The sequence below is a fragment of the Zea mays genome, chromosome 9, assembly GCF_902167145.1.
Source record: "Zea mays cultivar B73 chromosome 9, Zm-B73-REFERENCE-NAM-5.0, whole genome shotgun sequence".
NCBI classification, from domain to species: Eukaryota; Viridiplantae; Streptophyta; class Magnoliopsida; order Poales; family Poaceae; genus Zea; species Zea mays.
Window position 1 is genome coordinate 122,085,318 of NC_050104.1, and position 71,090 is coordinate 122,156,407.

The window sequence follows — 71,090 nt, forward strand, 5'->3', positions numbered from 1 at the left end:
GTTGTATGCAAAGTTGAGCAAGTGTGAGTTCTGGATCAGTGAAGTCCTGTTCTTGGGTCACATAATCAACAAGGAAGGATTGGCTGTGGATCCGAAGAAAGTGGCAGACATTCTGAACTGGAAAGCGCCAACAGATGCTAGAGGAATCAAGAGTTTCATTGGAATGGCCGGATATTATCGGCGATTCATTGAAGGGTTTTCGAAGATTGCGAAACCAATGACAGTGTTGCTAGGCAACAAGGTTGAGTTCAAGTGGACCCAGAAATGCCAAGAGGCCTTTGAAGCGCTGAAAGAGAAGTTGACTACAGTGCCTGTCCTAGTCTTGCCTGATGTGCACAAGCCCTTTTCGGTGTATTGTGATGCTTGTTACACAGGTTTGGGATGTGTGTTGATGCAAGAGGGAAGAGTTGTAGCTTACTCGTCCCGACAGCTGAAGGTTCATGAGAAGAATTACCCAATCCATGATCTAGAGTTGGCAGCAGTGGTTCACGCACTGAAGACATGGAGGCACTATCTGTATGGACAGAAGTGCGATGTTTACACAGACCACAAGAGTCTGAAGTACATATTCACTCAGTCAGAGTTGAATATGCGGCAGCGAAGATGGTTAGAGTTGATCAAAGACTATGAGTTGGAGATTCATTACCATCCAGGCAAAGCAAACGTAGTGGCAGATGCTTTGAGCAGAAAGAGTCAAGTCAATCTGATGGTCGCTCGTCCGATGCCTTATGAGTTGGCCAAGGAGTTTGACAGGTTGAGTCTCGGATTTCTGAACAATTCGCGAGGAGTCACAGTTGAATTGGAACCTACTTTGGAGCGCGAAATCAAAGAAGCGCAGAAGAATGATGAGAAAATCAGTGAGATTCGGCGACTGATTCTAGAAGGCAAAAGCAAAGATTTTCGAGAGGATGCTGAAGGCGTGATATGGTTCAAAGACCGCTTGTGTGTTCCCAATGTCCAGTCCATTCGGGAGTTGATTCTTAAGGAAGCTCATGAGACAGCTTATTCGATTCACCCTGGCAGTGAGAAGATGTATCAGGATCTGAAGAGGAAATTCTGGTGGTATGGAATGAAGAGGGAAATCGCAGAGCATGTGGCTATGTGCGATAGTTGCCAAAGAATTAAGGCAGAGCACCAGAGACCTGCTGGATTGTTGCAACCGTTGCAGATCCCTCAGTGGAAATGGGATGAAATTGGTATGGATTTCATAGTCGGATTGCCTCGCACTCGAGCCGGCTACGATTCTATTTGGGTAGTGGTGGACCGTTTGACCAAGTCAGCCCACTTCATACCTGTCAAGACCAACTACAACAGTGCAATATTGGCAGAATTGTATATGTCTCGGATCGTTTGTCTTCATGGTGTGCCAAAGAAGATAGTGTCAGATAGAGGAACGCAGTTCACCTCTCATTTCTGGCAGCAGTTGCATGAAGCCTTGGGCACGCATCTGAATTTCAGTTCAGCTTATCATCCGCAGACAGATGGCCAGACCGAAAGGACCAATCAAATTCTCGAAGACATGTTGAGAGCCTGTGCGTTGCAAGATCAGTCCGGATGGGATAAGCGATTGCCTTATGCAGAGTTTTCCTATAACAACAGTTACCAGGCCAGTTTGAAGATGTCACCGTTTCAAGCGCTTTATGGAAGGAGTTGTAGAACTCTGTTGCAATGGGATCAGCCTGGAGAGAAGCAAGTGTTTGGGCCAGACATTTTGCTTGAAGCCGAAGAGAACATCAAGATGGTCCGAGAGAATCTGAAGATAGCGCAATCGAGGCAGCGAAGCTATGCAGACACAAGAAGAAGAGAGCTGAGTTTTGAAGTCGGAGACTTTGTCTATCTGAAAGTGTCACCGATCAGAGGAGTCAGAAGATTCGGAGTGAAAGGCAAGCTAGCACCCCGCTACATTGGTCCGTATCAGATTCTTGCAAGACGAGGAGAAGTGGCCTATCAGCTCAGTTTGCCAGAGAGTTTGTCTGTTGTGCATAATGTCTTTCATGTGTCTCAGTTGAAGAAGTGCTTGCGTGTGCCAGAAGAGCAGTTGCCAGTGGAAGGTCTTGAGGTCCAGGAGGACTTGACCTACGTTGAGAAGCCAGTGCAAATCCTTGAGGTTGCAGACCGAGTCACCCGAAGGAAGACCATCAGAATGTGCAAAGTCAGATGGAATCACCACTCTGAGGAAGAAGCAACCTGGGAGCGTGAAGATGATCTAGTGGCCAAGTACCCAGAGCTCTTTGCTAGCCAGCCCTGAATCTCGAGGGCGAGATTCTTTTAAGGGGGATAGGTTTGTAACGCCCCGAATTTTTGCAGTTGAATTTTTTCTTTTCTTTACTCGCCAAAATTCGGGCGTTACCTTTTCTTTTTCTTTTTCCCTTCGCTAAACCTTGACCTTTTCCAAAGTTCTAGCGGGATTCGGTTTGGAATTCCCGTGTAAGAAAAACCCTAAATACTTTATGTTGTTTGATGCACCATGCCGAACCTTGCATTTCTTTTGATTGCTTTGAAAGCGCAATTGCATTCATGTAGAAAGATCGGATTTCGAAAATGAGGAGAAGATCTTTTCTTTCTTTTTCTCTCTCTTTCTCTCTCCTCTTTTTCTCTCTCTCCCGCGCCGTGGGCCGACCCCGGCCGGCCCAGCCGCCCCTGGCGCCCCCCCCTTGGGCCCAATTGGCCCATGCCGCCCCCCCACCTCCCCTTTTTTCCCCAAACCCTCTCCCTCTCCCTCTCATTTTCTCTCATTCTCTCCCTAGCGCCGCCCCTACCCCTGCCCTAAGCCGCCGCCGCCCCCTGCCCCGTCGCCGATCGGCCGCCCCGCTCGGCCGCCCCGCCCCGTCCCCGTCCCCGTCGCCGGTGAGGCCCCTCCCCCTCTCCTCCCTCCCCCATTCCCCCCTCCCCTTTCCCCTCGCCGCTCGGCGCCATGGCCGCCGCCATGGCCGGCTCGTCCTGGCCGCCCGCCCGGCCGCGCCCTGGTCGCGCGCCCGCCTGGCCCCTGGCCCCCGGCCGGCCTTGGCCGCGCCCTGGTCGCGCGCCCGCCTGGCCCCTGGCCCCCGGCCGGCCTTGGCCGCGCCCCCGGCCACCCCAACCCCCCCGCTGGCCGCCCTCGGCCGCCCGCCTGGCCGCCCTGGTCGCGCGCTCGCCTGGCCGCTTGGCCGGCTCGGCCGCCTGGCCAACCTGACCCCCCCCCCCCCCCCCCCGCGCGCTCGCCTGGCCGCCGGTTCAACCGGGCCGGCTCAGCCGCCCCGGTCGCCCAGCTCGGCCGCCCTGCCTAGGGCCGGTTCAACCGCCCCTAGGCCGGTTCAACCGCCCCCCTCTGTTTTTTTTTATTTTTTTTATTTTATTTTATTTTATTTACTTTCTGTGATCATAGCTATTTTATTTTAGGTAGGCTAATCATTGTTAATGTTATTGAAATATGAAGCTTAATTTAAAATTCCGTTATGCTAATTGATTTATGTAGTTAATTGTTTATCTCGTGCGATGTTGAACAACTTAAAATGATTAGGTTCTCATTAGTGCACATAACGGAATTCTTTTGTTAAGAACCAATTGTAATTGATCGTTAGTGCATAAGATTTAACCCCCTGCGAGACCCTTTCCCGTTTCTTTCTAACCATAACAAATGCGATATCGAATGTCATACTCGATGCATATTCGCTTTATTTGTTCCCTTGTATGGTGTACTGTTCTTTTGTATTAAATGTGGATGGATGTATGTATGTTTGCAATCGCATAGAGAATGATCCGGTCGAAGAGCCCGAGGAATTCGCAGGAGAAGCCCCTGAGCAGCAGTCGGTTGGTGGAGGCAAGTGTCCTTTGACCTATCTCTGTCCTATTCATTATTTAATTCACCTCCCGCATTACACCTTTATACCTAAGGATTGACTAGCTTTTGTTATCCATGTCCTTGTTTACCTATTTGGGTTGGATTATTACTGTTTAGCCTTATGCTATTGCTCAACTCTAATCAATGAACATGATGAGATTATCTATGATACGCTGTTTTCCCTTCTCTTATTATGATGTTGTACTTGTGGTATTCAAGGGGGCTCGAGCGGTTTCTCGAGTGCCTCTCCGTAAGGACCTGTTCTATGGATGACCGCCCGGGAAAACAGTGCAACCATGAGGGTGGAATGGGGTGCCCTTAGCTGAATAATTAGAGGATCCGGGGTGTAGTTCACTTAGCCGTCGTGCCGTCAATGGGGCTCGGTGTATGCGGCTCGCTCTGCCAAGTTTGGGTTCGCCCCTTGGGGAGGAGTGCGGTGCATTTAGGAAACCTAACGGGTGGCTACAGCCCCGGCGAATCTTTGTAAAGGCTACGTAGTGAAACCCTGCCTATTCACCTTGGTAGTGTTTAAGGGTTTGATCGGCCCGAGGCAAGAGGGAATCACGGCTTGTGGGTAAAGTGCACAACCTCTGCAGAGTGTTATGAAACTGATATATCAGCCGTGCTCGCGGTTATGAGCGGCCAAGGGAGCTCCAGTGATTAGTGGTACTTGATAAGAGACCTTTTGGTTTACAGGTGGTTATGAGATTGATGGTTTTGGTTATGACTATGGTGCTGGTAAGTGGTATTCTTTCCGTTTGGAAAGGGTACATCGGGTTAATAACTTGGGTTAATGCTAAAACTTGGCTTTCTACTAGTAAGTAATAATCTGACCAACTAAAAGCAATTGCTTGACTTATCCCCACATAAAGCTAGTCCACTACAGCCAAACAGGATACTTGCTGAGTATGTTGATGTGTACTCACCCTTGCTCTACACACCAAACCCCCCCCAGGTTGTCAGCATTGCAACCACTGCTCAGGCGAAGATGAAGCTGTGGAAGGAGACTTCCAGGAGTTCCAAGACTACGACGAGTTCTAGGAGTGAGTTAGCGGCAACCCCCAGTCGGCTGCCTGTGAAGGCCGCGTTATCTACGTTTCTTTTCCGCACTTTGATTTATTGTAAGAACTATATGGACGTCTCAGACGTATGATGTAATCGACTATTTCCCTTATTAATACTATTTTGAGCACTGTGTGATGATGTCCATGTTATGTAACTGCTGTGTACGTGAATAACTGATCCTGGCACGTACATGGTTCGCATTCGGTTTGCCTTCTAAAACCGGGTGTGACAGCTGTGTACAGCCAAGTGGCTGTTTCGATCTGGGGCACCGGACTGTCCGGTGGTGCACCGGACAGTGTCCGGTGCGCCAGGCTGCCTCGGCCGAAGAGGCCGCTCTCGGGAATTTGCTGACGGCGTACGGCTAAAATTCACCGGACTGTCCGGTGTGCACCGGACTGTCCGGTGAGCCAACGGTCGGCCGGGCCAACGGTCGGCCGCGGATTCTGCGCGCCACGTGGCCAAGCCAACGGTCGGAAGGGGGCACCGGACTGTCCGGTGTGCACCGGACATGTCCGGTGCGCCAACGACTTCCAGATCTGCAACGGTCGGCTTCGCCATTTAAGGAAAGGAATCGGGCACCGGACACTGTCCGGTGTGCACCGGACTGTCCGGTGCGCCCGATGACAGAAGGCAAGGATGGCCTTCCAGATTTGTTCTCAACGGCTCCTAGCTGCCTTGGGGCTATAAAAGGGACCCCTAGGCGCATGGAGGAGAACACCCAGCATTCCTACAACATTCCTAAGCACCAAGACATCGATCTCACGCATTCGTTTCATAGTGATAGCATCTAGAGCTCTTGTTGAGTTGCGAACTCTTTGAGTTGTGTTGCGAGCTCTTGTTGCAACTTGTGTGCGTGTTGCTGCTCTGATCTTTTGAAGTCTTGTGTGCGTTGCTCATTCCCCCTTTGCTCTGTGTTCTTTGTGAACTTCAATTGTAAGGGCGAGAGGCTCCAAGTTGTGGAGATTCCTCGCAAACGGGATTGAGAAAAAGCAAGCAAAACACCGTGGTATTCAAGTGGGTCTTTGGACCGCTTGAGAGGGGTTGACTGCAACCCTCATCCGTTGGGACGCCACAACGTGGAGTAGGCAAGCGTTGGTCTTGGCCGAACCACGGGATAAACCACTGTGTCTTCTCTGTGTTGATCTTTTGTGGTATTGTGTTTTGTTGAGACTCATCTCTAGCCACTTGGCGATTATTGTGCTAACACTTAACAAGTTTTTGTGGCTATAAGTTTAAGTTTCACAGGATCACCTATTCACCCCCCCTCTAGGTGCTCTCAATTGGTATCAAAGCCGTTCTCTTCAAGAAGGGACTAATCGCCCGAAGAGATGGATCCTAAGGGAAAGGGAATCGTGATCAACGACAAGGAGAAGGAGTCTTTCGTCAACGAGCCTAAGGATGACAAGCCTACTGACTCGGGCTCAGGCCACAAGCGTAAAGATGGGAAGAAGAAGAAGACAAGGCGCATCAAGGAGATCGTCTACTACGACGATAGCGATGAGTCTACTTCTTCCCAAAAGGACGACAACAACGACTACAGGAAGACGGTCAATTCGAACTTTTCATTTGATTATTCTCGTATTCCACATAGTTCGAATTCGCATTTGCTCTCCATTCCTCTTGGCAAACCTCCACACTTCGATGGGGAAGACTACGGATTTTGGAGTCACAAAATGCGTAGTCACTTATTCTCTCTCCATCCAAGCATATGGGAGATTGTAGAGAATGGAATGAAATTTGATAGCTCGGATAGCCCTATGCTTATAAATGAACAAATCCATAGAAATGCACAAGCTACTACTGTTCTATTAGCATCTTTGTGCAGGGAAGAGTACAATAAGGTGAGCGGCTTGGACAACGCCAAGCAGATATGGGACACCCTCAAGATCTCTCACGAGGGGAACGACATCACCATGCTCACTAAAATGGAGTTGGTGGAGGGCGAGCTTGGACGATTCGCAATGATAAGGGGAGAGGAGCCAACCCAAACTTACAACCGGCTCAAGACCCTTATCAACAAAATAAGGAGCTACGGAAGCACGCGATGGACGGACCACGACGTCGTCCGCCTAATGCTAAGGTCCTTTACTGTTCTTGATCCTCATCTCGTAAACAATATTCGTGAGAATCCCAGGTACACGATGATGACGCCCGAGGAGGTACTCGGAAAATTCGTAAGCGGGAGGATGATGATCAAGGAGGCGAGATACGTCGACGACGCCTTGAATGGTCCGATCAACGAGCCTCAACCCATTGCTCTCAAGGCAACAAGGAGCAAGGAGGCGCTACCCAGCAAGGTGGCACAAATTGAGGCTGTCGGTCTTAATGATGAAGAGATGGCCCTCATCATCAAAAGATTCAAGACGACGCTAAAAGGTCGAAAGGGACAGCCAAGCAAGACTAAGACCAAGGGAAAGCGATCATGCTTCAAATGCGGTAAGCTTGGTCATTTTATTGCTAACTGTCCCGACAATGATAGTGATCAGGATCAAGGAAACAAGAGGGAGAAGAAGAAGAACTATAAGAAGGCAAAGGGCGAGGCGCATCTAGGCAAGGAGTGGGACTCGGACTGCTCCTCTTCCGACTCCGACAATGAAGGACTCGCCGCCACCGCCTTCAACAAGTCATCCCTCTTCCCCAACGAGCGTCACACATGCCTTATGGCAAGGGAGAAGAAGGTGAGTACTCAAGACTCCACTTATGCTTCTTCTAGTGATAATGAGTCTAGTGATGATGATGACATAGACTATTCATGCTTATTCAAGGGCTTAGATAGATCTAAAATAGATAAGATTAATGAGTTGATTGATGCTTTGAATGACAAGAATAGATTACTAGAAAAACAAGAAGATCTTTTATATGAGGAGCATGATAAATTTGTTAGTGCACAAAATTCTCTTGCTCTAGAAATTAAAAGAAATGAAATACTCTCTGGTGAATTATCTACTTGTCATAAAACCATTTCTACTCTAGAAGGTGTCAACAATGATTTAAATGCTAAATTAGAAGTAGCAAATAAATCTAATTCTTATGTAGAACATGTTGTAATTTGTACTAGGTGTAAAGATATTGACATTGATGCTTGTAGTGAACACCTAGTTTCAATTTCCAAGCTTAATGATGAATTGGCTAGTCTTAATGCTCAACTTAAGACTAGCAAGAATGAATTTGACAAGCTAAAATTTGCAAGGGATGCCTACACGATTGGTAGACACCCCTCAATTAAGGATGGACTTGGCTTCAAGAGGGAAGCCAAGAACTTAACAAGCCATAAGGCTCCCATCTCCACCAAGGAGAAAGGGAAGGCCCCTATGGCAAGTAATACTAAAAGGAACCATGCTTTTATGTATCATGATAGAATACAACCTAGAAATGCTTATAGGAGTTGTAATGCATATAATGCCTTTGATTCTCATGTCATGTTTGCTTCTAGCTCTTCTTATGTGCATGATAGAAATGTTGGTAGGAGAAATGCTATTCATCATGTGCCTAAAAGGAATATTATTCATGCTCCTAGGAAAGTAGTGAATGAACCTTCTACAATCTATTGTGCTTTAAATGCTTCCTTTGCTATTTGTAGAAAGGATAGGAAAATTGTTGCCAGGAAGTTAGGGGCAAAATGCAAGGGAGACAAAACTTGCATTTGGGTCCCTAAGGATATTTGCACTAACCTTGTAGGACCCAACAAGAGTTGGGTACCTAAGTCCCAAGCCTAAATTTGCCTTGCAGGTTTATGCATCCGGGGGTTCAAGCTGGATTATTGATAGCGGATGCACAAACCATATGACGGGGGAGAAGAAGATGTTCACCTCCTACGTCAAGAATAAGGATTCCCAAGATTCAATTATATTCGGTGATGGGAATCAAGGCAAGGTAAAAGGGTTAGGTAAAATTGCAATTTCTAATGAGCACTCTATCTCTAATGTGTTTTTAGTAGAGTCTCTTGGATATAATTTGCTATCTGTTAGTCAATTATGCAACATGGGGTATAACTGTCTATTTACAAATGTAGATGTGTCTGTCTTTAGAAGATGTGATGGTTCACTAGCTTTTAAGGGTGTATTAGACGGCAAACTTTACCTAGTTGATTTTGCAAAAGAAGAGGCCGGTCTAGATGCATGCTTAATAGCTAAGACTAGCATGGGCTGGCTGTGGCATCGCCGCTTAGCACATGTGGGGATGAAGAACCTTCACAAGCTTCTAAAGGGAGAACACGTGATAGGTTTGACTAACGTACAATTCGAAAAAGATAGACCTTGTGCAGCTTGTCAAGCAGGTAAACAAGTGGGAGGAGCACATCACAGCAAGAATGTGATGACCACATCAAGACCCCTGGAGCTGCTACGCATGGACCTCTTCGGACCCGTCGCCTATCTGAGCATAGGAGGAAGTAAGTATGGTCTAGTTATTGTTGATGACTTTTCCCGCTTCACTTGGGTGTTCTTTTTGCAGGATAAGTCTGAAACCCAAGGGACCCTCAAGCGCTTCCTCAGGAGAGCTCAAAATGAGTTTGAGCTCAAGGTGAAGAAGATAAGGAGCGACAACGGGTCGGAGTTCAAGAACCTTCAAGTGGAAGAGTTCCTTGAGGAGGAAGGGATCAAGCACGAGTTCTCCGCTCCCTACACACCACAGCAAAATGGTGTGGTAGAGAGGAAGAACAGGACGCTAATCGACATGGCGAGGACTATGCTTGGAGAATTCAAGACCCCCGAGCGTTTTTGGTCGGAAGCCGTGAACACGGCTTGCCACGCTATCAACAGGGTCTACCTTCACCGTCTCCTCAAGAAGACGTCATATGAGCTTCTAACCGGTAACAAACCCAATGTATCGTACTTTCGTGTATTTGGGAGCAAGTGCTACATTCTAGTGAAGAAGGGTAGAAATTCTAAATTTGCTCCCAAAGCAGTAGAAGGGTTTTTGTTAGGTTATGACTCAAATACAAAGGCGTATAGAGTCTTCAACAAATCATCGGGTTTGGTTGAAGTCTCTAGCGACGTTGTATTTGATGAGACTAATGGCTCTCCAAGAGAGCAAGTTGTTGATCTTGATGATGTAGATGAAGAAGACGTTCCAACGGCCGCTATGCGCACCATGGCGATTGGTGATGTGCGACCACAGGAACAATTGGAGCAAGATCAACCTTCTTCCTCAACTATGGTGCAACCCCCAACTCAAGATGATGAACAGGTTCATCAACAGGAGGCGTGTGATCAAGGGGGAGCACAAGATGATCATGTGATGGAGGAAGATGCGCAACCGGCACCTCCAACCCAAGTCCGAGCGGTGATTCAAAGGGATCATCCTGTCGACCAAATTTTGGGTGACATTAGTAAGGGAGTAACTACTCGATCTAGATTAGTTAATTTTTGTGAGCATTACTCCTTTGTCTCTTCTATTGAGCCTTTCAGGGTAGAGGAGGCCTTGCTAGATCCGGACTGGGTGTTGGCCATGCAGGAGGAGCTCAACAACTTCAAGCGCAATGAAGTTTGGACACTGGTGCCTCGTCCCAAGCAAAATGTTGTGGGAACCAAGTGGGTGTTCCGCAACAAACAGGACGAGCACGGGGTGGTGACGAGGAACAAGGCTCGACTTGTGGCAAAAGGTTATGCCCAAGTCGCAGGTTTGGACTTTGAGGAGACGTTTGCTCCTGTGGCTAGGCTAGAATCAATTCGTATCTTGCTAGCATATGCCGCTCACCATTCTTTCAGGTTGTTCCAAATGGATGTGAAGAGCGCTTTCCTCAACGGGCCAATCAAGGAGGAGGTGTACGTGGAGCAACCCCCTGGCTTCGAGGATGAACGGTACCCCGACCACGTGTGTAAGCTCTCTAAGGCGCTCTATGGACTTAAGCAAGCCCCAAGAGCATGGTATGAATGCCTTAGAGACTTTTTACTTGCTAATGCTTTCAAGGTTGGGAAAGCCGATCCAACTCTGTTCACTAAGACATGCGATGGTGATTTGTTTGTGTGCCAAATTTATGTCGATGACATAATATTTGGTTCTACTAACCAAAAGTCTTGTGAAGAGTTTAGCAGGGTGATGACGCAGAAATTCGAGATGTCGATGATGGGCGAGTTGAACTACTTCCTTGGGTTCCAAGTGAAGCAACTCAAGGACGACACCTTCATCTCCCAAACGAAGTACACACAAGACTTGCTGAAGCGGTTTGGGATGAAGGACGCCAAGCCCGCAAAGACTCCGATGGGGACCGACGGACACACCGACCTCAACAAAGGAGGTAAGTCCGTTGATCAAAAAGCATACCGGTCAATGATAGGGTCTTTACTTTATTTATGTGCTAGTAGACCGGATATTATGCTTAGCGTATGCATGTGTGCTAGATTTCAATCCGATCCTAAGGAATGTCACTTAGTGGCGGTGAAGCGAATTCTTAGATATTTGGTTGCTACGCCTTGCTTCGGGCTCTGGTATCCAAAGGGGTCTACCTTTGACTTGGTTGGATACTCAGACTCCGACTATGCTGGGTGTAAGGTCGATAGGAAGAGTACATCAGGGACGTGCCAATTCTTAGGAAGGTCCCTGGTGTCGTGGAACTCTAAGAAACAAACCTCCGTTGCCCTATCCACCGCTGAGGCCGAGTACGTTGCCGCAGGACAGTGTTGCGCGCAACTACTTTGGATGAGGCAAACCCTCAGGGACTTTGGCTACAATCTGAGCAAAGTCCCACTTCTATGTGATAATGAGAGTGCTATCCGCATGGCGGAGAATCCTGTTGAGCACAGCCGCACAAAGCACATAGACATCCGGCATCACTTTTTGAGAGACCACCAGCAAAAGGGAGATATCGAAGTGTTTCATGTTAGCACCGAGAACCAGCTAGCCGATATCTTTACCAAGCCTCTAGATGAGAAGACCTTTTGCAGGCTGCGTAGTGAACTAAATGTCTTAGATTCGCGGAACTTGGATTGAATTGTAGCATACATGTATTTATGCTTTTGATCATGTTCATTCTGCATTTTGTTGCTTATTGTGGTGCTCAAGTTGTACAAACACTCCCTGGACCTCATAAGTCCTTTTTGCAAGTGATGCACACATTTAGGGGGAGATGTGCTACAACTTGACCCTTTGAGACTAACCATTTGCTTGAGTTTGCTTGATTTAGTCTCGAAGGTGGATTGAAAGGGAAAGGTGAACTTGGACCATGCAAGACTTCCACTGCACTCCGATGAGAGGGTAACTTATTCCAAGTTCATCTCTATGATCTTATTGCCTTTGTACTCTTAATTGAAGATTTTGGTGAGGCAATGGGGTTAAAGGGCCAAGATTGATCCCGTTTTGGTGCTTGATGCCAAAGGGGGAGAAAATAAAGGCCAAAGCAATAGATGGATCAGCTACCACTTGAGAAACTTTGAAAATAGTAGAATAGAGCTTTTGGTTTGGCAAAACTCTTGTATTGTCTCTTTTGTCAAAAGTTGGCCTCTTGTGGGGAGAAGTGTTGATTATGAAAAAAAAGGGGGAAGTTTTTGAAATCTTTGATCAATCTCTTTTGGGATAACTCTCTATATGCTTCAACATGTGTGTTTGACTTAGAGATAGAGATTTGAGTTTGATTTGCAAAAACAAACCAAGTGGTGGCAAAGGATGATCCATATATGCCAAAATTGAATCAAAATCTATTTGAGTTTTAGTTGAAGTGATTTTGCACTTGTTCTAGTTGCTTTATGTTGTGTTGGCATAAATCACCAAAAAGGGGGAGATTGAAAGGGAAATGTGCCTTTGGGCCATTTCTAAGTATTTTGGTGATTGAGTGCCAACTCAAGTGCTTAAATGTGAATTTATGCCCATGGATGAACAAAGTGAAAATCAAGAGCTAAGGTATGTTTCTAAGTCTTAGTATATTGGTTTTGTGTACTAATATACTTGTCTAAGTATCAGAAACAGGAAGAAGAAGAAAAGAGGAGAGTTGGCTGTGTACAGCCAAGTGGCTGTTTCGATCTGGGGCACCGGACTGTGTCCGGTGGTGCACCGGACAGTGTCCGGTGCGCCAGGCTGCCTCGGCCGAAGAGGCCGCTCTCGGGAATTTGCTGACGGCGTACGGCTAAAATTCACCGGACTGTCCGGTGTGCACCGGACTGTCCGGTGAGCCAACGGTCGGCCGGGCCAACGGTCGGCCACGGATTCTGCGCGCGACACGTGGCCAAGCCAACGGTCGGAAGGGGGCACCGGACTGTCTGGTGTGCACCGGACATGTCCGGTGCGCCAACGACTTCCAGATCTGCAACGGTCGGCTTCGCCATTTAAGGAAAGGAATCGGGCACCGGACACTGTCCGGTGTGCACCGGACTGTCCGGTGCGCCCGATGACAGAAGGCAAGGATGGCCTTCCAGATTTGTTCTCAACGGCTCCTAGCTGCCTTGGGGCTATAAAAGGGACCCCTAGGCGCATGGAGGAGAACACCCAGCATTCCTACAACATTCCTAAGCACCAAGACATCGATCTCACGCATTCGTTTCATCGTGATAGCATCTAGAGCTCTTGTTGAGTTGCGAACTCTTTGAGTTGTGTTGCGAGCTCTTGTTGCAACTTGTGTGCGTGTTGCTGCTCTGATCTTTTGAAGTCTTGTGTGCGTTGCTCATTCCCCCTTTGCTCTGTGTTCTTTGTGAACTTCAATTGTAAGGGCGAGAGGCTCCAACTTGTGGAGATTCCTCGCAAACGGGATTGAGAAAAAGCAAGCAAAACACCGTGGTATTCAAGTGGGTCTTTGGACCGCTTGAGAGGGGTTGACTGCAACCCTCGTCCGTTGGGACGCCACAACGTGGAGTAGGCAAGCGTTGGTCTTGGCCGAACCACGGGATAAACCACTGTGTCTTCTCTGTGTTGATCTTTTGTGGTATTGTGTTTTGTTGAGACTCATCTCTAGCCACTTGGCGATTATTGTGCTAACACTTAACAAGTTTTTGTGGCTATAAGTTTAAGTTTCACAGGATCACCTATTCACCCCCCCCCTCTAGGTGCTCTCAAGGGGTTGAAAAAGACCCGGCCTTTGTGGCCTCCTCAACGGGGAGTAGGTTTGCGAGAACCGAACCTCGGTAAAACAAATCCGCGTGTCACACTCTTTATTCGCTTGCGATTTGTTTTGCACCCTCTCTCGCGGACTCGATTATATTTCTAACGCTAACCCGGCTTGTAGTTGTGATTAACTTTGTAAATTTCAGTTTCGCCCTATTCACCCCCCCTCTAGGCGACTTTCAGTAGTCCTCCACTAGCTTTCCTAATTAATCAGCCAAGGGCGTCCATAAACCCTTGTGGTAGCACTGTTTTCCCGGGTGGTCGCTCCAAGTTCCAATTAACATAATGATCTTATCATGAACAGTAAATAACAACAGATAACAAAAGTATAATCATGAATAATGTGTATCTCAGTGCCCAAATCCACATAAAGCACTAGCAAGTACTACCCAGAAGTTTATTGGTAAACAAGGCATAAAGATAGTCAAACTAGGGTGACCTATTGGGTCCCATCACAATTAACCTATGCAGATCATTATGATTAATCAGAACATGAGTGGGTAAAAGAAGTGATCAAGGGCACAACTTGCCTGGGACTTGAGATTCCAGGTACCAGGATGATCTTCAGATGACAAGTGTCCTCACTGCTAAACGTAGCAATACAGACAAACATGGTATAGACAAAAATTAACATTACACTAATCATAAGAATAAACTGCGTAATAATAATCTACGCGTTGCTACGAGATCGTGGGAACAAGAATTACTACATTCGGAGCTACGATTACCAAGTTATGATTTTTCGAAGATCCACGTGGTTAAATGTAGAATAGACTAAGTGCAATAGTTTAACCTATATTTAATGATAAAACAAAGTTACCAGATGATAATAAATATTATTGTGATACTAACGCAACTAGAATGGATCAAAATGGAGTTACGATTATTGAGATACGAATTTCTAAATATTTAATAGTGGTGTATAAAAGAAATTAAGTACAAAATTTCAGTTTAGGTTTCATAACAAAATAAAGTTACTGGATGATAAACAATATTATTACAAGTCTAATGCAACTAGAATGAATTAATTTGGAGTTAAAATGGATTTAATACAAATTAAACAAGTTTCTTGATTTATTTTTAATCTAAAAATCAGTTTCTGAATTAATTTATGAATATCCTAAATGTTCTGGACCGAGGACACTAATATCAGAGAGCCCAGGGTTAAATTTGCAAAACTCTACCAGACTCAGACTATTCCCGTGAGGACGGTGGGTTGAATACCTCAAAGGACAGGGGCTCATGTGCAAAACATAACAGCCGAAGGGGTATGGAATACTACTGGCCGACCGATCGTGCTCCAACCGCCCAGATTAGATGCTACTTTCCTTGAACCAGTATGCACTATCAGCCCTTGGATCTGGGATCCACGGTCAGAGCATCACGTGACTCCAAAACCGTTCGATCGCTGGTTGACGTCAAGGATTTGATGTATCGAATGGGTATACGCCAACTAATCCCAGCCGCACGCGCACGGATCAACGACTTAGGCATCAAACGCACGAGATCTATTCCTAGCCGTCCACATGGGAATCAACGGCCAACGAGTCGTCCTCCTCCCTCCCAGACCGAGCCACGGTGGCGCGCCCACATACAACGGCGGAGCTCCGTCGGAGCACACTGTACGCGCACAAACCAGGCCCCGTAGCCAAATTCCCCCAGTGTTATGCGTATAGAAGCATAAAGCGAACTAGATGGATGGGTTCTTACCTTGATTCAGGCACCGGACGAACCGCTCCACGGAGTTTGGCGGACGCGCGGCGGAGTTCGCACCACGGCGACGAAATTCGAGGGCTCCGGTCGTCAATCCTCAGCAGGGAGCACCCCGGTTCAATCCCCGACGCACGGCGAGACTCACAGGGCCGAAATCGTGGACGCGACGGCGGTGCACACGAAACCGGGTCGGCGGCGGCGCTGCTTCCTCTCTCGGCTAGAATGGCGCTCGAGGGAAGGGAGTCTGGGCACTTTGAGTCGGCAGGGTAATGCGAGGGAGAGTCGCTCTACGGTGTGGGAGTCCTCGCGCGGCGCGGATTTCGGCCATGGCGACGGCGACATCCCTTGGTTTCGCCCGCCACGACGCCCACCACATCGTGCCCAGTGCCCTGTTCCGAGCTCCCATTGAGGTCCGGTAGAAATCGATGGAGGAAGAGAGAGAGGGTCTCGGGGGTTGGTTTTATAGTTGTGGAGAGTCAACATTCGGTTCTGGAATCCTCGGTCTGCCGCGACGGACGAGGGTGAATCCGGCGGGGTTTGTTGAGCGCGAGAAGAAAGCTGGGACAAGGGAGACTCTAACACATGGGCCCACACGCAGTGGTACAGGGTGAGACCGCGCATGGACTGACCAGGCGAGGAATACGGGAGAGCTGGCGAGATTCGAAAGCTGCGGAAGATCCCGGCGAAACGGACCGCAGAGAAATCGCTGCGTCTGTTTCGGTGGGGAAGATGCTGTAAGGAAAATGGACCCCGGGCCATTTGGCTAATTGAGTTTTGGTGTTTGATGAATAACACAATCCGTGAACTAATAAGTTTTCTAGTGTTTGTGTTTGTAGTTCACAGGATGCGAAGAGAATTGGACCAAGGCAATGAGGATGCAACACCTCAAAAGAAGACATAAAAAGATGCATAGGAGTCCAACACTCAATAACAAAGAAGCCCGAAGAAATCAGCGAAGAAATCCAAGACGAGGGCTGTCAGCCAGCGCCAGGTGGCGCACCGGACATCGGTGTCCGGTGTGCACCGGACTGTCCGGTGAGGCACCAGACAGTCTGCGCAGAGAGGCCACAGACAGACGCTCTCTGGCTGTAGCACCGGACTGTCCGGTGTGCACCGGACTGTCCGGTGTGCCAACGGGCAGAAAGGCAACGGTCGGATCCAACGGTCGACTGCTACAGGCGCCAACGGTCGGCTGACGTGGCGTGCACCGGACATCTACTGTTCAGTGTCCGGTGGTGCACCGGACTGTCCGGTGCACCCGACTACAGAAAGCTGCTGCTTTCTGTTCAACGGCTAGTTGGGGGTGTGGAGGCTATAAATACCACCCCAACCGGCCATTCTCAAGTGTGAGAGCCCAAGCAACATTCCAATACACATAGTGCATATTTCCAAGTGCTCAAACACCCAAGTGCTTAATAGAATCACTCGGTGATTAGCGTAGGTGCTTTGCGAAGTGCTTAGGTTAGTTAGACCGCTTTAGCGCTTGCTCTAGGTGAATCCTAGTTAGTTGAGTGAGTTTAGATAAACCTCACAACCCCTCGGCTCTTGCGTGAGCCGTTGTAATTGTACCGAGTGGGGCGAGAGTCTTGCGAGACCGTGACAACCGCGTTTGTGTCACGGCCGCCACCGTGTACCGGAGGGAACGAGGCCCGCGGCGTTTCGGCCGGAAGCTCGATAGTGGAGACGGCGGGGAGCGTCCGAGAGGAGCCGGAAGCGGAGCACCACTTGTGCGTGGAGAAGGCCCGCGGCTCTCTACGGAGTTACTCGACCGTGGTGCTTGGCCCTCGCGTGGGCTACCCTTTGCGTAGGGGCACCAACGAGGATTAGTCGGGACCTTGCGCAGTTCCGGATACCTCGGTAAAAATACCGGCGTCATCCACGAGAGTTTGCTTCTCTACTTAGCTCTTTACATTCCGCATTTATATTAAGCATTTAAGTTTCAATCTTGTAGTCATACTTATTTAGTGTAGATTGAAACTTAGCCTTTTGCGGTAGAGATAGCAACACTTAGACAAAACCTAGTTTGCACATTCTAGTTTTGATTATTTGCATAGGTTTTGCTCTAGGGATTTATTTGTGGCCTAGTTTAGTAAAAGTTTTAGAAGTCCTAATTCACCCCCCCCCCTCTTAGGCGTCACCCGTTTCCTACAATTGGTATCAGAGGCACGGTTTGGCTCATTTGAAACGCTTTAGCTTCACCGCTAAAAGAGCCGACGCTTTTTAGAGGAAGGGATGGATACCCATAGGCCACCACACTTCGACGGCACTAACTTCCCATATTATAGTGCTAGAATGGCTTGTTACCTAGAGGTCGTTGATCTAGGTGTTTGGAGAGTCACTCGTGATGGGATGAAACCTCCCAAGAATCCCGAGAAACCCACCACGAGTGAGGAAAAAGAAATCCATTTAAATGCTAGAGCCAAAAATTGCTTGTATGAATCTCTTAGCATGGATATTTTTAATCAAGTATTTACCTTGAAAACTGCTAATGAGATTTGGCTAAAATTGCATGAGCTCCATGACGGCACATCAAATGTCCGTGAGCAAAAACATTGCCTAGTCCTAAATGAGTATAATTCCTTTGCCATGAAAGATGATGAGCTTGTTAGAGACATGTATTCTCGTTTGAATCTAATAATCAATGAGCTCAACTCTATTGGCATTAATAAGCTAGGTGATGCGGACATTGTGAGGAAGATTATCTCCCTGCTACCACAACAAAGATATGGGAGCATCATCACCATCCTTCACAACATGGAGGACTTGAGCAACATGACCCCGACCATTGTGATTGGGAAAATCGCGGCCTTTGAGATATCGCGAAAAATGAGTCGGGGAGAGGAGCCAACTTCCTCAAAGCCATATGCTTTTGCATGTGATGAAAGGAAGGGCAAAAGGAAGGCTCCCACTCCAAGTTCCTCAAGCGAAGAAGAGGAGGAAGAAGAAGAAAGTGATGATGATGAAGATAATCAACCGTGCACATCATCCTCCGAGGACGAAGAAACAATCCGACGCGTCGGAAAGGTAATGAGGATGATCCGCAAGATTAATCTAATGGGTGTACCCCTGCAGGTCGAGGATCTTCTCTTTAACATTGACAGGAAAAAGCAAAGGAAGAGAGGATGCTTCGCATGTGGGGAGAAGGGCCACTTCAGGGACAACTGTCCAAATATGGCCAAACCCAAAAAGGAGAGGAGCAAAGGCAAGGCCCTAACAAGTGTTAGAACTTGGGATGATTCTTCAAGTGAAGATGAACCTCCAAGGACGCGCAGCCACCGGTCCTCGTCACGATCATCACGGTCATCACACAAATGCCTTATGGCAAGAGGTAACAAAAGCATTCCATCCTCTAGTGATGAAAGTAGTAGTGATGATGAAGGTGAGGGAAAGGCCTCTCTAGAAGAGCTTGCGGAAGCCGTTAATTTTTTCCAGGATGTTTGCACTAAGCAAAAAGCTCAACTTAAAACTTTGAAAAATAAGTTGGTTAGCTCTCAAAATGATTACAAAGGTTTGCTAGAAAAATTTGAAACTTTTGCAAACTTAAATAGTGAGCTATCAACTAAAATTGAGCTATTGGAATCTAGTGCTCCATCCACTGTTACCGATGATAGCCTTATTAAAAAGAATGAAAAACTTAAGGCTAAGTTAGCTAGCTCCCAAGAAGCTATTGAAAATTTGCTAGAGAAAATGGAAATTCTTAGCATACACAATAATGAGCTAACTACTAAGCTAGAAAACATTGGTAGCGCCCCAGCAGCATCTTTAATTGAAATGCCTGAAATAATTAAGAAAGATGCTTCTACTTCCTGCTTTGATTTAATTGATGATTCTAACCCTTGCAACCAAGTTGTTGAGAATATTGTTGTAGAAACTTGCTCGGATGAGGTTGCAAAGGAAAATGAACAATTAAAGCAAGAAGTGGCTCGTCTTGGCAAGGCTTTGTATGACAAGAAAGGCAAAGCCAAACAAATCCGACCTCCACAGGATAACACCACTGCGGGAGTGAACAAGCCTGTAGAGGGAGAAACTGTGATTTGTAGGCTATGCCACATAGAAGGCCACAAGTCTTTCCAATGCAAGGCGATGACCGGGGATAAACAAAGGCAAAAGCTCAAGCAAAAGCCATCAAGCAAAATCTCCAACACCTACATCAAAAAGGTGAACAAAAAGGATGCTACACCATATTTGATCAAGAAGAAAAAGAACGGAAAGGTGATAGCAATCAAGGCCAACAAGCAAGCCAACAAAGGAAAAGGGGCCAAACGCATCTGGGTGCCAAAGGAGATAATTTCAACCATGAAAAGCACCAAGAAGGTTTGGATCCCGAAAGGGAAGTGAGTGGACCGAAGGTCCTCGGGAAATTTGGAGACTTGGCAAATCAGGATGTATATCATGGGATGCATCATATTGGATCAAGTTTATTGCCAAGTGGGTTAGTAAAAACTTTGAACCCAAATTTCCCACCCATGACTAAGGTAACTAGTTTTATTGTATTCTTTGTTTTCACAATTGGTATTTATTTATCTTTTATCTAGTTTACCTTTCTTGCCTAGTATTACATTTGTTATGTATTTTTGTTTAAAATCATGCATACTAGGTAAATCAAATGGTAGGATTGCTTGTTCTTAATTCATACTCTTAAGCAAACCTACATGGCTTAAAATGTTTATTTAAGCACGGCACATAGCTTTTATATCACTCCATAGTAAATGATGCATCAATTGAAAATTTTGATTTCTACAAAGTGTATCATTTAACTTATATGTGCCAAAGTTAGGATTATGGATAATTTGCCCCTCTTGATATCAAATCAAAGTGCATGTCTCCTACAAGTATTCAAAACTTGTATGCACACCTTTAGGGGGAGGTTACTCTATAATCTAACACTTTGAGACTAACACCTTTTCAAGTCTATTTTATGTGATAGTCTCATTGTAAGGAAAATGAAGTCCCCGGAGAAAGACAACAATCTTCCACTGCAAAATCTCCAAGAACTCTCATGTCTCTCAAGCTCGCCATTGATCTTCAATTGGTATCTTTTGAGATTACCTTCAGTATCATTTACATGTCTTCTCCAATATTTGATTAGACTATATTTCATATCATATGCTTCCATGTTGCTAAAAATGCATAAGTGGTTAACTCATATTCTGTTACCTATGCATAAGGGAAGTTAGTCTTTTCAAATCATGTCTTGCACCTCTAATTTTCACCTGCTTTTTCCTAAGTAGAGGATCTCTGTCAGGGGGAGTATTTCTTCATCTCTAAAGGGGGAGAAAGACTCTTTCTAAAAGGAGAATACTCATTTAGGGGGAGTAATCTTTTGAGAAATTCCTACACATGGTATCTTTAATGATCTACAAGTGGTATCTTTCATGGCTTAATTTAATATCCTTCTAATGATATCATTCTTGTTGAGGGCAAGCTTTTACTTCCTACTTGCTTTTAATGTCTTCCTTTTCGGTGGTTGATGCCAAAGGGGGAGAAGTTTAGGGGCCAAAGCAATGAAAACTATATCAAACACCAAACACCACAAATTTAAAATTTTATATCTACAAATGGCTTTTTAAGTGGTTTTGGTTATTTGGTCCAAAAATAGGAAGTAAGTGAATTATGGAGTTAGGGGGAGGCTTAAGTCCATAATATCACATTGTGGGGACAATCATGCATCCTAGCAAGTAGATTGCATATTTTCACTCAAATACTTGTATTATTTGCTTGCTTTGGTTGTGTTGTCATCAATCACCAAAAAGGGGGAGATTGTAAGGAAAATGGACCCCGGGCCATTTGGCTAATTGAGTTTTGGTGTTTGATGAACAACACAATCCGTGAACTAATAAGTTTTCTAGTGTTTGTGTTTGTAGTTCACAGGATGCGAAGAGAATTGGACCAAGGCAATGAGGATGCAACACCTCAAAAGAAGACATAAAAAGATGCATAGGAGTCCAACACTCAAGAACAAAGAAGCCCGAAGAAATCAGCGAAGAAATCCAAGACGAGGGTTGTCAGCCAGCGCCAGGTGGCGCACCGGACATCGGTGTCCGGTGTGCACCGGACTGTCCGGTGAGGCACCGGACAGTCTGCGCAGAGAGGCCACAGACAGGCGCTCTCTGGCTGTAGCACCGGACTGTCCGGTGTGCACCGGACTGTCCGGTGTGCCAACGGGCAGAAAGGCAACGGTCGGATCCAACGGTCGACTGCTACAGGCGCCAACGGTCGGCTGACGTGGCGTGCACCGGACATCTACTGTTCAGTGTCCGGTGGTGCACCGGACTGTCCGGTGCACCCGACGACAGAAAGCTGCTGCTTTCTGTTCAACGGCTAGTTGGGGGTGTGGAGGCTATAAATACCACCCCAACCGGCCATTCTCAAGTGTGAGAGCCCAAGCAACATTCCAATACACATAGTGCATATTTCCAAGTGCTCAAACACCCAAGTGCTTAATAGAATCACTCGGTGATTAGCGTAGGTGCTTTGCGAAGTGCTTAGGTTAGTTAGACCGCTTTAGCGCTTGCTCTAGGTGAATCCTAGTTAGTTGAGTGAGTTTAGATAAACCTCACAACCCCTCGGCTCTTGCGTGAGCCGTTGTAATTGTACCGAGTGGGGCGAGAGTCTTGCGAGACCGTGACAACCGCGTTTGTGTCACGGCCGCCACCGTGTACCGGAGGGAACGAGGCCCGCGGCGTTTCGGCCGGAAGCTCGATAGTGGAGACGGCGGGGAGCGTCCGAGAGGAGCCGGAAGCGGAGCACCACTTGTGCGTGGAGAAGGCCCGCGGCTCTCTACGGAGTTACTCGACCGTGGTGCTTGGCCCTCGCGTGGGCTACCCTTTGCGTAGGGGCACCAACGAGGATTAGTCGGGACCTTGCGCGGTTCCGGATACCTCGGTAAAAATACCGGCGTCATCCACGAGAGTTTGCTTCTCTACTTAGCTCTTTACATTCCGCATTTATATTAAGCATTTAAGTTTCAATCTTGTAGTCATACTTATTTAGTGTAGATTGAAACTTAGCCTTTTGCGGTAGAGATAGCAACACTTAGACAAAACCTAGTTTGCACATTCTAGTTTTGATTATTTGCATAGGTTTTGCTCTAGGGATTTATTTGTGGCCTAGTTTAGTAAAAGTTTTAGAAGTCCTAATTCACCCCCCCCCCTCTTAGGCGTCACCCGTTTCCTACAGATGCTCCTGACGAAGGGGCTCACAAACAGAGAAACATGAGTCTGCGCGCGTGGAAGGGGCTTGCTGACGAGCGGGCCCGCGTGGCGGTGACAGAAGGGAGCGCGAGCACGCGCCTGGGGACTGGACAATGGGGCCCAGATGGCAGTGGCCGCGGTGCGCGTGTGGAGAGGGTTTAGTGGAAGTCCGTTGGTGGGCCGACTAAAGGAAAATCGGCCCACGAGGCGTTTACCTTTCTTTTTTTATTGTTTTTATTCTCAGATTTAGAGTTCAAATTTGAATTCAAATTTGATTGTGAGTTTCACATTTAATCTAAATGAACAAATTCAAATACTATTATAACAAGAATATATTTATTTATATTTTTTCCTTATATAGTATTTTCCTTCTCTTTCTCTTTTTCCTTATATAAAATTTGGGCTTTACATAATGTAACCACTGTCTATCCCGCCATGATCGATGGACTATGAAAGCCATGTGGAGCAATGGAGTGGATCATATTATTTCATGGAAATCAAGTACGTCAAGCGAAGATATCAAGTGGTTTGATGGAGTAAAAGATGGTCAGGAGGAGCTTTATGCAACAGATATTAGTTAACTAGCAAGCTAGGTTGGCCATGCATGTCGACGACCATTGTTCTCGTCAATCTCTACTACTTATTAAGACGGTAAGGGTACCCTACCGTTCTGCCGTCCTGTGATCTCAACCGTCCATTCTGCTGTTCTGTGATCTCAGCCGTTCATTCTGGCTTTCTGTGATTCATCCGATCCACGCACCGCGGCCGGACCTGTTCTGCCAAGTGGGCCCCCCAACGGCGGTACACACCCTCCCACGCAAAAGCAAAAAGACACACCTCAGTGTAGCGCTAGAGCTGGAGGAGTTAGAGTGAACAATGGATGGTCCACAACAACACTTATAAGCTACGTTCCATCTCTCTCAGTGGACGATATGGTACTAATCAAACAAATCCTATACCAACGCCTATGTCCTATCGTTCGTGCAGCCCAGCAATTGGACGTGCGGCCCAACTGCCCAGCATGCAGCCCAGCGCGCCTCCTCTTCAACGTGCGGCCCAGTATCTCCTCGGTCAGCCTCTCAGTCAATCCTGACCATGCAGAGGAAGTCAAACAGGTACGCCTTGCCCCCGCACGAAGCGTCGGCCATCACCCTCCTCTCCTGGAACACCCGCCGCAGCTGCACCGCCGTCTCTCCGGCAACATCGACCCACTTTCCGTCCTCAAAGCAGAGGAACCTCGCCGGCGCGCCGCTCCGCCGGAACTCCCGCCACCCTCGCAGCAGCGAAGGCATGCCGCCGCCGCCGGCGGCGGCCTTCACGTCGCCGGATGAGAAGTCCATCGCGATTGGCGCCGAGCCCGACCGATCTGCTGCGTGCCTGCCGTATATCAGGGGGGCTCGGGGACTCGGGGTCAGGCGGGCTGCCGGTGGAGGCGCGGGAAATTATATAGGTTCAGGATTTGGGGAGAGAGGTCTCGTGAGGCGGTGAGGGACACGTTCTTGAGCGAGTGTGTTCCGGTTCCAAGCGTGGTCCTCATTGGCAAGAAGGTGACCTCCAAGGTCCTCCAGACCTTGCGCTCCACTAAGAAGATGTATAAGATCTACTCCCACATTTTCAGCCATGTTCATAACAATGACCCATTCTAGCTCAACGACCAGATCGGCAATTTCTTCTACTTCCCGTCACTCAGCCTCCAGCGACCTGTCAACAACCATGCCCCTCCCCTTCGACCAGCCTCATGGTGACATCACCCTGTTCATTAGGGATGTATAAGAGTTTTGTTTTTATGTTTTCAATTGAATCGAGATGGTTTATCTTTTTTGTTTCAGAGATAGTTAGTGAAAATATTGCACTTTTTCTTGATCTCTGGCACAATTCTCTCGTGATTTTCCAGGCATATATCTGTACAAGGAGTAGAAGTTTACACCAAAAAATAGTATTCATCTAAGGATCTAATTTCATTTTTAAGTTTACAGAACAAAAAATGCGGTACATATGGATTCACTAAAAATGGACTTGTTGCACAATATTTAGCTTAGCACTTTAATAAGCTTTCGCATATTGCTCTTGTAACTTGAGCATTCTATCCCATGTAGGAACTAAGGAACATGTTGAATGATGTTCAGGATCTAGGGGCACCAGAGGCCATTCTAATCAATGGAAGGGCACCTTACAGATATGACAATGCACTGGTTCCGGATGGCCTTCCCTGTGAAATTGTTGGAGTTGAGCCAGGTTATATATGGTTTCAGCCAAACCTATCCTTGCGAATTTTCAGCTCTATGTGCAGTTACTCGATCTTATTATTGTTGAAATAGAAGTGTGCTCCATTTACAAAGAGCTCTACAGGTGAGCTCATGCCCCATCTCATTAAACTAAAAGTGCTACGTGCTTCAGACCCCAAAGAGAATTTTTATTAGGGATTGGATTATCGTACTATAGCACCATCTTCTGCACATATCTACAACACATATCTATTGTACATATGTTTTGTTTATATAGTTCGTTTATGACATTATTGCCTGTCTGCATCTAGGTACTAGAATGACCCTGATACTCTTCAAAAGCACCTATATATTATCGACCCTTTGGAGTCTACACAAGCACCTAATCTTCTTTTTCTTGTAGGTATGGCCTCTATAATGCATGAGATGTGAAGGACAATATCAGAGAGCTTATGAATGTGAACCCGTAGGACTCCACAATATCCTTCTCATTGTCTTTGACAGAAAACAACGATCATGTGCAGTTTTTTTTTAAAAAAGGTAAAACAATATTTTGAATGCATATATCCTTGTTGTCTTCTGAAATAAAGGACCAATAATTGTATTTGCATATGGTGATTTTATTCAACATGCTGCTGTGAATATTAGTGTTTCAATTGGATCTTACTGCTACACTTGGTTGCATAGGTTCTGTCAAGTTAGCGAACACCACAAACCACCGATATGGTCTGCTGTTATGTCCTAATGCCCCATTCCGTTTCTGCTATTTATAGTATGCATTATATATAATTCTATTTGGCACCAGGAAAACTTGAACGTATGTGCTGATGCCTTAAATATGTCAGCGGATATCCTTGAAGGTTCAATGGATCAACATTTCCATTCGATAATGCAAAATCGCCATACACAACATAGAAGGGATATGGTCGATGATAACTTAACATCCGAAATAATTGAAGAAACTGTTAATTATGAAGAATTGCATCACATGTTTACTTTTATTTTTTATTGCTAATAAATCATCATCAATTGTTTATAGATAATCTATTGCATTTTACTCGATAAGGTATATTTTGCCTGGAGAACAGTTTCAGTTGGGTGGAAACTTATTTACCGGGACATATGTTTGCAAACGCAACAAGTTGCCTGATCACTTTTTAGAGTTTGTTTCACTTTTTTGTCCATGTCATTACGCGCCCCTTAGCAGTATACATTTATCAGTTGATTCAACCACAAGTTCGAATTCATTTTTTGGGCCCGCTGTTAGATCGAGTCCATGTACATTTATCATTTTTTGGAAACCAAAGGGAGTTTAGATATCATGAATATCTAATGAGTTCACTGCATTTATTTTGTTATGTATACTCTTTTTGTAGTTTTATAATATAGTTATCTATATTCATCTGTTCCCTTTGGTTTACGAGGACAATTTCTCTTTATTGTGGATGGATGAGAGAGAACTATGTTCCTACTTTTTGGGATGCAATTGCTCCACAGCTCATGACACATGTAATATTTTCGTTAATGTTGGTACATCTTGATACATATAACACACAGTTGTGATAATAATTCGCAGCGTGTTTTATGATTTCTAATCCTCACCTTCTCTTTTCCAGTTGGGCTGCTATTTTACCCCGTGAAGTGTGAACTCCAACCAGGCCTCTTAAGTTAGAGTTAGCTAATATCCCGAATTACAGGTACTGATAGGATCTTAAGGTTTTAATGAGTTCTGCTTTGTTTTTCAATTATTATATAGTTAATATTTGTAGTGATGGATATGTTCACGCATTTGCTGTTTACAGAAAAGCAGGTGGTTACACCAACAGGTAGGGCTGGAAAAAAAGCTCGAGCTCGACGAGCTGGCTCGGGCTCGCAGCAGCTCGGCTCGGCTCGGACCGGCTCGACGCTTAGAACGAGCCCGAGCCGAGCCTGTTTTTGTGGCTCGTGAAAAGAGCGAGCCAGCTCGGCTCGGCTCGGTGCAGCTCGCGAGCTGGCTCGTGGCTCGATCCAACAACAATTTGTTACATAAAATCTTAATTAGCATATAATATTAGTACAAAGTAGACAATAATTTATGTTATTTGAGATTACTATAGAAAAATAATCTATTTTCTATATTATATTAGTGATATATCTATTTTACTAATTTAAAATATGTTATTTAAAATATTTTTAAGATTTTATATTATAATTTAGAGAGCAGATTTAAATTTATGGCTGGGCTCGTTGGCTCGGCGAGCCGGCTCGCGAGCCTGGAGCGAGCCGAGCCGAGCCGCTTTTCCGAGCTCGCCATATGAGCGAGCCGAGCCGAGCCGAGCTCGTTGAGTGAACGAGCCGCAGCGAGCCGAGCCGAGCCGAGCTCGGCTCGGCTCGTTTCTACCCCTACCAACAGGTATGACATTGGCTCCTTTCTTCTAACACCTTTCTTCTTTTATCAGAATATCTATGTTCTTTGCCTCAAATTGGCTCTCTAACATTTTAACAAGGGAAACAAGTTTAGGAAAACTATTGTATCTAGAAACTTTGCATATTTTAATGGATATAATATATATTTGTCCCTGCTTAAATACACACTTCTTGATTCCCTGAAAGAGATCTAGATGTTTCATTTTCATTAGTTAATGAGTATTTTTTGTCTATCAGAGAAATAAGGCATATGTGTTATATGTCTAAAATTTTGGTGGACTTTGTCCTGTGTTAGCCTCTTGCCTCATATATTTTTGTAAGATGGATGCGTTTGTTTCTCCATCCACCTTAATTTATATCATAAAGGAAAGGGTATCTGCTTTCTATCACTTTCTTTTTCATACTCTTCAGTGTTTTGGTTTCTGTATTTTGACTCAAAATTCAAATTAACTTGCTAGCATACTCTTTGCTTTATCCACTTGATCTGTACAACATTATAGCTTAGTGAGGCAACCGGTTTGTCTGCAATGGTGCAATTAGCTCAAGTAGCAGAACTAGGTCATATAGGATACTGTGCTACTAACTTCTGGACATTAATCTGTCTTGTGTACCTTCTCTAGCTTATTTATTTGACTGTTAGGATCCTTCTACCTTACAGCAAATCTGTCTCTAGCAATAACAAAAGATGCCACAAGCTAATTCATTTTTTTCTATTGGGTTTTACACTTCCACTAACCATGAGGTTTGCATATGTCGTTTTCTTTGGAAGCACTGCTCTTCTCTTCTCCATTGTCATACTGGCTCTACCTCTACAAGATTAGAGGAAGAAATGTAGTGGTTGTATAGCTAGGACCAGTTTAATTAAACGAGGGGAGAATTCCTTCCAAAATATTAGATTGTAAAGACCTACTAAAGTGTAGAGCAGCATAGGGCACCTACATTAGACAAAAGTATGCTATCACAACCAGTTAAAAAAATATTAACATGTTTGTCATGAGTGTATTTAGGGCATACACCAGTCAGTAACTTGTCTATTTGGAATTACAATCAAGGATACAATTTCCTCGTGACCGGAGTGTTCATTTTCTTCCTTTGTATGTAAATGGGGTTGTGACAAGTCGAGTAGTTAACTTGCAATCCCTGCAACAATAGGTGCCCCATTAGTGTCTGTCCCACCTCCCATTGTAGCCTGTAGAATGGAATTGAGGAAGAAGTTATATTCTTCTAAACCAGGTGTTTTTTTCATCTTCATCCATGTAATTTATGATCTGAATTTGTTGGGCATTATGAAATGTAGTATCAATTGGGACAAATTGTAATGTTCTACCCCTATGTTTCTGAAGCAGTTGGAGAGGCTTTATTCAAAATGTTTGGGCACTAAAAATTGTTGAAGCCCACACATAGACTCCATACCACCATCAGATATTAAGTAATGAAATGTTAATTTAGTTTTGTATTGGTTATTGCCAAAGAATTTGTGAGATAGAGGTCGATAATATATGTGTTTGTTTTTATGTAGTCATTCTGCACTTTTATTTTGTCGAATATTTTATACTTATCCTCTGCCATTAACTTCATCATTTGATCACATGTCGGAACAACAATTTTTTTGTTATTTATAAATCAAATGCATGTGAATTTGGAAACCATTAGTGCATGTAAGCAAGTTTAAATCAGGTTACCATTGGGTTAATATTTTTATACTTATCATTGGACATTAACTTCATCATTTGATTAGTGATTGATGTATTGTCTATCCCATGAATAGATAATGAACTGATAGTTGTTGGAGATGGTCATTCAGGTACCATATCTGTTCGTGCAGCTGGTAACGACCTTATAAGACCATTTGATGTTGCTGTTGTTGTACCCACTTGAGCTAGACCCTTTTCCATCGTACGCAACAAATTGATTATATGACATACTGATATTTCATATGTCAGAGGATCAATCTCTTTCAGTTAGGAATCGGCAGATCCAAGATGTAGAAAACTCTACTTTTTGTAGCACTACTCATTCTCTTTTTATTAACTACTCTCTTTTTATACATGCATGGATCTTTGAATCGGCTCTCTTTTAGTTTTGTATATATGCTCGGATTCTCGCAACTCTTGTATTTGTTGTATTGTTATTTATTTAATAGAATCAAGTCCATAACAGGAAAACCACACTTGTTTTTAATGGAATGAAGTTCTTAACAGAATATGATTGTTGGCATATAACAATTATGTACATATAACAATTTTCTGTATTTGAGATTCGTCTGTACATTTTTTCAAACCCAAAACTTGTTTATCTGTTTTCAGAAAACTGTAATTATCTATTTGTTTTGGCTAAATGAGGGGCAGATGATGATGATGAGACACCCATGGATATTGATTCGTGTTAGGTGGAATATTTTGGTTTGTCCGAAGTTTACCAGTGAGTTTTTGTTTACCTTTTGGAATAGAACTCCATTGTGTCTGTTTGTCCCACACTTTTCTTTCTTTTCCTACATCTGCTGGAACTCTGATCCATCTCACTTCTCAGAACTCTTCTTCGTTTTCAATGTGGTTTGTTCACCCACTATGTTTGCTAGAACAAATTTTTTCAAGGAAAATTCAGAGGCATTATCAGCCGCAGCAGCTGTGGCTGCCATTTTCTTCATCGTGTTACTGTAGCAACGATAGAAAATGTTGAAACGTATCTCTCAACATTTTTTGGGTTGATCTGGTTAGTACGAAATACTTTCTCTTTTTTTTCTTTACAAGTACGGACGACAAGCGCACAAGAACTGGACGCCTCCTCCCAGGCTCCCATGCCGCAAACAGTCGACGAGGAAATGCTCAAGAAAAGGAAGCGTCCCATTGGGCGGTGGAAGCACAGATGAGCAGCAGCCTCAGTTGCATCTACACTACAAGCAGACGATCCTTTCCTGACATCTAGCGGCCACGCAGAAGCTGCAGTCTTCAGGTGCTGACCACGATTTCTTTGATCTGGAGAAGCTGAGCTTTATTGCGCCATTGCCGTTGCACATGCGGTTGAGCGGGAAGATTTGCCCATAGGAAAATAATGCTGTCATATTTTTAGGCATGCCTGCTTGCTGTATTGTAAGACCTATATGTTAGCTATATTGCCATACAAAACACTAATTTGCAGAGCGGAGTTTAAATATGAGGACGAGGATTGGTAAGAGACTAAAGATAGTCGTGTTGGATTTGCTTTAAGACGCCGCAAAAAGAACAGCCTGAAACTCTTAATTTGTGTAAGGGACAAGTATTTTAAAAATACATTGAATAGATTTATCGTTGCCACACTAAAATAAAGACTTGCTATCTGTTGCAGGAGTCTCATGGGAGTCTGCTCGGCAAAAAAACGCAGATTACCGATCTTAGATAGAAGGAAACATAGTGGGGGAAAAGGAAGCTTTTGTTTTCTTGTACTATAGAATTAGCAATTCGTGCTTTTGTCCCGATCTTAGTTTATTCAGGAAACGAACATTGAATTTAACTGTGCAATTTTTAGACCCAACCTGACGATTCACATCTTTTGTGGGTAGTTCGCCCGTTTCACATTCGTGGTGTTTTCTTGTAGCCTTTTGTCTGCCTGTTGCCAGACTCTAAGGCCGTGTGTGCCACACTTCATTTCACAGCTTTACATATTCAAGCAGTTCCTGCATCAGCTTTTTAGTCCAGCCTTTAGAGATTGCAGGAACAAGAATGAACAAAGAACTTAATGATTGTGAATTCAATCAGAGAAAAAAATTTCTTTTTATGGCCATTTTTCCTTTGGAATGACATGCATGTCTCATTACACTTATTTTTCTATTCTTTTTCAGGTATCTTCCTATAGAATGCTTTGACCTCAGCAAAACATAATTTATTTCATCTAAGGTAATTATATCAAGCAATTGTTCTACCTGTTAATGGGCTAACTGATGAAAATATATATGGCTAGAGTGTTGGTCGGACATCGGTGCTGGACCAACACAAAGGTGATAATCCTTTTTAATATAGATTTGTGTATGCGTGTTTTGGATCCGGATCCTGGAATGAGAAGATGAGCCGGTCCGCGTGGGCCGTGTCGCCGAACTTGGTGACGTGGCGGAAGAAGAGCACCAGGAGGCCCGAGAGGAGGTGACTATCATCGAATATGCCATAGTTCCGGTAGAGCTACCGCTTAAACAAATTTCTGTGAAATTTTTATACTCCCTGATCCACGACATGCATTTCAAAGAAATTCACAATTCTGGTGAAATCCCTACGTTTCAAAGACCGCTGAAACTAAAATCAGGAGTGTGCCAACTGCACGTGTCATGTGAATTTCTCAATGTTTCAGTCAGTTATATGCTTATTGGTTGGGTTCGTATCATTTTGAGAAAATGACTGACATATTTTCCTACCACCCCTGTTCTTTGCTGCTGTAACTGTCATTTGATTTTGTATTTCGGGATTGTGATCTGGGGTGCAGAAACCTTTGCATTGCTGGGTGATAAGACGATGGTGATGTCCCCTGAAGTGCTCGTGGATTCAGGGGTTCCCTGTTGTAGGTGGTTTTCTACTGCTTCCTTCCTTTACCGAATGACTTCCTTTGGTACCTTCGGTGGTTGATGAGCGGTTGGTTCTTATGTGTCCAAACAGGTTAGTTCAGAATGCAGAGGAGTTTGTGGTTACTTTCCCGGGAGCGTACCACAACGGGTTCAGTCATGGTGAGTGGTCTCAAAAGATAGCCTACATGAAAATCTTCCCTTTCATGTTGCTGAGATGAGAGCAATGTAGAACAATGTCTGCCTCATTTACTACCTTCATTCTTTTTTTTTCAAAAGTGCTTAGTGCATCAACGTTGTTTTTAGTAAATGTCTTTGACTGTTGCCTTTTATTGCTATATGTCAGGCCGTTTTGTTGCGCTGTTGTGCACGCGGTTGTAGGGAGGGCGTATTGTGGCGGCTACGAGGGACCGATGTTCCTGTGTGGCGGTGACAACGACACCGTGGAGCCAAGGCAATATCAGCAAGCTGATTTTTCAGATTGGAATCTATGGTTCTTTTTAAAGATCGAATATGTTCTAGCATCTTAAAAAGATTTGTTAGAATGTAAACATTTGTTCTGAGGTAATTTAGGTCTCAAACAAAATTTTTTGGACTTATTTCGTTGGAGGGAATTGGACATCTCGAGATCTAAATGCGTATAAAAGATCCAAATGTGTATAGAACATATATTTTTTGGGTATCAAATATGATTGTGTGCAAAGCACGAACATTTTACTATAACAATGAAACACACTTGTACATAATTCATCATGGTATTATATGTTGCCGTTGTAACGCACGGGCACTCACCTATCTTATATAATACACTAGGTGAGTGCCCGTGCGTCGCAGGCCCGAGTTTCTCTTCGATGTCATCTCGGACAGCTCGTATATGTCATCCTCTATCTCATAACTATATAACACATATGTGTATATATAATTTATCGAGATATTATATGTCCCCGTTGCAACACACGTGCACTGACCTAGTTTAATGATGAAGACTGGATGATCAGGGCATCACACAAAGAAATGAACGGAATGTGCAGTGCAGCGATAAATGGCATTGCTCACCAAGGCTAAGAAATGGCCCATCGCACGTGGTTCCGGCCTCCTCCCGCTCCAAGGCTTCTGGGCCGAACCTCCCATCAGAGAACCCAACAGCATCTCGTATTACTACTTACTGCACAGCCCAGAGGTAAAAGGGCCCTGGCGTTGGCGAAGGGCTCTGCTGCCTCCGTCCACGAATCGGCATCCCCATCCCATACCATCGACCCACGAATGCCCCCGACTCCCGCACGGCCGCCCCCCGCCGTCGCCGCCGGCGAGCCGTCGGCGATGGGCTACGACCAGGGCCTGCCTCCCCATGACGCCACCTGGCCGCAGAGATCCGACTACGACCCATACGCCTACGCCCGCCACAGCGCCGCTGCCGCCTCCTCCTACTACCAGCCGCCCCCACCGGGAACGGAGCATGCTGCTCCCGCGGCCGCCTTCTCGTCGTGGTCGTCCGCAGTGGGATCATCGAACAGCGTCATAGTGGGCGGGCCAGGGGCGGAGCCTTTAGCCGTCCCCGCGCTGTCGCAGCCCACCGGCTTCGCCACCTCGATTGGGTGGTCCGGGGGCGACGTGGGACACCTGCCGTACTACGACCCGCAGTACCAGACGGCGCAGCATCCCACGGCGGTATTCACGGACCCAGCTTACGTCTTTCTATTTACTGTGATGTGTGTCAAATTTCATCAGGAGGGTAAAATTCCACCGCTGTTTGCCGAAAATTATAATAATAATAGTAATCTATGACTGAACTTACTCTGATGAGATGGCATTGGTGTAAGTGTAATGGTATTGTGACGATGTGTCCTCTTAGTCTATCTCCAGCAGCTTACCCATCCCCATATTCAATCAAACTTGTACTACAAGTGCAAAACAGTGTTTTTTTGGATAAACTTTGGGTAGACTGCCGCAGACGGTCTTAGTTACTCCTTGCTCATTAAGGCCGCGTTCGTTTGCTTAGGTTCGAAAACAGGCATGTATTTATTCCTGGTCCAAATAGAGTGGATCCAGGTGGTTCACTGAAACTTGGTCTGTTATAAATCCGGCTCTGGAATGAAACCTGGTGGCCACTAAAGCCTGTTCGTTTCAGCCTGGACTAATTCCATTCCATGCAGTTAAAGCTAGCAACCCAAGTCTTGTTTGACAATATATTGCACAATGCAGATTTAATATATTGCTGGCCATAATGAGCATAATGAGCAGCCGAACAGCTGAACCAGCTGTAGACATGCCAAAAACAAAAATCATGCAGGGAATATAGCATAACAAGAGACAGCACCACAGTATAAAGACTCGAGTGGGACATAGCCTAAACTTCTAGTGGATCATCAACTAAATGCAGTTTTTTCCAATACTTTGCTTCCCAATAATGTCCATATCGAAGCTGCTAAGACATCTCATTTCTTAGCCAAATCAAAGCTGATTCTTGATCTGCTTCACAAGCACATATGAAAGTTTCTCTATTCTCTTTGCTCTTGGCGAAGATTGAATATGCTTTTGCCTTCTCCAATTTGGTCACTTCTTCTATTGTATTCATAACTGATATGCACCTTTTGATGGAGAAATCATCACTTTGAGTTACCTCCATTTCTCTTGCCTCCTTTTCTCTTGCAGATTCATATTCTACTTGCTTGCTCCTCATTTATAGGTATTTGTTCATCATATTTTCTATGTTGTCACTCTTTCTAGGCTTCTTTGGTTCCTTTTCTTGTTTGTTTCTTGATGCAACAGGTCTTCGTTGTCCACTTTCTTCATCTCGTGACAAAATATTAGCCCTTCCTTGAAGCACATCTTCATTCCTTTCAGTGAGTGCATCATCAACTTCATCATCTACATCATGAACAACATTCAGATCAAAGCCTTGTGGCCCATTTTCTGCATCCTGGAGTTGCTCATTCGGTTCTTCCTCTTGCAGTGCCTCGAGAGAAGTGCAACTCCAAGTCCCTTCAGCCAAGTGTCCTACACAATAACAAGGAAATATGAACTGACCGACAATTAACTAATACAAGGAAATCCATCAACAACACCTACTAAACAAAGCTACAGCTATAGCACCAACATAAAGCTACTAGAATCATGCATGTTTGGAAACTTACCATCATAAAGCTCTCCCAAAGCATCAAAGAGCGGGAAGGTTGCCTTGTTGTTAAACTTCTTGATTTTAGGAAATGTCTGCATAATTAAAGAAAACGTTAATCAAATATGAGATTCTCCCACATAACTAATTTGATAACTGAATTTCAAGAAATAAACTTACCACCATGAGATTCTCCCACAAAGTTGGTGGTCCTTCAACCATATTCCTTTTCTCATTCCAGGTTGACCCGCTCTGTTGCTTTGAGCATCTTGTAGTCTCTCTTCAACTGACCTTCTTTATCCTGAATCTGAGCCTTTGTAAAGGAGACATACTTGTTCCTCACATGAAACTCCTTAACCATCCTATTCCACCCTTCAGAGTTCCAACCATTGTCACCTCTATACCCACTATCTTTAAATTCATGGAGAATATCAACAAGAGATCTCTCAAGTCCTGGATTCCAATCTGCTCTTTGTTTCACTACTACATAAACAATGGTCACACATTAGTAATACAAAACTTACAAGAAAGCATGAAGAAACATTGAACACAATACCTCTTGGAGAACCTCCACTCTTTTTTGCCCCACAACATTTAGGAGAAGGCTTCTTTTTAGTAGCACTTGTTGTAGGAATATACCTACGCAGCTTTGGGGAACTGCTCATGTTGAACCTTGGGGAGCCTTTTCCAACCATAGCTTTTCAAAGAAAAAACTTATTACATGTTACAATACTACTAACTTAAAGTGTTGATTTATATGTTACAATACTACTAATTATTACATCTTATTCAACCGCGAAAATACTAATTTAGATGTTGGTGGTACTGAGCCCACATTTCTTGGGCGATGGTATCTCTTAAAGCATTGCCTTGTGTAGTGCCTGGGTCACTCATTTGATCACCACTTGGTAGAGCAACAAAGTTTGATGGATCAATATTATCTGGCTGATGATCTAACCATTCCTCATCACCATGAAGTGATCGAATTAGATTGTGGAAGATGACATCAGCTATAGGTATCTTTACTTGGTTTTCCAGCGTGTGGAACGTGGCAACTTTGAGAATGGGGAAGCGCTTTTTAAGCACCCCCAAAGCCCTTTCCACATGGTTCCTCAGAAGTGTGTGGCGATGGTTGAAGAGCTCCTTCGGGTTCTGTGGTCTTCGATGTCCAGCCCCAAATTCCTTCAAGTGGTACCGAACTCCTCGGTATGGAGCAAGAAAAGATGGAGTATTTGCATACCCACCATCAACTAGATAGAATTTTCCTGGAGGTACTTGAAAACCCTTGCTCATAGCTGATGTTAGCACTCTAGAATCCGTAGCCAATCCCTCCCATCCACTAGAAACAAAAGTGATACTGAGATCGAAATCACATGCCACCATCACATTTATGCTAAGTGTTCCCTTCTGATTTCAAAAAGGAGAATGTTTATCAGGAGATATAGAAATAGGAATATGAGTTCCATCAATGGCACTGAGACAATTCTTAAAGAATGGATAGAATCTAGGATTATCTTGTATTTTTTGATGCACTTGATTAGGATCAGGAGGCTGAATGAAACGACGAGAGAGAACATGAATGACCTTCTTAAAGAAGTGGTTGATGTGATGATGGAAGGTGTCATTACTATGACCAAAGTACACTTGGAGATCCTGATATGAGGCGTTGCAACTTAGCATGTATAAGAAGAACGCCAACTTCTCCTCGACCGTGATCCTTGTATCAACAACGATCTTTCTCCTTCTAAGATAAGTTGCCAGCTCTCTGAAGATGTGTGGTTCCATCCGAAATGTAACTTGACAGTTCTTGACATGTCCCTCGAGGAGTCGTCGGACCTTAACCTCGCCTGTCTCATCTGATGTATGGCGTTTCTTCTTTTGTCCCCCACCTCTAGTTGAACCCATCAGATGTAAGGCAGGGAAAATAAACAACATCATGTCATCATCTTCTTCTTCCCTCCTCTTTCTAATATGATCTTGCAATGACATACTCATTGTAGAACTAAATAATATATATTTTTTGTCAGGTAGAAGTTAAATAATAAAATAGACTTAAAGCAAATCATGTATCATTTCAAAAGTACAAGTAATAAGGACTAAAGTAAACCATATATACGTACAAAGAATTTAATACCTTTTGGAGTTGGTACCGGATCCCAAGAGGGAGGAGGTTCACCTTCCCCAACTATAATTGGTGTTGTAGGGATCTACATGTAACAACTCAAATAAGTAGCTGTCATACATGATCATAAAGTATACACTAAATTCTTGAAGAAAACACATGAATCTAGACACACAAATGAATCAGGATAAATAAATCTACTCAGGACAAATGAATCTAGGTTTGTAGTTAGAGAATGATTTAAACAACGCAGATTTGGAAAGCTAATCTGGACATTTTTTGAAAATCAAAACAAAACTGACGACATTGACATTCCTTTTCCCTATATACACATTTAACATCAAATCAGTATAGCACAAACACGAAAGGAAAATATCTAATCAGTGTTGTAGGGATCTACATGTAACAAAACATAAATAATTAGTCAAACAAATAAGTTGCAGGCCTGTTCGTCATATGATCAACTTTAATTTGCTAGTACAATATATACAATATAATGTGCCCACTTGCAGAGATGGACCGACTTGCTTGTGCCTGCTTGCAGTAGAAGCAAAAATGGTCCGATTTGCTTGTGCCTGCTATATCTGACCTTGGAGAAGTCAGACATTGGAGAATATGGCTGCATCCATTGGGCTCAGTTATAGCAGTAGAAGCAGAGATAGTCCTGCTTGCTTGTGCCTACTTGCAGCTAGCTTCTACTGCTTCTCCAAGATGGTCCGACTTCTCCAAGGTGTAGAGTGTAGACGAAGCTAATTAGGTGATCCATATACATATACTTGCATCTAAGAAGAATAACCGCTAGCTATGTCTGAACCCCATGGATGCATCACTAGCAAGAGGAAAGATAGGAGGGATTACTGAGACGATAACGATTATGAATGAAGAAGAGGAATGCGGATGATCTATCTTATCTCTCATCACCGGCTAGGACAAGAATAGGTAGGGAGAGCAGCACATCTAAGCAGTGTGGCTGCAGTAGATCTGAGCATCCAAAACGACTCCGCTGATTGTGTTTCTCTCTCAGATTCTTGTAAAGTGAATATAAAAAAATGCCTCGGTCGCACAACGTGCGGCATCTGCAAGGCGGTCAAGCCCTTGGCGGTTTGTCGCGGGGAGGGAGAGGGAAGCGCCGCCAAGGGCAGGCACAACTGGACACGACTTCGTCGAGGGCGGATGTGGAGGGAGAAGGAAAGCATCGCAAGGGCAGGTGCGTTGGGGAAGAGAGGGTGACGCTTACCGGTGAGAAAGCGACGGGGAGGGTGGCCGTCAACGCTGCGCTGCGCCGCCACGCCGTCACTGGCGTCGTCGCCTCTTCGCCTCCTCCGCGCCAGTGCTGCGCTGTCTCGTCGATATCGGATCCGGAGGTCGGTAGACCAGGATTCATGTCGGGCCGTTGTGGAAGAGAAAACTTCAAACCGGATCACTCTCGCTTTCGATCTGGGCCCAAACGAACAGCTGTCGCATAAAGGGTCGAATTCTAAACCGGGACATTTCCTTCCGCCTGGAATCAGACCCGGAATGGGATAAACCTGCCGAAACGAACGGGCCCTAAAGGAAGTCTATTCCCCGCTCTGGAGATCGATGATGGTAAATACTGCTTGATTCATTAAAGGACGTCTATTTACGCTCTTACCTATATCCAAACGTTTATTCGACATACCTGATTTGTATAGTTTCCCAGAATTAGAGCTCTCATGAACTCGGTATATTTGCTGCATATACAGTCTTTTTGAAGGTCGTAAGACAGTTCTGTTTTCTGGTGAACCATTTCATAATGCAAATGTGGGCTTTTGCCGTGATGGTCAAATACAGTCTGTTTTGTTTATGAAGCAAGATATGTATTTGAAAATATTATGTTCTTTATTAAAGCTGGAGTTTTGATGGACTCTTTCCTGTATTACATGAAAGTAAGTTTCTTTGTATGCACTTTATGGATAAATGATTGTATTGTATAAATCAGTTTGCTTATACATTATATGGTGTTTGTTTTAAGGAATAGGGTGATCCATCATATTCTCACTCCATGTTTTTGTTTTGTTTTGTTTGGGGAATGGAATGAGTTGATCCATTGTCATCTCATTCCTTTCAAGCTATTCCTGTGAGGTAACTGTTTTTTTCCCTTACCTATTCCTGTGAGGCACTGTTGGCTAACAGGAACCTCATTCCAGGGTTGGGCCAATGAGGTGTTGCATGCAAGTTTGTTCAGGTTGCTGTTGAAAGACCGACTGTTGGATAGTACCTTCAAATGAACATTTGCTAACACAGTTCCATGGATTCTGCTGTTATTGTACTAATAATGTCACATACTCCATGATCACACCAATAATTCATGGATAAATGAAACACTGGTAAAAAAAAACTGTGGTGTTTTATCTGCCTGACACCTGCTTTGAACTTTGCTTGAGATTTCTGTTTTTTAGTTTCTAAGTTTAAGAATATATTTCTGGAAATAAGATATATGCAAAAGAAGAGTATTATACTGATGTAATGTACATCCGTGTTTGTAAGTAAGCTACATCAAACTGTTAACCATATGCTCCTAGAGTATTGGTAACAATACACAATTGCTGCAACACGCTGTGGTTTAGTGCAAATTCACACGAGTCATGTTGCCAAATACCTAACCATGGCGTTGTTCTACCTTTTCTTGCAGGTTGGGGGTGGTATAGGTACACTCAACGGTGTAAGCAGAGGTCGTGGGCCTTCGCAAGGTGGAGGCAGAGGTGGAAGCCCTATGTATCATCCTCTTATATGGAATGCAGGAATTACATCACCACGTGGTAGAGGCCGTGGGCGAGGTCGAGGCAGTGGCCGAGGTCGTAGAAACAAGAGCAGTGATAGGCAGTTAGCCATTCAAGCATCCGGTGGATCTTTTGCATTACAGGCTCAGCCCGAAACGGTCTGTGCACCAGCACACATGGTGCAAGCTACAACCAGCAGTTCAACACGGGGTACTGTTGTTCCAGCTGCTTGGTGTGATATATGCCACGTGGGGTGTAATAGCAAGGAAATCCTTGAGCAGCACAAAAATGGAAAGAGGCATAAACGGTCTGTTCAGAGAATGCAAGATATGGCTCGCCTGCAAGGTACGACTCCTGCTATAGCTGACATGGGTGCTCCATCATCTTCTCAGTTAGCTGAAGTAGAAGGCCCCTCTAGGTCAGTACATATGGTCCCACCTCTTGGTTCAACAAGCCTTAGTGGGGAGCACAAAGACTTGGCTCCAGAAAATGTCGGAGCTTCAGTTTATGGGGTGCAAATTACTGAGGTGCCAGGCAGTTCTTCCAAGCAAAACAAAACACATCATACATCAACAGTTGGTCACGGTGTTGAAGCACAGGTAGAACTGCATGTCGCTGTTCAAGCTTGTCAGCCTTCAAATGAGATGAAAGATGGCGGTGAAGCCCCACCAAATGCAACAGGTCCATCAAATGCACAACTGGTGGAAGCAAGGATGGGTGTCAACGGCAACAACAATGGCTCAAAGAGGAAACCGACAGGAGCTGGCCGTGGTCGAAAGAAGCTGAGAGTGTCTCAAGCCCCACAGCAAAGGCGGCCTGAGCGAGTAAGGGAGCAACCGCTAGTCTGCACCATTTGCAACGCGATTTGTGATACAAGAGCTGTATTTGACATCCATCTGGTTGGTAAAAAGCATCAATCACGACTCAAGCGTTCTCAAGGCCCAGACGTGTTGTTCGGTCCTTTGGTTGGGCATATTCCTCCAAACCAGTCCGCAGCTCACATGACAGGAGCCCCTGAGCCACTGTATTTTGGCTTTAAGAGTATGGGAGCTTCTTTGGTTGAGCAGGAGGCATATCTGGCTGGCGCGATGCAGCACGTGTTGCCCGTTCTTCCACAAGCTGGTCCAACCATCATGGCTGCTGATTATCCTGCACAACCGGTGGCTAGCAATCGGTGCTGCTAGCAATGGAAGACCTGTAACTGCATCACTGTGCACAGCCGTTGGGGAAGCTGAAGTGAGAATGTGACAGGCATGCCTGTATGTGCCCCGCATGATGTCTACTGCCTCACAGGTTTCATTGCTTTTCGGTGGGGGCGACTGGAGAGCAACCGAATTCGTAGTAGAAGTAGTACTGAACAATCTGAATATCAGATGAAACCATAGAACTCGTCTCCCAGTCTGCAAAATGCACAAGGCTTCCGTCGAATTGCTAGTAGTACTATGATGGAACAATTTGGTTGACATAGGCCTGGGTGTATGTCTGCAAAACGCTTTTTTAAAGTCGGTCTCAACAGCGACTTTTTATGATACATTGTGTTAATAACTGTGACAACCAGCTTCATCTCATTTTCTCTCTTCATAATTAATCTATCAACTAAGTAAATTTGCCGATATGTCATAGTATTAATTGAGAATAAAACTCTTTTCAAACTTCTTCCCCTATCCAATGCAACGAATCAGCCACAACGACCGCCGAAACACCTCGCCATGACAAACGCGGTGGCAGTGGAGCCCGCGCCGCTCGTGCGGCCCCGCCCGCACGGCCACCGCCTCCTTCCCGCCTCCGCGCCGTCGAAGTGCTACTCGAACTATCAGGGCGTCTCCCTTCTTGTCCTCTTGTTACCTTGTCTGAATCTATGCATTAGGGTCGTGACATCGCCATCGGGAGGGGGATCACCCTCCCTCGGCCCCTCACCTCTCGCGCTCAGTTCCCACCGAACAAAGCCAACTTCACCAAATTGAGGTGCAGTTGGAATGACTCCAGGTTCTGAAGCTTCAATTGCCTTGTCGGCTATGGAGTCTGCTGAATCCATCTGATGTGGATTTAGGTGGTTAGTTAACTAACAAGGGGACAATCTACTAACTTGCATGTATTGACATCAATTGCCTTCTAACATGGACAACCTTTGGTTGAAGCTAACATAGAGGTAGTAACTAATAGAGTACGAACACGTACCATCAACATAGTTGTTGTGACAAACAAACTAACAAATAATGACTCCAGAAATAAGAATTATACAACAGAACAATGGTAATCCCAGTAAACCGTAAACAAAAAAAATTTCATCCATGTGGACAGTAAAGTGTGCAACAATTTGTGAATCATACTACCTTGGCTGCTGTTGATCTTGGAACCGAACACGCAGACCCCGAGATGATACGGAAATCTGAAGGCGACATTGAAGGAAAATTGATTTAGTACGTCGTGCATAACCGTAACGATGAACGCAAGTTACTGGCTCCGGATCGAGGCGAGCAACAACATACCTGGGAAGATGCCGACGCGACGAGGGGGTACCAGAGGAAGACGGAGCGGCGTCGCCGGTGTGAGTGAGGCAACCCTAGCGACAGTAAACGGTCAAGTCTCCACCGCGGCGGAGGTGGCGAATGAGAGGGGCCGAATGGAGGAGAGAGCACACGTACCTCCGAACAACGGGGGAAGAGGTTCCTTGGCGACGGGTCTCAGTCGTCGACGTCGGTGCACGAACCCTAGCGAAGACGGCAATGAGACGCGGCTGTGGGAGGAGAACAAACGGTCTCGAAGGACGAGTTCGCCGAGGAGTCGCCCGTACCTGTGAAGACGACAAACTGCGGGGAGGAGATGGACCGGCGTCGGTCCGTTGGGTGCGCAGCGGCGGCACGTTCCGTTGGCGGCGGCGGAGGCGCGTTGCGTCACCTAAACCCTAGCGAAGTGGGCGGGGGCTTCTAACAGAAGCGAACTGCGGGCCGCTTCCTGCGGACTGTGGGCGGTCGGCTTCTAACTGAAGCGCGGCGCCCAGAAGCGGAGCGAAAATTTCTGCGTTTGGTTGCAGCTTCTGCTTCTGGCGGCCAGAAGCCGCCCAGAAGCTGAACCAAACGGCACCAAGATTGTTCTTCCCAGGCAACCAGAGTTGCAGCACAAGTTAATGGTTCGGTCTAGGCAAGATGCTGAAATTTAGAGGGGCATGTCTTCTAGTTTCTCCATCAGTAGAGAACATGTCCAGTTGAGAGCACCTCATTTTCTATACCATCTCAGCCCCTGTGATGTAGATAATTGTTTGAGGTATTCTAATTGTACTGTCAAAATCAAAAGCACTTTTTGAACATGGTCCTGGTCGCAAATTAAGTATCGTCCCAAAACAAGATTTAGTAGCATATTCGTTGTTGCATTTTCGTTATTTTTTTCCTGGGTACCCTACCTAGATTACTTATTTCTGAAGTCTCGTATAATTTATAGCTCTGTTGAGCAAATCAGTGACATACTGCTAGTAGGTTTACCTTATGTAGCATGTTTCCATAATGCAGACTGCAAAAAGGAATTTGCTCAGAAATAGTTTTGGCGATCCAAGTTGGCAAGAAATAAGGTACTTCGCAACAATCCCCTGTCCCGTTCCATGCAGCAAATATGCTTCCTTTTTTTCAGTTCAGTACAACTGGCCTATCTTTCCTGTATCTGCATCAATCATGGCTGCCGCAGGCAATGTTTATACATTACTACCCGAGCACACAATGGAATGCCTGAGCGAAAACCACCAGAATCAATCGAAAACTAACTGGTCCGAACCAGCTGTTCATATGGTGACGAAGCATCTCTAATCTGTGCACAAAAGAATCAGTACAGCTTGCTGAATTCAGTCTCCTGTGTTGGTTCACCAATCCGGGAGAAGAACGGATCCCTCTCGAGCATGGTCTGCAGTGAGTCCATCATCCTCACCACGGATGCCCACAAGAATGGCGCAGAGCAAAATGCGTATCCAAAGACTGCGAGAGCCCTCACAACACCATCATGGTACCATGGGAACGCCATAACGAAGAGCATCCCCACAATTGCGAGCCACGTTGTAAGCACGTCAAGTGGCGGGAGCAGAAAAACGTTGATAACGAGCACCGACAACGCGAGCGCGCCAAACAGGTAGACGGACCAGCCCATGATCGGGTGAACTGTGCGTGGGATCACAAAGAATGGAATGGAGTACGCAGCCACCATAGCCACAATTGCAGTTAGCTTGATCAGCCACTGCACCAGGGCACTTTGCTTCTCAGGCCGCCGGTTGTAGCACAGTTTGGTCATCCCTGGCCTTGCCAGTCTGGTGACCGTTATGATAACTATGTACATTAAAACCTCCATCAGGATCACTGGCATTTCAGAAGCATACCTGTGAAACGTAAGCAGGTAACTGTTAAGTGGATAGAACAGACGATGAATTTCCTGTCTTCTCAGCTCAGATACATAATTTACTTCTGTGTTGTTTTATTGACTCACCCAAGATCGTCCCAGCGCTGCTTGTGCCAGGAAAGTCCTAGTGGCAAGACCGGCCATGACCACCAGTACCAAGGTTTAAACCAAGGTGCGCTGGGGAATGTGATAACACTGTTTGGCCCACACGGGACATGCCAATGTAGCTTGAGATCTGCAGTGTTCAATGAAAAGGGTGGTTGAAATTTTCAGAAGCAGTCGCCACAAGCAGGTGCATTGGTATTGAAGCTCTGTAACTTGCATCACTCACAGTAGTAGGATGCATCCATTTGATAGCCGAGAGGAAGGCGATAGGTCCCATTGAGCTTTGTGCCATTCTCAGGAGGGTGAAACATTGGTTTATCGAGCAAGTCTGGGTAGCACCCAACCAAAAAGCCCTGGTCAGCACCATCAGAGTTTTCACGGCCGGTCTCCAGGTCATGAAGCATGCCCTTGAATACATCAATAGAAGGCTGCAGATTGAAGAAGAATCCAGTGTTAGTCTAGTTAGCCATTAAATGTTTGAGTCGAAACATATCTCAGTGTGTGAGTTTAACAAGAATCAATTTATGGATGGTGGGCACTGTCTATGGATCATTCACACTGGGCGATGGTTACTTCATCTTTGGGGGTGTCAACGCATACTCAAATTCTATCGGTTTGTAATTGGAATATGACTAATTTGCTTATGTGGTGAGAGCTGAGCCACTAGATCGCGAGTTCGAAGCAGCTTCTCCACATTTGCGGGAGAAGGCTTGACTCGGATTATACCATCCCTAGATCCACTGATATGGGAGCCTTCGACACTGGGCCTATCCTTTATAACTGGCATATGACTAATTTATGCAATTATTAATACAGTTGTATATGCAGGGAGATTGGTTCAATTTAAGATACATACTGTTACTAGACTAAAAGAGGTTTTGTATGACGGCTAGGTGCCTAGGTCAGTCAACAAGTCCTCACGATTTCAAGCAAAATGACAGGTTGTATCACAATAAAAGTTTGGGACATACCTGGAGCACGAAAAGACCAGTGTGGAAGTAGCACGGGTTGATGAACACAGCACAGAACTGTCCACACTGGAATAGCTCGTCTGTGTTCTGGAGGAAGATGTTATCAGAATCAATCATGACGACACGCTCATAGTCCACCAGGGTCCACGCATAAAGCTTGTTCAGTGTCAACTTGAACCTCTTGTTGGTCCCTCCTAGGTTGCCCTCATAAGGATTCCTGAGGTTCTCCACTATCACCACCCTCATGCCATCCTCTTCTGTCCTGCATAAGTCCCCCCCAAGCATTGTCAATAGGTGTTCCATTTCATTCCACATCTTGCAGTAAAAAGAAAAAAACTCCTAGTTTGTTGAAACAAATATTCCTATGGAAGTAAAACGAGTACTAAATGTTTTGTTGACCGTTGTGAAATGATGAAGCCATGTCTTGTGAAATGATAGCTATTAATAATAAGCTATCAGACGTACGCGCTGGCCAACTGCGCCACCACCCCGATGTTACCAATCGCTGTTAATCACTTGGGATTTTGACTTTGTCGCTATTTCTTTAGTAGATGATATAAATGTATTACTAGCTAGGAACCTGGTCAGACAAACTACGTAAAACATTTATTTTCCTACAAAAGAAAATCCACTGTGCCGTCACTAAATAAAGAAAAAGGACGTTGACCAGTGTAATTGGACAGCAGACAATTTAAAACTATCCATGTTGCAATGCAACCAGAGACAGGAAGCCAGTAGTCAAGGCTTCCTCTCTGCAAGTGGTCCCTGTTCCACTCCCAAAGCTGCAAACCAAACCATCGCCTTCAGTTTCCACTGTAGCTTGTACCGCAACGATACGCCGCGGGTTTGCAGTGCGCCAGTGCGTAATAACAATCGAATTAATTACAGCTAAAAAATGGGCCAGGGAAGGTTTTCCTAGGAACGGCTCCAAACTCTGGATTCGCTATTGTGGTCGATGTCGATCAAACAGTACCCTACCCTCCAGGGGAGTCGAACAGCGGAGACGCGTAGAAGGGGAGGAGGAGGCGGAGGCAGCACTCACATTGCGCGGACCCAGTCGCGCGGCACGTCGGCGGAGGCGATGAGGACGCGGTCGGCGTCGGCGCGGACCCGGGTGAGCGAGCGCATCATGACGCGCACGGCGACGTAGAACTCGTAGTCCCGCGGCGTGCCCATGTACATCATCGCGGCGTACGCGTGGCGGTGCCGCGGCGGCGGGCCCTGCACCCGCGCCAGGCCCCGCCCCTCGCGCGCCGCCACCGCCGCGGTCACCGCGAGCAGCAGGACGAGGAGGAGCGCCGCGGTCGCGAGCCGGAGCCGGAGCCGCCTGGCGACCGGCGGCAGCCCCGCCATCGCCGCTGTGGCGCTGTCGCAGTCCCACGCGAGGGTCGCCTCAACAACCAGGCCTGGTGATCAGCGGCGGTGGGCTCGCTTGCGAGGCGCTGCTGGCCTTGCGAGGCAGTCGGCACCGCTCGCTGATGGTGTTGGGAGGAGGGGAGGTTAGAGGGGGAGGAGATGCTTGGATGCGTCGGCTCGAGGCTTCTGGTTGGCAAAAGCAAGAGAAGAACGCTCGGTCCAAGAGGGAGGGAGGGAGGGAGGGAAGGTCAGAGCAGAGGGGAGGTGAAACGGGGCGGCGTTTATTTATGAGTTCTCGTAGAGAGACCGAGACCTGCCGGAGCAGCAGATACTTTCCCCTTGTCCCGGTCCGGCGTACGACGCTCGGTACGCCCCCACCTGGTACGTGTCTGACACGCGGGACTGGGTCCCTGGTTGGCCCGGCCCCGCAGCGACGGCGACGCGTGGAGTGGCCGCGGCTAAAGCAAAGGCCAACAACGGCAACAACGCCTCCGTCGTCCGTCCCTCCTCGGCATACCGGACCGCCTGTGCAAGTGCAACGTGAGGGCGCGGAGCGGAGACGAGGAGGGAGTAGACTGGGTGGTGCGTTGCGCCGCTGCGCGGTGGGTTGGTGGGACGGCCCGGATTGACCGGACCCGTTCTACACGCGCTCGACGACTCTATACGTCGTACTCGTAGTACAGGTGGTGGCGAGTCGCGAGTGGCAACTCACAGCTCCAGCATGCGGGTGAAGGGCCTAAGGGCATGTACAGTGGAGAGACACCAAAACGGTTCTCCAAGCACAGGAGACAACTAAGAGACTCTATTGTACAATAGAGTGTCTATAAACGTAGTCTATTAATAAATACAGAATTAAATGTATTTGTATAGCATCAGATCGATAGAACAGACGACAAATTCGTACAGTGGGAAGTGAGGCGTCTGTTGTTACTTGGTTTACGAGCCAGAGGCGTCTCTTCACGGAGAGACGGCTCTAAGATTTTTTTGCAAATAACCCCCTAAAACACCTTAAGAGCCCCCACATTAAACACCACTGTACATGCCCTAATAGCTGGCTGTCCGGTTGATGAATGGGCGCACTTAGCTCTGTTGATTCGCCTACCGGAGATAGATGTAAATATATCTAGTTAAGTTTTAGCTGGCAAACCTTTAGGCAACTAATCCGTAGCTAAGATAAATCTAAACAGAACTTTGTTTTTGTCTTTCTTGCGAAAAGCGACCAGAGTTTTACGCCTCGATGGGTACTATATAAAAAAATAAAGCTACTAGGCCAGCTGCAGTGGATGGCGTTTTGGCTGGACTTCAGTATTATTGTCGTTCCGATTTTGGCAACTGACGGTCCCATGGTTATAAAACAGCCGGGAGGGACGCGGGATCAGATCATCCAGTCAATTCCCAGCACGGCAACGGCTACCGTGTCATACTGTCACCGTTCGCATTGGCGGAGCTAGAATTATGATACAAGGGAGTGAGTAATTCATAAATAATATAATATGAAAAAATATTGTATGATATATATATACACACAATATAATGGTAAAGCTAGAGCAAATTTAATACTATCTCCAGCAGATTCCTTATCTTACTCCCTATTTCCAACATCACGCTGCGAACAATGTAATCTACGTACAGTTCCAAAAACAGTACTTACACGTTCTGCTGGAGATGGCCTAAGACTACTCGTGTAAGCTGGAGATGGCCTAAGACTATTTTATAGATACATTGATATTAGATGATCGGGACGCATGTAAGGTAAAAATTTACTCACTATAACTAGTTTTGTATGCAACATAAGAAGCACCTAGTATATACCATATACTAATTTTAGCGTAGTCATACAAAGACGGTTACAAGATGCAGGCACATAATAGAAGGATGCAGACCCATTAGGATATCACCCATGCGCACAAAACACATCAATACACGCGTTTGCAATAAGTGCATCCTCTCTACAGTGGCTCCGTTCATTCGCATTGCTACCACCAACAACCTCTGAATCCACTGGCTAAAATTTTAGTCCCTGTCACATGGAATATTCGGATGCCAACTAATTACACAAACGAGGATTAAACGATAAGAAAAATCTGTTAAACCTAATTAGTTTATGATTCACTCCTGTGACACTACAGTAAATATTTGCCAATCATGTATTAATTAGGCTTAGTAACTTTGTCGAGTCGTTTATTAATCTTTAGTTGTATGGTTATTTTTATAATTAGATACATTTAATATTTAGATATGATATTGTCGGCGTTTCGAGACCGGGGGGTCCCTGGGCCGACGAGTGAATGTCGCTGTGTGCCCCAGCCCAGATGGGTCGAGCGCGAGGGCGAGCACGAAAGGGGGAGAGCGAGGCGGCCGGAGACCGGCGTGAGAGAGGTGGGAATCCCGCGGCCTTCGTGTTCGTCCCGCGCCCAGGTCGGGTGCGCTTGCAGTAGGGGGTTACAAGCGTCCACGCGGGAGAGGGAACGAGCGGCCCCAAGCGAGCGCCTGTCTCGTCCTCGTCCCCGCGCGGCCAACCCTCTCTAAGAGGGCCCTGGTCCTTCCTTTTATAGGCGCAAGGAGAGGATCCAGGTGTACAATGGGGGGTGTAGCAGAGTGCTACGTGTCTAGCGGAGGAGAGCTAGCGCCCTAAGTACATGCCGTCGTGGCAGCCGGAGAGATTTTGGCACCCAGCTGGTGTGATGTCGTGGCCGTCGGAGGAGCGATGGAGCCTGGCGGAGGGACAGCTGTCGGAGCGGTTGAGTCCTTGCTGACGTCCTCTTGCTTCCGTAAGGGGGCTGAGAGCCGCCGCCGTCACAGGGTACGCGGGGCGCCATCATTGCCTATCCGGCGGAGCTAGCCAGATGGGACGCCGGTCTCGTTCCCTGCGACCCGAGTCAGCTCGGGGTAGGGTGATGATGGCGCCTCCTGTTGACGTGGCTGGTCTACGCCCTAGGTTGGGCGATGTGGAAGCTCCTCCGAGGCCGAGGTCGAGTCTGTCTTCCGTGGTCGAGGTCGAGTCCGAGCCCCTAGGTCGGGCGAGGCGGAGTTCGTCGTCTTCTAGGGCTGAGCCCAAGTCCGAGCCCTGGGTCGGGCGGAGCGGAGTTCGCCGTCTTCCGGGACTTAGCCCGAGTCCGAGCCCTGGGTCGGGCGGAGCGGAGTTCGCCGTCTTCCGGGACTTAGCCCGTGTCCGAGCCCTGGGTCGGACGGAGCGGAGTTCGCCGTCTTCCGGGACTTAGCCCGTGTCCGAGCCCTGGGTCGGGCGGAGCGGAGTTCGCCGTCTTCCGGGACTTAGCCCGTGTCCGAGCCCTGGGTCGGGCGGAGCGGAGTTCGCCGTCTTCCGGGACTTAGCCCGAGTCCGAGCCCTAGGTCGGGCGGAGCGGAGTTCGCCGTCTTCCGGGACTTAGCCCGAGTCCGAGCCCTGGGTCGGGCGGAGCAGAGCTTCCTATGATGCCTTTGGCAGGGCCTGACTGCCTGTCAGTCTCACTCTATCAAGTGGCACCGCAGTCGGAGTGGCGCAGGCGGCGCTGTCCTCCTGCCAGATCGGTCAGTGGAGCGGCGAAGTGACGGCGGTCACTTCGGCTCTGTCGGCTGGGGGGCGCGCGTCAGGATAAAGGTGTTAGGCCACCTTTGCATTAAATGCTCGATTTGGTCGGTTGGTGCGGTGATTTGGTCAGGGTTGCTTCTTAGCGAAGGCAGGGCCTCGGGCGAGCCGGAAATATGTTCGCCGTTGGAGGGGGGCCTCGGGCGAGACGGAAATCCTCCGGGGTCGGCTGCCCTTGTCCGAGGCTAGGCTCGGGCGAGGCGTGATTGAGTCGCTCGAATGGACTGATCCCTGACTTAATCGCACCCATCAGGCCTTTGCAACTTTATGCTGATGGGGGTTACCAGCTGAGAATTAGGAGCCTTGAGGGTACCCCTAATTATGGTCCCCGACAGTAGCCCCCGAGCCTCGAAGGGAGTGTTAGCACTCGCTTGGAGGCTCTCGTCGCACTTTTTTGCAAGGGGACCAGCCTTTCTCGGTTGCGTTTTGTTCTCGCGCGAGCGCACCCGCCGGGTGTAGCCCCCGAGGCCTCGGAGGAGTGGTTTTACTCCTTCGAGGTCTTAATGCCTCGCGTAATGCTTCGGCTGGCCTGGTCGTTCCCTCATGCGAGCTGGCCGTAACCCGGGTGTACGGTCGGGTCCCAAGTTCTCGGGCTGGTATGTTGACGCTGTCAACGGTTTGCCGGAGCCTGGTTTGCGAGAGCAGCCCCCGAGCCTCTGCACAGGGCGAGAGGGCGATCAGGGACAGACTCAGCTTTTTGACATACGCCCCTGCGTCGCCTTTCCGCAAGGAGGGGGGGGGGAAAGCGCCATGTTGCCCTCGATGGGCGCCGAACATGGTGTCTCCGGTGAGCTGCAAGCGGGTAATCCGAGTGGACGTCCATGCCCCGTTCGTTAGGGGTCGGCTAGGGGCCCAGAGGCACGCCCAAAAGTACCTGCGGGTGATCTGCCGGACCCAGTCCCCTGGCGACGGGGTCCGAGGGCTCGATGCCTCCCTCTGATGGGATTCCGTTACAAGATCGCTCCCGCTGGTCTCGGAAATGTCCTAGGGTACCTCGGGAGCGCAGCCCGAGCCTTGGTTATGTATCGAACGTACCCATGGTCATCCCTCGCTCGGCGTCTGAGGCGGCTGTGAACCCTTTGGGGGCCAGCCTTCGAACCCCTGATCAGTAATGGGCGCGGAGCCTGAATAGCCTAAGGCGGCCGTGGAACCCTTCCGAGGGGCCGGCCTTCGAACCTCTGACCAGTAGTGGGTGTAGGGCCCACGCGATCTGAGGCGGCTGTCGAACCCTTCCGGGGGGCCAGCCTTCGAACCTCTGATCAGTAGGGAGGCTCGGAGCCTGGTTCCTTCACGGGGAAGGATCCTTTTCGGGGTATCCCTCTTTCCCGGTCCCTGTTGCAAGAGAGAGAAAGAGGAAAAAGGAAAAGGATACGAAATCGAACGACGCGGCGTACCTTTTTTGAGGCGGTTATTATGGCGAAGGCGAAGCGTCGCCTGCTTCTCCTGCCAGAGGCGCCGCCTATCCTGCCGCGGAGTTAATGCGACGGGGCGAGTGGTTGGCGGGGCGGCCGTTGCGCATGCGCGAGCCGTTCGAGGACGGAACACGGGCGCGTTGTCTTCACGCCGTGAGAGAGGGTTCTCTCGCTGCCCCCGGATGGGACGTGAGCTTGGCCGACGACGTGACTGCTGCTCCTGCCCGCCTGCCACCGTCATTGCTGCCAGCCCATTTTTGGCCGCGCTGACCGCCGCGCCAGGCTGGCGCTGCTGGGTCGTGCGCTGGGTCGCCTCGAGTTGCGGTATTGTTTCCACAGTCGAGGAGGCGCGGTGGTGGCGCAAGTGGCGGTGCAGTTGCATGCACGAAGCATTCGGCGCGCCGGTTGCATGACGCGTGGGCCTGGGCCTCCATGCTGGGCGTGTTGGGAGTCGGAGAAGCACGCCCACTTGGCGCGGTTGCATGCCGCCTGCATGGCTGCCCGCCCCTTTCGCCCGTTGGTCTGGGCAAAAAGTGGAGGGTCACTTGTAACCGCTGGGCGGTCGTGCGCACCGCGCACGGCGGTTTGGCTTCTTCTGCTCTGAGCCGGTTTGCATGACGTGTGGGACCCAGCCCCCGCGCCGCAGGGGAGGACCTTGGAGTGTGTTGGAGAAGACTCAGCCCGCGACGGTTGGGGGCGCAAGTAGGGAGAGTCGCCTTTAAAAGGAGGGTGACCCCCTTTGGAAGGCGACCATGTCTTCGCGCTCCCTTATGCATCGTGTCTTTCCGCCTTCCAAGCCCCCGGATGGGGGATACCCGCCGTATTTCCGCCTCATCGTTGGAGGAACGTAACTCCGTGGGAGTTGGTACCTTTCAGCCATCGTTCGGCTTCAAGGATTTTCATCATGCAGCCCGGCTGCATCCCTCCGCCGGCGGTCACCCAAGATGGTGACCTCCAGTTTGATGGTGGGGGAAAGCGAGCCGGGCTGCGGCCTCTGCCCCTCCCTCAGCCTCAAGGATTTTCATCACCAGGGCTGGGGAGGGGAGTGTGCCGAGTTGGGGTCGGCCCCTGCGTGGGCGGTGGCCCGCTCCTTCCCTCAGTGATCGGAGGGAAGGGCGGTCGTCGTCCGTGGCGCCGGCAGCTGCAGCGTGCCTGGCTCTCGGGCGCGAGTGGCTTCGGAGCCGCTCGCGGCGCCGGCGTCTGCCACGGCAGCTGGAAGAGGTTCTTCCGCCGACGAGATAGCCAGGGCCACCCACGGACCGACCTCCAACTCTACGGCCTTCTGCCCGTCCTTGCCTCACGAGTTTGGATATGGGCGGGGGCCTCTTGGCAGCAGCATCCGCCCTGAGGTCAGTGCTACCGCTGTTCGGCCCCCCGGAGCAGAAGTCGTCGTCGTCGCTGCTGCTGGAGCGGGCGACGGCGCGCCGTTCGTCGGTCTTCTATTTCTCCGCAGGCCCCCCCTATCGAGTGGGGTTGTTCGTACCTGCGGAGGTGGAATCGGAGTTCCGTTTGTAATGGCACTTTGAATGCCAGTGTTTTTGTTCATTGTGGCTGTCGAGGCCTGAACATGTTTGTAATTTTGGCACAGAGCCGTGTTTTGTCCTCATTTTCGAGCACTAAGACTCGCCTGTTGGTTGTCTGAACCGCTTCACCAAGCGTGAGTCGCCCCGTGTAAAGGTGACGAGTGAGGTATCCGTATCCCGGAGGCGTAGGAATCCCTGGGCTCAGTCGGCCTTGTTGTCCGAGGCTTCTCTAGCTTAGTTAAAGGGACCCCTTGGCCGCTCTTCGATGAGCCGAGGCCAGGGGTAGCGGTGTCAGCACGGACAGAGGCAGAGTCGGCTCGAAAACGAAACCTGGTTGGCCAGAGCCCAGTCGGGTCGTCCGTTAGCGGGACCGACGCCGGAGTTGACCAGCCGAGGCCTCGGGTCGGGCTGACGTCCTTGGAGGACGGCTGGCTGAGGCCCCGGGGTGACCGGCCGAGCCGCCTGCTCGGGCTGGATTCCCGGAGAAGGCCCTGGCAGCGATTGCCCGGGCGTGGCGACGACGTCGTCCTTTAGAGTGGAGGACCTCGGATCGCGTCGCCGTCCGAGGCTAGGTCGGACCTCGCCGAAGGTGTCGTTGATGCCGAGGGTGTTGCCGCCCCCTTCCAGCGTCAAGACCTGAGCCTGTAGGATCAGATCGTCTTGTAGCGTGTGTTTCCGGCGGCCGCCGAGGCCAAAACACACCCTTGCTGTATTGTAAAGCTACGTCTCTTTTCCTCTTGTTTCGAGTATCCGGACTTTTTTTGTCGGTAACAAGGATGTTTGTGCGAGCGAGAGTTGCTTTTCGCGGAAGGTGACGAGTGAGGTATCCGTATCCCTGAGGCATAGGAGTCCCTCGGCTCGGTCGGCCTTGCCGCTTACGCGCACTCTTACCCATCCATGGGGCTCTGTCACCGACGCAGTCGAGAGGGCTCGAAGGATCGCTTCGGCAGAAGAGCTTCCGAACGTGAAGACTTGTTCGGTCCGCGGAATCACTTATCCGAACGTGAGTTACTTATCGCAGAAGGTGATGAGTGAGGTATCCGTATCCCGGAGGCGTAGGAGTTCCTCGGCTCGGTCAGCCTTGGCTGCTTACGTGTACTCCGTCGTTTTCAGGATCCACTTTTCGAAGTAGTCAAAAAGCACGAAAGATATTCTGGCAGAAAAGATCTTTCTTCGAGGAAAATTTCGACATAGAGGGGGTTCCCCCCCTTTTAGCCCCCAAGGGAGGGTCGGGCTTTGCCGGGGCGAGGCCGACCCTTCCTTGATGACTAAACTTTGCGTGGGTGCGAGGTATATGAACAACTTGAAAACATCTTAAGGGTAGAAGCGACGTAGCTGTTGGATGTTCCAAGCGTTGTTGTAGATCTCGCCTTGACTGTTGGCCAGCTTGTACGTTCCGGGCTTCAGAACTTTGGCGATGACAAAGGGCCCCTCCCAGGGGGGCATGAGCTTGTGCCGCCCTCGGGCGTCTTGTCGCAGCCGAAGCACCAGGTCGCCCACCTGGAGGTCTCGGGACCGGACCCCTCGGGCGTGGTAGCGTCGCAGGGACTGCCGGTACCGCGCCGAGTGTAGTAAGGCCTTGTCCCGAGCCTCCTCCAGTTGGTCCAGCGAGTCTTCTCGGCTAGCTTTGTTGCTTTGATCGCTGTAGGCCCTCGTCCTCGGGGAGCCGTATTCCAGGTCTGTGGGCAAGACAGCCTCGGCCCCGTAGACTAGGAAGAACGGCGTGAAGCCCGTGGCTTGGCTCGGCGTTGTCCTCAGGCTCGAGACCACCGAGGGGAGTTCCTTCATCCATCGCTTGCCGAACTTGTTGAGGTCGTTGTAGATCCGAGGCTTGAGCCCTTGTAGAATCATGTCGTTGGCACGCTCTACTTGCCCATTTGACATGGGATGAGCCACGACGACCCAGTCCACCCGGATGTGGTGATCCTCGCAGAAGTCCAAGAACTTTCTGCCGGTGAACTGGGTGCTGTTGTCGGTGATGATGGAGTTCGGGACCCTGAAGCGATGGATGATGTTGGTGAAGAACGCCACTGCCTGCTCGGACCTGATGCTGTTCAGAGGTCGGACCTCGATCCACTTGGAGAATTTGTCGATGGCGACCAGCAGGTGCGTGTAGCCCCCGGGTGCCTTCTGCAAGGGGCCAACGAGATCAGACCCCACACAGCGAAAGGCCAGGTGATGGCTATCATCTGCAGAGCCTGAGCGGGCAGGTGGGTCTGCCTCGCGTAGAATTGACACCCTTCGCAGGTGCGGACAATTCTAGTGGCGTCGGCCACCGCCGTCGGCCAGTAGAAGCCTTGTCGGAAAGCATTCCCGACAAGGGCTCGAGGCGCTGCGTGATGGCCGCAAGCCCTTCGAGTGTATCTCTCGCAGGAGTTCCTGACCTTCGACGGCGGAGATGCATCGCTGGAGGATACCAGAAGGGCTGCGGTGGTAGAGCTCCTTCTCATCGCCCAACAATACGAACGACTTGGCGCGCCGCGCCACCCGCCGAGCCTCGGCTCGGTCGAGGGGTAGCTCTCCTTGGTGGAGATATTGCAGGTACGGGGTCCGCCAGTTTCGATCAGGCGTGGCCCCGCTTCGCTCCTCCTCGACGCGCAGCGCCTCACCCTCGGGGGCCGAGGGTACCTCGGGCTGAACCGAGGGCGCCTCGGGCCGAGCTGAGGGTGCCTCGGGCTGTGCCGAGGGTACCTCGGACTGGGCCGAGGGCGCCTCAGGCTCGGGCGTGTCGTCGATCTTGACGGAGGGTTGATGCAGATCTCGGGAGAAGACGTCCGGGGGAACCGTTGTTTGCCCCGAGGCTATTTTAGCCAGCTCGTCCGCAGTCTCGTTGTAGCGCCGAGCGATGTGGTTGAGCTCGAGCCCGTAGAACTTGTCCTCCAAGCGCCGAACCTCATCGCAGTAGGCCTCCATCTTCGGGTCTCGGCAGTGGGAGTTCTTCATGACTTGGTTGATGACGAGCTGCGAGTCACCGCGGACGTCGAGGCGCCGGACCCCTAGCTCGATGGCGATCCGCAACCCGTTGACCAGAGCCTCGTACTCAGCCACATTGTTGGACGCCGGGAAATGGAGGCGTAGCGCATAGCGTAGGTGTTTCCCGAGGGGCGAGACGAAGAGCAGGCCTGCGCCGGCCCCCGTCTTCATCAACGACCCGTCGAAAAACATGGTCCAGAGCTCCGGTTGGATCGGAGCCGTCGGTAATTGGGTGTCGACCCATTCGGCCACGAAGTCCGCCAAAACCTGGGACTTGATGGCCTTCCGAGGGGCGAACGAGATTGTCTCGCCCATGATTTCCACTGCCCAATTTGCAATCCTACCTGAGGCCTTTCGGCACTGGATGATCTCCCCCAGGGGGAAGGATGACACCACAGTTACCGGATGAGACTCAAAGTAGTGTCGCAACTTCCGCCGTGTCAGGATCACTGCATACATCAGCTTCTAAATTTGTAGGTAGCGGATCTTGGTTTCGGACAGTACCTCGCTGACGAAGTAAACTGGCCTCTGAACGGGCAATGCATGCCCCTCTTCTTGTCTCTCGACCACAATCGCGGCGCTAACCACCTGAGTGGTCGCGGCGACGTAGACCAAGAGGGCTTCTTCGGCAGCAGGAGGCACCAAGATATGCGCCTTTGTGAGGAGCGCCTTTAGGTTCCCGAGAGCTTCCTCGGCCTCAGGGGTCCAAGTGAAGCACTCGGCCATCCTTAAGAGACGGTACAGTGGTAGACCTCTTTCGCCGAGGCGTGAGATGAAGCGGCTCAGAGCCGCGAGACATCCCATAACCCTCTGTATGCCTTTCAAGTTCTTGATGGGCCCCATGCTGGTGATGGCTGCGATCTTCTCCGGGTTGGCTTCGATGCCCCGCTCGGAGACGATGAACCCCAAGAGCATGCCTCGGGGCACCCCGAAGACACACTTCTCGGGATTGAGCTTGACGCCTTTCGCCTTGAGACATCGGAATGTCACTCCAAGGTCGGAAAGGAGGTCGGAAGCCTTCCTCGTCTTGACTACGATGTCATCGACGTAGGCCTCGACCGTGCGGCCAATGTGTTTGCTGAACACATGGTTCATGCACCGCTGGTACGTCGCGCTCGCATTCCTCAGGCCGAACGGCATGGTGACATAGCAGTACATGCCGAAGGGTGTGATGAAAGAAGTCGCGAGCTGGTCGGACTCTTTCATCCTGATTTGATGATACCCTGAGTAGGCATCGAGGAAAGACAGGGTTTCGCACCCAGTAGTGGAATCCACGATTTGATCGATGCGAGGCAGAGGGTAGGGAACCTTCGGACATGCTTTGTTGAGACATGTGTAGTCTACACACATCCGCCAATTCCCCCCTTTCTTTCTCACAAGCACAGGGTTGGCAAGCCATTCGAGATGGAATACCTCTTTGATGAACCCTGCCGCCATTAGTTTGTGGATCTCCTCGCCTATCGCTCTGCGCTTCTCCTCGTCGAATCGGCGCAGAGGCTGCTTGACGGGTCGGGCTCCGGCTCGAATATCCAGCGAGTGCTCGGCGACATCCCTCGGTATGCCGGGCATGTCCGAGGGACTCCACGCGAAGACGTCGGCGTTCGCGCGGAGAAAGTCGACGAGCACTGCTTCCTATTTGGGATCGAGCCCGGAGCCGATCCGGATCTGCTTGGAGGCGTCACCACTGGGGTCGAGGGGGACGGCCTTAACCGTCTCCACTGGCTCGAAGTTGCCGGCATGACGTTTCACGTCTGGCACCTCCTTAGAGAGGCTTTCCAGGTCGGCGACGAGGGCCTCGGACTCGGCGAGGGCCTCGGCGTACTCCACGCACTCCACGTCGCATTCGAACGCGTGTTTGTACGTGGGGCCGACGGTGATGACCCCGTTGGGGCCCGGCATCTTGAGCTTCAGGTAGGTGTAGTTGGGGACGACCATGAACTTCACGTAGCATGGTCTTCCCAGTACCGCGTGGTAGGTTCCTCGGAACCCGACCACCTCGAACGTCAGGGTCTCCCTTCGGAAGTTGGAGGGTGTTCCGAAGCAGACGGGAAGGTCGAGTTGTCCGAGGGGCTGGACGCACTTCCCGGGAATGATCCCATGGAAGGGCGCAGCGCCTGCTCGGACGGAGGACAGATCGACACGCAGGAGCCCGAGGGTCTCGGCGTAGATGATGTTGAGGCTGCTACCTCCGTCCATGAGGACCTTGGTGAGCCTGACGTCGCCGATGACGGGGTCGACGACGAGCGGGTATTTCCCCGGGCTCGGCACGTGGTCGGGGTGGTCGGCTTGGTCGAAGGTGATGGGCTTGTCGGACCAGTCTAGGTAGACTGGCGCCGCCACCTTCACCGTGCAGACCTCCCGGCGCTCTTGCTTGCGGTGCCGAGCCGAGGCATTCGCCGCTTGCCCACCGTAGATCATGAAGCAGTTGCAGACCTCGGGGAACTCTCCTGCTTGGTGATCTTCCTTCTTGTCGTCGTCGCGGGCCCTGCCACCCTCCGCGGGTGGCCCGACCCTGTGGAAGTGGCGCCGAAGCATGACGCACTCCTCAAGGGTGTGCTTGACGGGCCCCTGGTGATAGGGGCACGGCTCCTTGAGCATCTTGTCGAAGAGGTTGGCACCTCCGGGGGGTTTCCGAGGGTTCTTGTACTCAGCAGCGGCGACAAGGTCCGCGTCGGCGGCGTCGCGTTTCGCTTGCGACTTCTTCTTGCCTTTCTTCTTGGCGCCGCGCTGAGTCGACGCCTCGGGAGCATCTTTCGGTGGGCGGCCCTGGGGCTGCTTGTCCTTCCGGAAGATAGCCTCGACCGCTTCCTGGCCGGAGGCGAACTTGGTGGCGATGTCCATCAGCTCGCTCGCCCTGGTGGGGGTCTTGCGACCCAACTTGCTCACCAGGTCGTGGCAGGTGGTGCCGGCGAGGAATGCACCGATGACATCCGAGTTGGTGATGTTGGGCAGCTCGGTGCGCTGCTTTGAGAATCGCCGGATGTAGTCCCGGAGAGACTCTCCCGGCTGCTGCCGGCAGCTTCGGAGGTCCCAGGAATTCCCGGGGCGCACGTACGTGCCCTGGAAATTGCCGGCGAAAGCTTGGACCAGGTCGTCCCAGTTGGAGATCTGCCCCGGAGGCAGGTGCTCCAACCAGACGCGAGCGGTGTCGGAGAAGAACAGGGGGAGGTTGCGGATGATGAGGTTGTCATCGTCCGTTCCACCCAGTTGGCAGGCCAGACGGTAGTCCGCGAGCCACAGTTCCAGTCTCGTCTCCCCCGAGTACTTTGTGATAGTGGTCGGGGGTCGGAACCGGGTCGGGAACGGTGCCCGTCGGATGGCCCGGCTGAAGGCCTGCGAACCGGGTGGTTCGGGCGAGGGACTCCGATCCTCCCCGCTGTCGTAGCGTCCCCCACGCCTGGGGTGGTAGCCTCGGCGCACCCTCTCGTCTATGTGGGCCCGACGGTCGCGGCGATGGTGTTCGTTGCCGAGGCGGCCCGGGGCCGCAGGCGCGGTGTTGCGCGTGCGCCCGGTGTAGACCGAGGCTTCCCGCATGAATCAGGAAGTCGCGGCATGAGGTTCCGAGGGGTACCCCTGCCTTCGGGAGGCAGAGCTCTCGGCCCGTCGGACCGCGGCGCCCTCCAGGAGATTCTTGAGCTCCCCCTGGATTCGCCGGCCCTCGGTGGTTGATGGCTCCGGCATCGCGCAGAGAAGCATCGCTGCTGCAGCCAGGTTCCGGCCGACCCCACTAGATGCGGGTGATGGCCTGACCCTGACGTCATCGGCGACGCGGTGCTGGAAACCCTGGGGCAGATGACGTATTTCTCCGGCCGGGGGTTGGCCCGCCCATGCCTGCCCGACGTCCCGGCGGATCGGCTCAAGCGCCCCTGCTCCCTCGTCGAGCCTGGCCTGCACCCCGCGGATTTGCTCGAGCTGTGGGTCATGGCCCCACGCCTGAACGGGGACCACAGCTAGCTCCCGTGGGATGTCAACGCGGGGCACCGGCCTAGGGAGATCACCGTCCTCCGGCATGCCAAGATGATTGCCTTCGGAGGGACCCCCTAGATCGACGTGGAAACATTCGCGGCTTGGGCCGCAGTCCTCGTCGCCAAGGCTGCGGCTACCGTCGGAACAGTCGGAGAGGCAGTACTCACATGCGGTCATGAAGTCCTGCATGGCACTAGGGTTGCCAAGTCCAGAGAAATCCCAACAGATGCTGGGCTCGTCGTCTTCCTCGGACCCAGAGGGCCCGTAGGTCGAGACGTCCGTCAGCCGGTCCCAAGGCGACCGCATGCGAAACCCCAGAGGGTTTGGACTCGCCTCTACGAGAGCGCCTGCCAAAGCGAGGTCGCTAGGCGGGTTGAGGCTGAATCCAAATGACGTGGGATGGGAATCGGTCGGTACCTCTTGGTCGACGAGTGGCGATAAAGTCACGTCGGGGACTGACTGCACCGTCGTCTCAGGTACGAGGGTGACGTCCAGCAAGCTTTCCGCGAGCGTGCTGGCGTCGTCCGCTTGCTCGGGATTGGCGTGTCGCGGGGAGACGGCGCTCGTCTTTGTTTCAAGCGCGAAGTCGATACCCGGTGCGCCCCCCGTTGGGGTGCCGGCACTGTCGACTCGCTCGACAGCCGACGAGGCGCTGCCTCCTGCTTGGCCTTGGTCGCCCTGCCTTCACCTCCGTCGGCGGGGGAAAGGGCAGGATGAGCTCGAAGGTTGTTCTTCCACCACGCGGGGAAGACGTCGTCGATTCCGCCGCCGGCGGGCGGGCTGTCGGCCGCCATTGTCGTTGTCGCGCGGCGGTGGAAGGAGTATCATGTCGTAGCTGCCGTCGAGGGACATGAACTCAAGACTCCCGAAACGGAGCACCGTCCCGGGTTGGAGAGGTTGCTGGAGACTGCCCATCTGGAGCTTGACGGGAAGCTGTTCGTCAACACGCAGTAGGCCCCTACCTGGCGCGCCAACTGTCGGCGTTTCGAGACCGGGGGGTCCCTAGGCCGACGAGTGAATGTCGCCGCGTGCCCCAGCCCAGATGGGTCGAGCGCGAGGGCGAGCGCGAAGGGGGGAGAGCGAGGCGGCCGGAGACCAGCGTGAGAGAGGTGGGAATCCCGCGGCCTTCGTGTTCGTCCCGCGCCCAGGTCGGGTGCGCTTGCAGTAGGGGGTTACAAGCGTCCACGCGGGAGAGGGAGCGAGCGGCCCCAAGCGAGCGCCTGTCTCGTCCTCGTCCCCGCGCGGCCAACCCTCTCTAAGAGGGCCCTGGTCCTTCCTTTTATAGGCGCAAGGAGAGGATCCAGGTGTACAATGGGGGGTGTAGCAAAGTGCTACGTGTCTAGCGGAGGAGAGCTAGCGCCCTAAGTACATGCCGTCATGGCAGTCGGAGAGATTTTGGCACCCAGCTGGTGTGATGTCATGGCCGTCGGAGGAGCGATGGAGCCTGGCGGAGGGACAGCTGTCGGAGCGGTTGAGTCCTTGCTGACGTCCTCTTGCTTCCGTAAGGGGGCTGAGAGCCGCCGCCGTCACAGGGTACGCGGGGCGCCATCATTGCCTATCCGGCGGAGCTAGCCAGATGGGACGCCGGTCTCGTTCCCTGCGGCCCGAGTCAGCTCAGGGTAGGGTGATGATGGCGCCTCCTGTTGACGTGGCTGGTCTACGCCCTAGGTTGGGCGATGTGGAAGCTCCTCCGAGGCCGAGGTCGAGTCTGTCTTCCGTGGTCGAGGTCGAGTCCGAGCCCCTGGGTCGGGCGAGGCGGAGTTCGTCGTCTTCTAGGGCTGAGCCCAAGTCCGAGCCCTGGGTCGGGCGGAGCGGAGTTCACCGTCTTCCGGGACTTAGCCCGAGTCCGAGCCCTGGGTCGGGCGGAGCGGAGTTCGCCGTCTTCCGGGACTTAGCCCGTGTCCGAGCCCTGGGTCGGGCGGAGCGGAGTTCGCCGTCTTCCGGGACTTAGCCCGTGTCCGAGCCCTGGGTCGGGCGGAGCGGAGTTCGCCGTCTTCCGGGACTTAGCCCGTGTCCGAGCCCTGGGGCGGGCGGTGCAGAGTTCGCCGTCTTCTGGGACTTAGCCCGTGTCCGAGCCCTGGGTCGGGCGGAGCGGAGTTCGCCGTCTTCCGGGACTTAGCCCGAGTCCGAGCCCTGGGTCGGGCGGAGCGGAGTTCGCCGTCTTCCGGGACTTAGCCCGAGTCCGAGCCCTGGGTCGGGCGGAGCGGAGCTTCCTATGATGACTTTGGCAGGGCCTGACTGCCTGTCAGTCTCACTCTGTCAAGTGGCACCGCAGTCGGAGTGGCGCAGGCGGCGCTGTCCTCCTGCCAGATCGGTCAGTGGAGCGGCGAAGTGACGGCGGTCACTTCGGCTCTGCCGGCTGGGGGGCGCGCGTCAGGATAAAGGTGTCAGGCCACCTTTGCATTAAATGCTCGATTTGGTCGGTTGGTGCGGCGATTTGGTCAGGGTTGCTTCTTAGCGAAGGCAGGGCCTCGGGCGAGCCGGAAATATGTTCGTCGTTGGAGGGGGGCCTCGGGCGAGACGGAAATCCTCCGAGGTCGGCTGCCCTTGTCCGAGGCTAGGCTCGGGCGAGGCGTGATCGAGTCGCTCGAATGGACTGATCCCTGACTTAATCGCACCCATCAGGCCTTTGCAGCTTTATGCTGATGGGGGTTACCAGCTGAGAATTAGGAGCCTTGAGGGTACCCCTAATTATGGTCCCCGACAGATATTGACACAGACTAAACTGTAGTCCCTGAAACCTAACACCCCCTTATTATATTGAATACTACTTCCATGCAGAATTGATCAACATACCTTGTGTTGACATGCTTAATTACATTAGCGTGTGACTGATATGTTTTCTGATTGTTACTTTTATATATACAATCTTAGGTGGGCATAAATATTATAATCATACGCAATCCTACTCAACTAGAGATGTAAATGGGTACTCGAACCCGATACCCGATGCATAAAAACCTCGTCAGGGCATGTGCATGACGAATTTTGATAACCATGGTATTTGATTGGGTGATTTACTATATCCATCGGTTATGGTAAATATCACTAGTACAATTTGGCTCTATACAAGCGGTAGGCTTTTTACATCATAGGCGGTTCGGTTAGAAAACCGCCTGTGATGTCCCAGGCGGTTCAGTACGCCTGTGATGTAATAGTATCACAAGCGGTTTTTGTTTAGGACCGCCTGTGGTGCTCTATCCTTTTCACAAACGGGCCCTAAGAAAAAACCGCATGTGATTGTAAAAATATGAAAATACAATTTAAATATGAAAATAATTTTAATTTTTAACAGAAATATGCAAATACAATTTAAATGAATTAATATTTAATTTTTAACAATAATATGCAAATACAATTTAAATGAATTATAATAGCACACATAGATAACTAGAGAGATTTTAAATTAATTGGCAACCACAATTCATAGTCGATCATACATGATAACAAATACAATTTGATTCATACAATTTTTCATGAACTACCATTTTTCCGCATGTATGGCTTTAAGTTCTTATCAATTTTCTTTTCCACACGCTTGATTCTCTCTGGACCGTTAAAGACGAACATCTCTTCATACTTATTGTATTCCTCATCTTGGTCTCCCACATTCTCAACTCCAACAATTTTTTGCTTTCCAGAAATAACTACATGCATCTTCTCATCTGCTGGATCGAGTACATAGAACACTTGTGCAACACATTCAACAAGAACCCACGGGTCATCTTTATATCCTACTTTCTTTAAGTCTACCAGTGTGAGTCCGTAGTTATCCACTATCACCCCCACGGGATGTTGTACCCATTGGCACTTAAATAAGGGTATTTTCATGCTTGGGCCATAATCAAGTTCCCATATTTCCTCTATGAATCCAAAATATGTGGTCTTCTAGCTGTCCATGTAGGTCAAAAGCATCGATACGAACACCGCTATTTTGTGCAACACTTTTCATGTCTTTTGATTTAGTGTAGAATGTGTACCCATTGATGTCATATGCTTGCCATGATGTCACAAAACACGATGGCCCAGAAGCCAAATTCTTCATTGTTTTCTCTTCCAAAGAGTCTCCGAATGGGATGTTTTGTCCATTAACCATTCGCTGAAACGATGTTTGTGCTCCCTCATGATCCAGTCCTCTGTGCGGTTCTGATTTTCTTTACGAAGCTCATCCAGGTGTTCCTCTATGTAAGGCTCGGCTATCGTGAGATGTTGTAGTACACTACCATGAGCACAATGTACTAGCTTGTAATCCTCAACGCGAAAAGTTTTCTTGCCCATTCTCCCTCTCCCACATAGTTTACCCTCATGTTTAGGTACAGGCACACCTATCATTGTTCCGTCACTGATGTAATCTATACAGCTCTCAATCACTTCTTCTGTAGTGTATCCCTCCATGATTGAACCCTCTGGGTGAGCGCGATTTCGCACATAACCTTTTAATACTCCCAGGTATCGCTCCAACTGAAACATATGATGTAAATATAGTGGCCCTAATATTTTTATCTGATCCACGAGATGTATGATTAGGTGTACTTGCATATCAAAAAATGATGGAGGAAAACACATTTCAAGCTTGCACATAGTCTCGATGATGTATGCCTTTAGATAGTCCAAGTCTTCTAAAGCTATTACTTTTTGTGAAACCGCATTGAAAAAGTAACACAAGCGTGTGATGACAACTTTGACATGCTCTGTTTCGAGGGCTCTTACCGCAATTGGGAGGAACACTATCATCATCACATGGCAGTCATGAGAGTTGTAGCCAAATAGAGACAAGTCCTTCATCCTGACTAGTCTGCTGATATTGGATGAGAAACCTGTGGGCACTTTGACCCCACACAAACATTTGCAAATCTTTGTTCTCTCCTCAACTGACAAGTTGTAGCTAGCTGGGGGGAGGTAAGGCTTCCCTTTGCCACTATCCACTGGATGAAGTTCCGGTCTGATTTGAAGATCTACTAGATCATTGCGTGATTTGAGTCCGTCTTTTGTCTTACTCGGCATGCCCAGCAAGGTTCCAATGATGCTGTCAAAAACATTTTTTGTTACATGCATCAAATCAATGTTGTGGCAAATTTCCATATCCTTCCAGTATGGGAGGTACTTGAAAAAAATTGATTGCTTCTTGAAAGTTGTGTAAGTTGAAGGGTCAGTTCTCTTTCTCTTTTCTCCTTTGTTTTTTCCCTTTCCGAATACAACATGAATGTTCTTTACAATTTCAAAAACAAGTTTCCCACTATAAGGCTTTGGTGCACCTTCACTTTCCAGTTGATTGTTAAATTCCGCTTTCATCTTTTGGTACTTATGCTGCTTCATCAAGAACCGTCTGTGTCCCATGAACACCAACTTCTTGGATGATTTAAGGTACATGGAAGCAGTTCCATCGACGCACACTACACAACCATTCTTTCCTTTAGTCTTTTGTCCTGATAGTGTGGCGCCACCGGGAGAATCATGGATGGTAACAAATATAATTGCTCTTAAGTTGAAATACTCATGACAATACTCATCCCATATTCTAACTCCTTCATTCCAGAGCTTTGTCATATCTTCCATAAGAGGTTCTAGGAACACATCAATATCAGCACCAGCTGATTTCGGACCTTGAATAAGAATAGTCAACATAATGTACTTTCTTTTGTGACACAGCCATGATGGAAGGTTGTACATCGTTAAAGTCACGGGCCAGGTGATATGTACACTTCTTTTTTCACCAAATGGATTCATTCCGTCTGTACCCACAGCAAATCTTACATTTCTGGTTTCTTTGGCAAACTCAGGATACATAAGATCGAAATTTTTCCATTGTGATGCATCAGCAGGGTGTCGAATCTGTTTGTTATTCTGCTTGCGATTTTCAGCATGCCAACGCATAAGCTCAGCCTCCCTAGGATTTGAGAACAAACGTTTTAAGCGATCAATTACTGGAAGATACCACATCACCAAAGCTGGGTTCTTTGACTTCTTTTTCCCATCCATGTCATCAAAAGTGTCATCGTCACTTTCAGGACCAATAGTGGATTTCTTGTTTTTATTTTTCTTCGGGAATTTTTTTACACAGTCTTGATTGTAGCTCTTCTTGTATCGACTGACATTGCAAACTGGGCATCTTGATGCGTTCTCAAAATCGCCACGATACAAAATACAATGGTTCAGACATGCATGAATTTTTTGCACACCCAGAGCTATGGGAGATATAAGCTTCTTCGCTTTATAAGTGCTTGTTGGTAGTTTGTTGGGTTTTGGTAGTAATTGGGATAGAAAATTCAAAAGATCTGTGAAGCTAGTATCAGACCATCCGGCGCTAGCCTTCAACTTCAGAAGTTCTAGAACTGTACGCAGTGTAGTAAACTCTTTGTCACAACCCTTTGATTCATCATATAAAGGTTCTTTTGAAGCACTTTCCAGTCCCTCCATTTTAGATAGCCCTTTCTGCGATCCCACAGAACTCAACATTTCTAGTTCCATATGGCGCAACATCTCTTCGCAATCAAATTCTTCAAAATCTTGATTAGCATCCACATTATCCACTTTACCATCAACTTTAAGATCTAAAATTCCGACAACTTTCTCGTCATTACCAGACACTTCACACGGATCCAACTCACCATGTTCTGACCATATCGTGTATTGTTTTTAAACCCTCTTTTTAGCAGATGTGATTGGATTACTCCTGTATCTCTCCAAGCTATCTTATTATCACAGTCGATGCACGGACATAATATCTCCTTGCTCTTTCGCAAATTCGCGTGCTTTTTTGCTGCTTCAATAAAGCTTCTCAAATTTCGAATATACAACGGATGTGGTCTTGGCACATTGTACATCCAACCTCGGTCCATTACCTATCCTTATATTGATTAACATCAATAAAATCATTAATTAATTGAATTCATCCATAAAACATGAAACGAATTGATATGTATGAAAATAAAACAAACATTGCAACAATAGATACCTTGAGGTGAGACAATTGTGTTTTTAAAGAATCTTTAAACTAGATCAACTATTATAAGTCCAAATCTTGAATTCCAAAGCTTTTCTTCAAATTCGTTCTATATTACAAAATTGAGGCAAAAATCGCATCAAAATGAGAAAGAAAACAAATGGAGATCATATATATGCATAAACTATTGAAATCAATCAATAAACTCAAAAACAAAACCTTCTCCCTGTAGATCTCAAAAAAAACCCGCTGCCGCTACAGTGCTGTGAATTAGGGTTCTGCGAGTTAGGGTTCTGGAACCCGTGGGGGCTAGCCCTTTTATAGTGTACACACATCACAAGCCGATATTTAGCAAAACCGCTTGTGATAGATAACATCACAGGCGGTTTTTTACGTCGACCGCCTGTGAAGTTAATTTATCACAGGCGGTCGGAATTAACAACCGCCTGTGATGTTGTCTATTACAAGCGGTTTTGCTAAATATCCGCCTGGGATTCTTTACAATATAAAAGGCTCGTTGGTTGGCAGGAACCCTAAATCTTCCCGCCCGAGCTGACACAGTTGCGCCGCCAGGCTGCCGCCGTGTCCCCGTCCCCGTCCCCGAGCCCGAGCGCCGCCGTCCCCGAGCGCCCGAGCAACGCCGTCCCCTTCACCGAGCCCGAGCGCCGCCGTCCCCTTCACCGAGCTCGAGCCCCGCCGTCCTCGTCCCCGAGCCCGAGCGCCGCCGTCCCCGAGCGCCCGAGCAACGCCGTCCCCGAGACCGAGCCCGAGCGCCCGCCGTCCCCGAGCCCGAGCGCCGAGTCCCCGAGCCCAAGCGCCGCCGTCACGGTCCCCGAGCCCGAAGCGCCGCCGTCCACGAGCTCTGTCTTCTTCCTCTCGATAAGGTCGAAGTTCAGGTTCCATTTCTTCTTCCCCGAGCTCTTAAATCAGTTCAAGCAATGTTCAGGTTCCATTGGCTACAAGCAAGCAATGTTCTATTGGCTACAAGCAAGCAATGTTCAGGTTCCATTGGCTACAAGCAAGCAATGTTTAGGTTCCATTGGCTACAAGCAAGCAATGTTCTACAAATTGTGTATATGCATTCTTATTTCAGTTCAAGAGCCAAGCAGAATTGTGTATTTCATTGTGTATATTTTAGTTCAAGTACTTGGAGTATTTCATTGTGTATATTTCATAAGTGCATATTGACAAATTGTGTATATGCATTCTGCCCAATCGATGGCTATCCCTGATTATCAGTGCTTAGATTAAATGTTTGTCAATATGCTTATTGCTTATTGTTTGGTTATTGCTTATTGCTTATTGTTTGCATATTCATAAGTGCATATTTTCAATTACATATATTGTCAATATGCTTATTTGAAAGGGAAGTGTGCCTTTGGGCCATTTCTAAGTATTTTGGTGATTGAGTGTCAACACAAGTGATTAAATGTAAATCTATGCCCATGGATGAACAAAGTGCAAATCACAAGTAAAGGTATGTTTCTAAGCCTTAGTGCATTGGTTTTGTGTACTAATATACTTGTCTAAGTGTTAGAAACAGAGAAAAGAAGAAAAGAAAAGAGCTGGCTGTGTACAGCCAAAAGGCTGCTTCGGTCTGGGGCACCGGACTGTCCAGTGGTGCACCGGACAGTGTCCGGTGCGCCAGGCTACCTCGGGCGAAGAGGCCGCTCTCGGGAAATTGCCGACGGCGTACGGCTAAAATTCACCGGGCTGTCCGGTGAGCCAACGGTCGGCCCGAGCCAACGGTCGGTCGCGGAATCTGCGCGCGACACGTGGTCTGGCCAACGGTCGGAAAGTGGCACCGGACTGTCCGGTGTGCACCGGACTGTCCGGTGCGCCAGATCTGCAACGGTCGGCAAAGGTCGGCTGCGCTGTTTAAGGAAATAAATCGGGCACCGGACAGTGTCCGGTGTGCACCGGACTGTCCGGTGCGCCCGACGACAGAAGGCAAGGATGGCCTTCCAGATTTGTTCTCAACGGCTCCTAGCTGCCTTGGGGCTATAAAAGGGACCCCTAGGCGCATGGAGGAGGACACCAAGCATTCCTACAACCTTTCTAAGCACCAAGACATTGATCTAGCGCATTCGATTCATTGTGATAGCATATAGAGCTCTTGTGGAGTTGTGTACTCTTTGAGTTGTGTTGCGAGCTCTTATTGCTGCTTGTGTGCGTGTTGCTCTGATCTTTTGAAGTCTTGTTTGCGTTGCTCATTCCCTCCCTTGCTCCGTGATTCTCTGTGAACATCTTTTGTAAGGGCGAGAGGCTCCAAGCTGTGGAGATTCCTCGCAAACGGGATTGAGAAAAGAAAAGCAAGAACACCGTGGTATTCAAGTTGATCATTGGATCACTTGAGAGGAGTTGAGTGCAACTCTCGTCCGTTGGGACGCCACAACGTGGAGTAGGCAAGTTTTGTACTTGGCCGAACCACGGGATAACCACCGTGTCATCTCTGTGATTGAATTCTTGTGGTTATTGTGTTTTTGACTCCTCTCTAGCCACTTGGCATAAACTGTGCTAACGCTTAATCAAAGTTTTGTGGCTATAAGTTTAAGCTTTTACAGGATCACCTATTCACCCCCCCTCTAGGTGCTCTCAATTGGTATCAGAACCGTTCTCTTCAAGAAAGGGACTAGCCGCCCGAAGAGATGGATCCTAAGGGGAAGGGAATCGTGATCAACGATAAGGAGAAGGAGTCCTTCGTCAATGAGCTTAAAGATGACAAGCCAACCGACTCCGGCTCGGGTCATAGACAAAAGGAAGGGAAGAAGAAGAAGACGAGGCGCATCAAGGAGATCGTCTACTACGACGACAGTGATGAGTCTACCTCTTCCCAAAAGGACGACGACCACAACGACTACGAGCAAAGGAAACCGGTTAATTCTAACTTTTCCTTTGACTACTCTCGTATTCCGCAAAGTTCAAATTCACATTTGCTTTCCATTCCACTCGGCAAGCCCCCACACTTTGATGGGGAGGACTACGGATTTTGGAGCCACAAAATGCGTAGTCACCTATTCTCTCTCCATCCTAGTATATGGGAGATTGTAGATAGTGGAATGCACTTTAATAGTTCGGATAGTCCTATATTCATTAATGAGCAAATCCATAAGAATGCACAAGCTACTACTGTTCTTCTAGCTTCATTGTGCAGGGATGAATATAACAAAGTGAGTGGCTTGGATAACGCCAAGCAAATCTGGGATACCCTCAAGATCTCTCATGAGGGAAATGACGCTACCTTGCTCACCAAAATGGAGTTGGTGGAGGGCGAGCTTGGACGGTTCGCGATGATAAGGGGCGAGGAGCCAACTCAAACATACAACCGGCTCAAGACCCTTATCAACAAAATAAGGAGCTACGGAAGCACGCGATGGACGGACCACGATGTCGTCCGACTAATGCTAAGGTCCTTTACCGTTCTTGATCCTCATTTGGTGAATAATATTCGTGAGAATCCCAGGTACACCAAAATGTCGCCCGAAGAAGTCTTAGGAAAATTCGTCAGCGGGCGAATGATGATCAAGGAGGCAAGGTACGTGGACGACGCCTTGAATGGACCGATCAACGAACCACAACCTTTTGCTCTCAAAGCAACAAGAAGCAAGGAGGTGCTACCTAGCAAGGTGGCACAAATTGAGGCGGTCGGACTTAATGATGAAGAGATGGCTCTCATCATAAAACGTTTCAAGACGGTGCTAAAGGGTCACAAGGGACAGCCAAGCAAGACCAAGACGAAGGGGAAGCGCTCATGCTTCAAGTGCGGTAATATTGGTCATTTTATCGCTAACTGCCCCGATAATGATAGTGACCAGGAAAAGGGAAACAAGAGGGAAAAGAAGAAGCATTACAAGAAGGCAAAGGGCGAGGCGCATCTAGGCAAGGAGTGGGACTCGGATTGCTCCTCTTCCGACTCCGACAAT

General features: G+C 48.7%; 2 protein-coding genes and 2 long non-coding RNA genes across 5 annotated transcripts; 2 read left to right on the forward strand and 2 right to left on the reverse strand.

The window, feature by feature from the left end:
• Positions 1-26,630: 26,630 nt before the first annotated feature.
• Positions 26,631-31,976, forward strand: LOC103638946 (uncharacterized). 2 transcript variants are annotated; one of them, XR_002265053.1, is made up of 5 exons: positions 26,631-26,743; positions 26,849-26,872; positions 29,221-29,280; positions 31,270-31,324; positions 31,448-31,976. It is a non-coding gene; the product is annotated as an uncharacterized lncRNA (long non-coding RNA). The 2 variants fall into 2 exon arrangements; XR_002265052.1 differs by having other exon boundaries at positions 31,270-31,976.
• A 1,192-nt stretch (positions 31,977-33,168) lies between these two features.
• On the forward strand, positions 33,169-41,484 carry LOC100272823 (uncharacterized). The gene is made up of 2 exons (NM_001147276.2): positions 33,169-33,645; positions 39,868-41,484. Exons 1-2 carry the CDS (start codon positions 33,241-33,243, stop codon positions 41,137-41,139), a joined length of 1,677 nt encoding a protein of 558 aa, NP_001140748.2. The 5' UTR covers positions 33,169-33,240; the 3' UTR covers positions 41,140-41,484.
• On the reverse strand, positions 34,245-40,366 carry LOC118473381 (uncharacterized). Its single transcript, XR_004852739.1, has 5 exons — positions 37,227-40,366; positions 35,649-35,789; positions 35,273-35,575; positions 35,112-35,187; positions 34,245-34,974 (listed from the first exon to the last, which is right to left on the reverse strand). It is a non-coding gene; the product is annotated as an uncharacterized lncRNA (long non-coding RNA).
• A 2,038-nt stretch (positions 41,485-43,522) lies between the features above and the next one.
• Positions 43,523-47,019, reverse strand: LOC100281722 (uncharacterized). Its single transcript, NM_001154642.3, has 5 exons — positions 46,451-47,019; positions 45,409-45,670; positions 44,664-44,865; positions 44,420-44,567; positions 43,523-44,312 (listed from the first exon to the last, which is right to left on the reverse strand). Exons 1-5 carry the CDS (start codon positions 46,759-46,761, stop codon positions 43,769-43,771), a joined length of 1,467 nt encoding a protein of 488 aa, NP_001148114.2. The 5' UTR covers positions 46,762-47,019; the 3' UTR covers positions 43,523-43,768.
• Between the last annotated feature and the right edge of the window lie 24,071 nt (positions 47,020-71,090).

Excerpts from the sequence above, each read along its gene's own strand:
- LOC100272823 (NM_001147276.2), top strand. The coding sequence starts at position 33,241 with ATGCCCCCGACTCCCGCACGGCCGCCCCCCGCCGTCGCCGCCGGCGAG. Across the intron at positions 33,646-39,867 it reads CGGCGCAGCATCCCACGGCG|GTTGGGGGTGGTATAGGTAC; the intron begins GTATTCACGGAC and ends CTTTTCTTGCAG.
- LOC100281722 (NM_001154642.3), bottom strand. The coding sequence starts at position 46,761 with ATGGCGGGGCTGCCGCCGGTCGCCAGGCGGCTCCGGCTCCGGCTCGCG. Across the intron at positions 45,671-46,450 it reads CGCGACTGGGTCCGCGCAAT|GACAGAAGAGGATGGCATGA; the intron begins GTGAGTGCTGCC and ends GGACTTATGCAG. Across the intron at positions 44,568-44,663 it reads AATGGATGCATCCTACTACT|ATCTCAAGCTACATTGGCAT; the intron begins GTGAGTGATGCA and ends TGAACACTGCAG.